This window comes from Capsicum annuum, chromosome 8, assembly GCF_002878395.1.
Source record: "Capsicum annuum cultivar UCD-10X-F1 chromosome 8, UCD10Xv1.1, whole genome shotgun sequence".
In the NCBI taxonomy this organism is placed as follows: Eukaryota; Viridiplantae; Streptophyta; class Magnoliopsida; order Solanales; family Solanaceae; genus Capsicum; species Capsicum annuum.
In genome coordinates, this window is record NC_061118.1 from 173121136 (window position 1) to 173191983 (window position 70848).

The following is a 70848-nucleotide window of genomic DNA, read 5'->3' on the forward strand; positions in this document are numbered from 1 at the left end:
TTCGCTTTTGTGTTGAATCCATTCGCTATTACGTGTCTCGCCATTACTGAAACAAGAGTTTTCTTATCCTTGTATATCTGACTCACTATTATTTCAGTGTTCTTGCAATCAGTAATGAAGTTTTTTACTTCCATTTCAGGCACATATAGAGCATACTGATTATCCGTTTCAACAACTGTTAACGCAATCGAGTCATATTCAATACCCTCGATACACATTACAACACCAGTTGCTTTATCATACTCTATTTCACTATTGGCTTTGTCGCAAGTTGAAATACAAAGAGGAAAATTAACCAAACCTGCAAGTTGTTTCTTTAACTCAACGTAAACCCTCATTCCATTGTCGTTTCTTATTATAATTGGAGAAGAGTTTCCTTCAACCACATATTTCACTTCAATTTTTTTACGCACTTCGTCTATATCCAACTCCATGGCGATCGTAGAAACCAATTTCAAGAAAGTAATACTTTCCGAAACAATTATTGCGTCACTTTTGTATGACTTAAAACTAGTTTCTGACTCCCAAATTTCAGAATGCCGCAGCAATATTGGGATATTCATGTTGCTTTTTGAATTATTTAACAACGTATGTAGAAGAATTTTGTTGCTTTTTCGAATTTTTTAGAAGAAATTTGTTGCAGTAATAGAGCTTTTTTTGCTTTCCAGATCTTGAATCAAATATTATAGAAAAAAAATTGACTTCGTAGATTTTTTTTTTTTGAAATTCAAATTTCAGTTACTAGTTTTATCCATAAATGAGTTAATGTTAGCTAATTATTGCCGTTAATTAAGGAACAGTAATGTAATTACTGATTTCAATTACCTTAAATTTAGGAATAACTGTTTCATTATACATTCGACCAATGTATAATATTTATCCGAATGTATGAATATATTTGCCAAAATTCGAGAGAGAAATTAAAAGGAAATTTTTTGTAATTACTTTCTTAAGCTAAGAAATAACAACACTTTTAAAATAGGCATGTGGTGTCTTTTCCCCTAATCTAAAATGTTTTCAAAGTCCAAGCCCCACGCAACTCGAGCCCATAAAAATTCAATTTCCATTTGAGTCCTAATTTTCAATTTTCACCTGCAAAATTGCTTACAGTTTCATTTGGAATTATAACTTTATGTTCAATTAACTCCAAGTTTTCCTTAATACTGTTTTAATTCTTATATATGGTAGAAAATTTTACATAGCTTAAGAAGTAACATACAAAGTTTTTATTTCTAACTTAACCCTAAGAATAAAGTGGCTATAATGTGTAAAGTTGATAAGGTAGCAGAACATTATGTTTAATTTTGATTATAAAATAAATTAGTAGAAAGTCGATTAATATAGTACTTCCTATACGCACTTATCACGTTTCATCACACGAGAGTTAATTTTATCAGATTCTTGAAGTTAAATTAATTTAATATTTAAAATTATTATATATATAAAGAAATTATAATTATAAACGTTCTCATATTAATATGAAAAAGAAAACCTATTTTAAAATATTAATTAAAATCCATATAATATGACTCTAGTATATAAGTGAAAAATTAACTGAAGCTAACAACATTTCAAAGAAGTGTTAATTGTTTAAAAAGCCCTCCGCCTGAACAAAGCCTAATTTGGATATTTTATGCCTAATCTATGAGTAAAGTAGAACATTGGGGAGCAATGCATGATATGATAGAGGAGAGAGAGTAGGAGGAAGACAGATGACACGTGGGGCAGTCATATAAGACTTTGGTTTGCGTGAGTCTTGAAGTGAGAAAAAGGAGCAAAGCTACTGTAATGTAATGAATGCTGTGTGTGTGTGTGTGTGTGTGTGTGTGTGTGAGTGAAATCCTCCGGGAGGAACATCAACCAACAAATAGAGTAGATGATGATGAGTAATCTAAAATCATCAAGTTCGGAATTGGACTTGGATCGACCCAATCTGGAAGACTATCTTCCTCCTGGATCCATCCAACAACCTCATGCCAAGCTCCGCCTGTAAGTCCGACCCGACCCGACCCCTGACCCCCCTCCCTCCTCCTCTTTTCTTCTTCCCATCTTCCAACTTTTTTTTTTTTTTTCCCTTAATTTCTATTTCAGGCGTGATTTACTTGATATTTCACCCACCCTAACTGAGGCTGCAGGCGCCATTATTGACGTCAGTTTCTCTCCCTTCGCTTCCCATTTTGATCTACCATCAATATTGGAGCTTGCCCTTTTCACTTTTAGCAACTTTACATGTTACATTCTCTTTTTCTCTTGCAGGATTCTTTCACCAGATGCTTCAAGTCAAATCCACCTGAACCTTGGAACTGGAACATTTATTTGTTTCCTTTATGGTGCTTGGGGGTTCTTGTTAGATATGGCATTCTTTTCCCTACAAGGTTTGCCCTCTTTCCTTTCTTCTCATTTTTTCTTATTTGAGTCCTAATCATGAACGAACTTTACTCACCTACCGTGCCCAATGATAATTGCACTTCCTCTATATGTAGATAGAAGATGGAAAGTTGGAACTCCTTAGTCCAAACACTTGTATTATGAAACTTAGCTGCATGAAAAGGCTTATCAGTTATGGTTCTATTGCACTAGTTGTTCACTGAAATCTCACTTTTGTCGTCCTTTGTTTCTAATGCAATTGCAGAGTTATTGTCTTGACAATAGGATGGATAATATTTCTCTCTTGCTATATCCCCGTCCATTTCCTACTTAAAGGGCATGATAAGTTCAGGAAAAAGCTGGAGGTATCTCTCTTGCTATCCAGTTTACTTGGATTTTCTCTTTTATTTGCTTAAGTTAAGGATTGGACTTTGGTTGCCGTTTGCTTGCAATATATATGACAATGTTTACCTTTATCCTTGGCCTTGATGTGGAGAAAATTATATTCATCTTATAAGGAACTCGTGACATGAGACAATCATCACTCGCTCAATGAAAGGAGCTCCCTAGATTAAGAAAGAATTTCCTTTGTAATTAGCCAATTAGTTTTATGCTGAACTGCATGCTCGAAGAAATATGATTATAGCTAACTTGAGAGTCAATCAGCTGCAATGTTGTTCAGCACCCTTATCTGGTGAAATGCTAACAATTGGGTTCAGACAAGAGTAGGCACACTACTTTGTGAGGACAATTTGTTGGGGATTTTGTAAGAGAACTTCACATTTATATTCTGGTGTGTACAATTTGTTAAAGCTGCTTTATTTACATTACACTTTTGGTCAAGAAAATGGAAAGAATAGTTCTCTTAACTTGGGATATGGATAGATATCAAATTAGTCCAACTTCGTACCTTTCCGGCATATTACTGAAACTTGTGCTATAAAATTTCCCAAGAAATAGGAATATGTTTGAAAACAAACAATTGAACAAGCATGGGATGTCAGTGTATGAACAGAAATTACTGCAGCTGCATACATTAAGAAATGCATTTAGCAATGGAACACTTCATTATGTTTATTAGCTTTGGGAGTTGCTCATTGTGTCTGGACCAGGTTTCTGAGACATTTTTGTATATGTTCAAGGTCATAGAAGATATTTAGATACACTATGCTCATGGGTTCTATTTTCTTCAGCTGAAGCTTCAGTCCGTCTTTCTTTGTTTCTTTCTTTCTTTGTTCAAATGACCTTATTTTCCTTTTCCTTAGAAGCCGGTTAACATTCACGCCAAGACCATCCAAAAGAATGCAACAGACAAATTATCCCTAATTTAAAAACTATTTCTTGGTATTTCATGGCACCGTATCTTATGGGATAATCCCTAAAATGTAACAATTATGATGGAATCAAACTGACCTACAAGTACTCAAATATACAATCAAGAAATGGCAGTATTATAAAGATACTTAAATCAAAACAAAATATTCAAATAAGCATTACAATAGTCAAATCAACATGAGCCAGCCACCGGCTCCCGATAGCGTCTTGACCCCCATCCATTTTTTGCGCCCCCCCGGGTAAGATAAATTGGCAATATGTTTGGAAATTCTCTTTTATGAATTAAGATGTCTAGACTTGCTTATGTTGCACTTTTGTTATTCTCTTGAGGAGTATCTATACACACTAAGGTTTCTGGCATCCTTGCCTTGGTTAATTTTCTTAGAGGTGTCTGGTGGAGCTGATATGCAGTTTCTTTGTCGCATCTTGGACTGGGGTTGTCAAATACCACGGCCCACGGCCTAGCATACGACCTAAGCAGGTACATCTGCTGCTATAATTGAATATCACATGTGAACCATCTGCCCTAAACATCTAAAGTAGCCTTATGCATTTTATTGACAGGTTTTTGTGGCAAATCACACTTCAATGATTGATTTTATTATCTTAGAGCAGATGACTGCATTTGCAGTGATCATGCAGAAGCATCCTGGATGGGTCGGTAAGAGGTCTCAAGCATTTGCATTGTTTGCTCGTTCATTTTGTCTCTGCCAAAATTTGCCGAGTTTTGATATGAAGAGATGAATGTTAACAACTCAGGAAAAGAGCCAAAATTTCACATCAACTATCAAAAATGGGCCGATTTTACCCTCCGTTTGCAAATGGTCCCAAATGTACGCAGAAATAAAATGGGCCATATATACCCTTAAAAACTAACAGACCTCCATGCCGTTCTTTGACACATTTAAACTTATTTAATTGATGTTATGGACTGTCACGTTGGAACAAAATCTACCTCACCAAATTCTTTTATCTTTGTGTCTTCTTCTCCATCTCAAAAGAGCACTCACTGATTTTGGTTGCAATTTTGGCCCTTTACCCTAACAACTAAACCTAAATATCCCATCACATGATGGAGCATTTCTGAAAGTTAAAGGCTTAATAACACCTCAACGGTTTAACTTCAAATTTTTGAATGATTAGAACCTATTATTCAGGTAATGATTTAGGAACAGGGATCTTGGATTGGAATTTCACAGATGTTGGCGTGCTAACTGCATAAGCTAATTTGCAAAATTTTGGTGCAGAGTGAGTGCATTGCTGAATTAGAGTAGAACTTGGTTTGCTAGTCAAATACCAAAGGAAAATATTGGTGTTTAGGGTAACTATAAGTTGACTGTTTAGACCCTCTAACTTGTCATGTTAGTTGGATCATTTTTTTAAAAAATGATTCTTCTTAGGTAGGAATTTTGTTTGTTGTTCTGCTAACTGCATTAGCTAAGTAGCAAAAGTTCAGTCGAAAGTGCAACCACAGTGCATTTGATCTGTAATTAGAGTTGAGTTGGTCTGCTTGTCAGAATTTATCAAAGGAAGATATTGACTGTCTATACCTTCTAATTGTTGTCGTGCTATTTGGCTTTCTATCAACAAAACCGGATGTTCTTTTTTGTAATGAAGTTGGAAATGTTGATAACTATAAGAGTTTTAGTTTGTCCCGACTCCAAGCTTTTGTATGGCTACTGATTCCCTATCTCTCTTTCACTGTAAAAACAAATCTTATTAGTATCTTGTACAGGCAGAAGTCAAAGCCCTGTTTGTATGAGTCTAGAAAAGGCACTTTGGCAGTTCATATTTTGATAAAGTGGTTATTTCTGTAAACTTAGAATCTTGTATGCATCTAGTCTTATCAAATTAAAATGCAAATTATAAAAACAATTTACCCAGATCTTCTTTGCTATCCTGCTGGTACAGTTTAGGACAATGCTTGTCTAACTTGCTAATCACTTTTATTTCTAGCATTCCATTTGCTTATGTTCCAACCATAAGGAGTATGTTCTGCTGAAGTGGGTCAACAGGGGTGACACAAGTATGAATTCTTGTACTGGCTTTTCATCTTGTCATTAATGGTGGGGTGTCATTCGATTGTTTCAAGTATATGAATTGTATGGCTCAACTTCACTTGCATTATTAGTTGCCACCTTGTATGTTGCTAAGTTACCTTTCTATAGGCACTTTAGAAGAGAAATAACACACATACTTAGGAACTTTGGGCTGCAAACTTGTCTTCGCTGAACTGCAAGGATAAATTCATGGAGTGATCATGTATGAATCCTCTTCCGCAATCAATTTCTCATGAAAAATAATATTTTTGCAGGACTACTGCAGAGCACCATTTTAGAAGGTGTTGGATGTATCTGGTTCAACCGTTCAGAAGCCAAGGATCGTGAAATTGTAGCACGGAAGTACGTGATGTTAGAAGAATCATTCTAGACATTCACTCTTCATTGTTTTTCTTACAGATTTTAATTTTCAGGTTGAGGCAACATGTTGAAGGGGCCGATAACAACCCTCTTCTTATATTCCCTGAGGGAACTTGTGTAAATAATCACTACACTGTCATGTTCAAAAAGGTAGGCCAAATGAATTCATTCATTTGTAATATTTTAAATGGTTGAGCTCTCCTTGACCCAAATTATAGGTCTTTTGAATATTCCCCTTTCAACTATGAGTTCTTTCTTGTGAGTAATTGGTTAAATAGTGAAACTGAAAAGTACATTTTAATATTTTATGGTGTTTCTGGTCTTCAGTATTACTGTAGTATCTTTTGTCTTTAAAGAGCACTACTACAATTTTTTATTTTTATGTGGGTTTCGAAGTGTTTAAGCTAATGGTTTTGATGCCTCTATCCTTTTCCATGCATGATGAATAGGGGGCATTTGAACTTGGCTGCACTGTTTGTCCTGTTGCAATCAAGTATAACAAAATTTTTGTTGACGCCTTTTGGAATAGTAGAAAGTAAGGCTTTCTTAATGTCAAATTGTTTATTTGGTTTATTTGTTGGTATTCATCTCGTTATTATCTTTCTTCTTTCCTGGTTTTGTTTGCTAGTTTGAAGTTTGTCTTTCTTCTATTAATTGCAGACAATCCTTCACAATGCACCTCTTGCAGCTCATGACATCTTGGGCTGTAGTCTGTGATGTTTGGTACCTGGAGCCTCAGAACATAAGACCTGGGGAGACTCCAATTGAGTTTGCAGAGAGGTAAAATTTCCATTGTAAAAAGCTGTAACTACTGATTCTAAGTTCTAACAGGGGTATTTATCTTATCAGATGTGACTTTAATTTTTGGTCACTACTCATATTGAAGGGGTAATCCTTGCTAATTTTCTCTTTTCAGGGTGAGGGACATCATTTCTGTTAGAGCAGGGCTTAAGAAGGTTCCTTGGGATGGATATTTGAAATACTCTCGTCCTAGCCCCAAGCATCGAGAAAGGAAGTAAGTTTCCAATATCCCCCTCCACCTCCACATACACACACACACACATAAAAAAATAGTTAATACTTTATACTTTGTGCTGTTTACGTTTACTTTGGTATTTTGTAGTAACAGCGCTGATCCTTTACCTGCTATATTTCCTGTTCTTTAAACTTGTTGCAAGTTTATTTTTTCCCTCGAAGCTAAATTTAATTTAATATCTCTCTCTCTCTCTCTCTCTCTCTCTCTCTCTCTCTGTCATATGATGTTCCCTGGACTTTTATTTCGATACCCTTTTTCTTATTCTTCTAGCTTGAAGTTATGTAGTTCTTCTGCCACTGTGATGTTGTTGTCTTTGTTTGAATTTCCGATAGGCATAGGCAAGCTCTGCTGATACTAAAATTGCATCTATGTTTGAAGTCACAGTTTGTTTTGTTTTGTATCTCCAGGCAACAGAGCTTTGCAGAATCAGTGTTGCGTCGACTGGAAGAGAAGTAGAGCATTGGATGTATGTTTTATCTCCATGTTCACTTTTGCTTTGATTTTGTTTACATTCTGAAGTTCATTTTTTCTGTGGCCTAGAGCCGTTCAATTTGGAATAGTTTTCATACTATTCTTCCTTGTCAACTTGACGTTTTGTCTTTCATCACTTTCTTTATCCATAGTTAAGAGAATATTAGTAAAGTTTGCAGCAGTTGTCTATGAAGCTCTTTTGCTTCGTCTTTATGGGCTTTGTATATCCACACGATCAGCATGTCTCTTGAGCCTGCCTGTTTAAAGAATTAAACTTTCAGTTTCTTTCCAATTCTTGTGCGTGGAGGAGTTTATTGGATGTAGGGACTGTTAATTTGTCGTTTCTCAAATTTGAGCTGTCAGCAGTTTTGAAGTTTTTGCTTGAATAGCAATTACTCGTCAATGAGTTTTCCATGACGACGAAGAATAATGATTTTTTTTAATCAGGTAATTTAGCAATGCCAAACAATCATGTTTGAATGAATATGCTCACATATTGCCTGCATCTTTTAAAATATACTCCCTACTCGTTTGGTCCCTCCATTGGTGCATTGATCTAAGGGTAGTACCTGGTGAATACATACATAATAATGGGTTGATGAGTCTTGTGCGCGTGGCTTTCCCAGTGTCAATTGTCGTTTGTGAAATTAATTTGTTGGCTGCTGCTGCACTGGTTTTAATGTCCTAACTGCTGGGGGTCTTACAAGACAAGGGAATCCGAGAAGCAATCAAGACGAGTTATCTGAATTAATGTGTTTGTTTGCTTTTGCAAAGTTTAATCATTCTTTTTTGTGGGACTCTCGTTAGTTAATTTGGCCAACTTTAAAACCCAAGACAGTCTCTGCCTCGTGTTTATGCCTGAACTTTACTTAAGCGGAATTTCTTACAAATTCCAAAGACCTAAAAAAAGATCATTTTAATCCCATGATGCGAGTTACCAACTACAAGACAATAACGACTTCCCGGACACAGAGGTTGTCTGCTGGTAAAATTTTCATACATGTTTGGCCTCTAATTATTATGGTATATTCCTTCACTTGTGATGATAGGTCCAACCCATTTTTCTCTGTGTACATTTTTTATGTTCATATTTTTTAAAGTGTTTATTTCCTTTTTCTCCCCCCAAAAGTTGTTGCATATAAACGTCAAAATTTTTCTATATCTGCCTCTGACGTTACATTAGTACTAGAAAAGTCGCGGGGTCTTTTTGTTAAGCATCTTGAACAAGTCTTAAGCGGTTATTTATTTGTACTTTTCATCATCATCAGCTATAGTAGTAAATCTTAGATACCATACATATATAGTACACCTTTTTAGGCTTACAGCCAGGGCCCAGGGGGGAAAGTTTAAAAAGTCGACACATACAACTTTGGGGGGCCCTTGTCTAAAGTAGGACTATTATCTTCTATAAAATTTCATTTTCACGTGAAGGAGGTGGGGGATTCGTTACATTTTCTTAATTCCAATTATTAGTTAGAACATAGAAATAGATAATGTTCCACAAGCTGTCCACTGTATGAAGAAGGATTAAAATTTAAAATGCATCATCATCATCATCATTATTCTTTTCAACGGGTTGATATTTTATCTGTGTCTCGCTTTTATTAATTATGTTCAACGATTTTGGGCGGTTTGATAATTATTAATTCGGTCTTTCATTTTAGTTGACTTAGTTACTCACTAGACTAATTTAGATGGAAATAATTTTGAATGATAGTCCGAATAATGGAGTATTGCAAGTTATGAAATGACGACTCATTAAGTTTGAATAGTTGCCATTTCAACGAATATGTATGCAAAGTAAAATGAAACGTACCAAGTCCTAATTATTATTGTGAATAAAACAGTAGAGGATTTAATGTTGTGAAACTATTCATCACTCGACATAATAATAATGATAATCTATATTATGGATGCAGCTCTTGGGAGAAATATAACTTCTAAATGATGTAAAGATTAAGATGGTGGAATGTTTTGAAGGTTTTATTTATTTAGTATAACAGTTAAGGTATTGAGTTTGAATTTTCCCCATTCGAAGGATTAAAGGAATATCAAAGAGGTTTTAAATTCAAATTTGTATCGAATATATCTGCAGCTGTCATGCTCTAAATTGATGTGTAACAAAGAACGCTAATTTATATTATATAAATATGTCAACATCCGTGTTGACCGAAAAATAAAAGAAAAACATGGTGGAAACATTCTGTTAAATTGAACTTCGGATTTTGAATTGACATTTTTTTAAAAAACTTTGCTAATAAATTTGGACATAGAACAGTTATTAAAATAAAGAAAAAACTGTTGTGGGTTCCTTTCCAATCAGTGCTTTCACTATCCACTTTCTACATTCATGCAGTAAACTGTTTTCCTTTTTCCATTTTCTCATATTCAGGCCCTCTTCTTCTTAGTATTTACACATTAAATTAATTAATTTCCACACCCCTCTCCCTCCCCACTATAATACCCACCCCTTTCTCCCCACTACTCCATTCTGTAACTCCCACAAATATCCATCCCTTCTTTGCTTTTTCCCTTTCGCCATTTCTTTTGAAGAGAATAATGGTTTCTTTTTCGAGGCTGACGACAAGTAGTGCTGCTTCCCTCTTATGCCTTGTTTGGCTGCTCACCATTTCATCTCCGGCATCAGCTTCCTTCACTTGCACCTCCGCAGCTACTTGCGACGCCATTATTGACTATACCTTACCCAACTCCACTACCTTTAACGCCCTCAAGAAGCTCTTCCAAGTCAAGAACCTTCGTTCCCTCCTCGGCGTCAACAACCTCCCCATGACTACCCCTGCTGATCAGAAACTCCCGGCCAATCAAACCATCAAAATCCCCTTTCCTTGCCTCTGTAGAAACGGTACCGGAATAGCCAACAAGCGACCCACTTACACCGTCATCCCCGACGACTTCCTCTCCCACATAGTCACCGACATCTTTGCTGGTTTATTCACTGTTCAGGAACTCCAGACGGTTAACAACATATCCAACCCGAATTTGATACAGCCCGGGGATAAACTGTGGATCCCATTGCCTTGCAGCTGCGACGACGTTGGCGGCGAAAAGGTTGTTCATTATGGTCGATTGGTGGCCACTGGAAACACCATAGAGGGCATTGCTCAGCGGTACAATGTCTCCCAGGACACCCTTTTGAGGCTGAATCGTTTGGCAAGTCCTAAAGAACTTTTAGCTGGCTCTGTTCTTGACATTCCGCTTAAAGGTACTCTTCTTTTTTAACTACTATTGTGCTTGCCTTTTTGATTTCCTGACGATTACCGAAATTAAGAATTTGCCAGCCTGACCCAATTGGGGGAAAAAGTTGAAGTTGTAGTTAACAGTGTTTATAAACACTGAGTTAAGGATGGTTAGATTCTCCAAAGGGCAGTATTTTGTTTTGGAGTATATTACTTCTACTACTATACTTTATACTTTTAGAATTTGCTTGCTAAATTTATTATTTTTGGCTCTATGGAATGAATGAATAGGCACAATTATAAGTAAAGTGCGCATCTTGGAGGTGAGATTTGTGGTTGTGATTGCATGTTTTTAAATTGCTCTTGGTTGATTTTGATTTCTGCCTTGACAATCCCCTAATGTACAATTAATTGGGTCTTGGCTAACTGCGAGGACTCAAAACTTTGAACAACTAGTTAGTGCTTTAGTTATTAGGAGTTGACTTTTCCCCAGAAGGGTTAGTAGTTGACTTTTACTTTACATCTCTTTCTTTTCATCCGTTTGACCCCTCGAGAACATAGAAATGGTGTCTTACCCCGTCGGACATCCAAGGGTGTGGCTTAATGGTTGATGAAGTGGGGACTAATCTTGGGATATCGGGGTTCAAATACTAGGAAAGATGAAAAAAATTTGGCGATTTTGTCCCATCTGCCTAAGCCTTAGCAAGATGGCGGATGCCACTATTGATAAAAGAAATGAGGTGTTGCCTTATTGGCTCGCTAATGGCCTATGTGCGTTAGAAATTTCTTTTACCACTTCTAGTAACTCTTTACTAGCTGAATTGATTCTTGTATCCATATGCATTCCTAAAACAGAAAAAACTTATGGTGGCAGAAGGTATTTTTAACATCTTTTCTCGTTTCAGCAAACTCTGGCTTGACAAGATCAAATTTACAAAAAAATATCTAGATTTTACCTTCTAATTGTGGTATTTGAGTAGCCGACTCCAATGGCCTTATATTGTGATGGCCATGAGGCATGCTAAACTTCGGTTTCCCAAGAAGTGATACATAATACGTAATGCATGGATCAGAACCCCTTGTAGTTTCTTCTCTTTCTGGATTAAGTGTCATCTGCTAAATTATAGACCTTTGGGTTTATGCCATGATTACCAAGATCGCGAAGTGTTTGTTTTGCAGCTTGCCAATCAACAGTGAGCAACACCTCACTGGACTATCCATTGCTAGTACCAAATGACACATACGTATTCACTGCTGCCAATTGTGTAACGTGCAAGTGTGATTCTGCAAACAACTGGACGTAAGTAGCTGAATCGGTGATGTTGATTTTTAACTTCCATTACAACTTGACTATCCCTATAACCTAACATTGTTGCATCACGCATGTTTTTTCCTACCTTGCTCGCTCAGCTTGCAATGCCAGCCATCCCAGATAAAGTCATCTCTTTGGAAGACATGCCCCTCTATGCAGTGCCAAGGTTTAGATAACTTCTACATTGGGAATGTCACATCTTCAGATTGTAATTCCACAGCTTGCACTTACGCTGGTTACAGCAACCAGACCATTTTTACCACAAGCACTCAGTTAACTTGCCCTGGTTAGTTTATTCTGTTTCTAATTTGTCCATGACACACTAAAAATGGGTTGATAACGCTTGCGCACTAAACTAAACTAAGACATGTTTTTTTGTTGGTACAGCCGCTGACAATAACTCTTCCGGAATGAGGCCAGGGACAGAGAGTTGGAATATCATCCTTGTTGCTATCCATCTGGTGTTTCTATCTGCATTGTATCTGAGATAACTCGTTAAGTCTGTAAAAGGGTGCAGTTTTTTAGCTTTATAGTAGCAGCCAGCATTTATTTATGGTGGTGGAGAAATCTTCAGTTCATCCACGAAATAACATGATTGAGACAACCTTTCTTCTTCTGTCATTTTGTCAGTCTACCAGATTCTAACTAGTATTAAGTTCGTCATTTCTTTTTGTTGAATGCCACGTCCTCTTAGTTTTAAATGATTTGGTTGGTAGGAAAATATTTTGATTGTCAAAATTAATGGCTGTAATCGTCTTTTATATATTCTTCAGTGAGGACGTGATAATAATTTTCACCAAAGAGGAAAAATCAACCGAACAAAGCTTAGTACATCTTGATTCAGTGAATGCTGCTGCATGTATAGTGAACTTTCACTTGGAAGACATGGTATTCAATTTTTCTATTTTATTGGAAAAACAATCGACTTAGTAAACAAAAATATCACTGTTTTTGTATTCTCTCTCACCAAAACATTTTCTCCTTATTTTATTCTTCCATCTTGTCCCATATACTCTACTACTGTTTCATTTAAGCATCCTGTACCTTCTATATCCAACCCAATTGAAGCTTACCAAGGTGCTTGTTTTAGAAAATTGACGTATTTCATTAAGCTTTTACATAGAAAATAAGTATTTTTGAGCCAAAATTATTTTTCAAAAGTTAAAATATATTGCTTTTCAATATTCGACGAACTCAAAATAATGTTCTAATATTAACCAAAATTAATGTCTAATGAATAGAGTATTGGAGTTATTAGTATTGGGCGTATGGGTAATAGATTAATGTCCAATAAATAAAATTACAATATACAAAAACTCAAAGTACCAAATGCAGTATCTACCTTCGAAATCCAAATTTAAAAAAAAATAAAAAAAATAGTGTGTATTTCGAATTTGCTCAAATTGTACTCAGACCTACAGGTTATTACCCTTCAAATTACATTTTCAAAAAAGACGTGCTAAAGATACTCCCTTCATCTCGTATTAATTGGCTAGATTTGACACACCCATTGATAAATCAATAAATAGAAATATATTTTATATATTTACCCTTGTGTATATATCTTTTAAAGTCCAATAATCGTTAAACATTAAATTTGATAAGTACATTTTTACTCTATCTCATGCATTATATCTAGGACATTGATATTTATAATCGAAACAACTAATAAGCATTTAATTTTAATTTTGTGAATTGAGATTATTTATGCACCGTTCAATATTTTTGAAAATTATGGATGCATTTAGTATTCCTATTAAGAATAAAATAGAAAATATATGTATAAAATACTTTTAATTTGAAAACTTGGATAATTAAATTAAAATCAGTATTTTTAAAATAACGATCAACTAAGGAGTAATATTCACTATTTTAAAATAAATAGATGGGAGTTGCCTTTGAACCCAAAAAAGGTTTTAAACGAAAATTAGAAGTAGTAATAGAATAGATTAAGGTTTGAGAAGGGAAAAGGAGGGAATATGATACTCTGTGTTTCTCCATTTTGATTCATAATATAATAAATAAATAAATAATAATTTTGCGGTATAGCCTCACCGTTCCGACGGCGACACACGACGGACTAGGTATGCTACTCAATTTCCCTTTCTTTTACACCTGCAATAACACCCTCACCGGCCACCCCCTTTACTTGTACACTCTTTCTGTGTATTCCCCCCGGAGTATCACCCTTGCTGCCACTACCAGTTTTTTGTTGTTTCTTTCATTATTACAGAATTTTACACTCACTTTCAATGGTTGTTACATATTGTTTCATAAAGTATCGTATTTTGTTTGTATCGTATTATATTATTTCAATGAATACAATGGTTTGATAGATTGTATTGTATTGTTTTTCGTTGTTATATAATCTCACATATCAATAATATGAAGGAAGGATAAACCTAAAAGTAGAAGAGGATTATTAAATGATAAAGTAAAGGCAAAATGAGAAAAAAATACTAAGGTTCCACCGTTGCTGCGACTGAGTGCTAGAAATACGAGTTTGTTGTTGCGCCTTCGGTTCGCCTTTTTCTGTTTTTTTTCTTGTACAATTCATCAAAGAGAAAGTAAAAGGTTGCCACCTTAAATTTGATCAAAAGATATGATCCTACTCTACAATTCATCCAAAGTAAGAAAAAAGTTACCATCTTGCCTAGAGTTTTACACTGTTTTCCCATGTTCTGCAAACTGACAACTAACTAGTCCTGTTATAGGAAATCAGTGTGATGCTTTTTTTTTTTTTCTTTTTTCATTCTGTTACAGTGTCAGTGTGTTTCTGTTGTTAGGTTGTATACTTTTTCATCATTTTTGACATCCACCCCTCCTTTCCCTCCAAACTGAACCAAAAAGCAGTGCCAATTTGGATTGTATAGCTGGGAGCGTTTCTTGTTATTCCCTCTCTTCAATTGCTGTATTCCAATTTATTTGTTATTAAGTTTTTGTATGACTATCAAGTCCTTGTACTTTCATTATGAAGTGAGGGCCACCAGGTTGTAAAAATGGCAGCTGCACAATTGACCAGTAAGGTGATGCATAATGGGTATACTGAATTGAAAGTGAAACAGGAGATTTCCAAAATCTGCTCTTTAAGATACTCGCGTCAGCTTTGTAATTCCTTTTCAAGAATCAGTCAGAATAGCTTGAAATATGTGTACAGCAGCAACAATTGTTCTTTATCGATTGGAGAAAGCGAAAGATTTTTATCTTCACCTGTCATTTTCCCAAGGAAGCGGAAATCTTTAAGGTTCCATAATAAGTTCAGTTCTGAGAGTGGTGTGGAGGCTTCTGATTTGCAGGATACTACTGCTGCACAGGAAATTGATGATCTCTCAAGCTCAAGTGGAAAAGTAGTGTAAGACCCCCAATCTCTCCTAAGTTTTCTGGATTGTAGCTTTTTCTGATGCTAGGAAAACATGATTAGGGTCCTACTAGCAGTCATTCCCTATCTGAAATAGTTAATGCTTTACAAGGCTTTTTGACATTGAAATTGGCTGATTGAAACAGAGAACTCGGTGCTACCCCTGATGACGGTCGCAACTAACAAGTGCACTTTGCCACACCTTATTAAGCTTTCTTGTTTCCAGTGTATCTAGTGTGAACTTTTACTTTTATCCAGCAACAAAATATTTACAGTGGGGTTATTAACTGTTCAAGATCATGGCACTTCTGTGAGGTTTGGTATCTCAAGTGAAGGCCCTCCTAGAATGGGCAAGGACAGTCAGTTGTTGGCTTAATTGCCTGGGTTTGGGAACTTTAGCTTCTATGATACACTGAAGTTATACAGCCTTCACAATTGTTGTCTCTGCCTTACACTTTTTAAAAGTAATTATTATAGAAGTTACGTTCTTTGATGGAACTTACTTAACTAACCCTAGTATGTATTCTGAACTTTTAATATGCCATAACGTGGATCACATCCATTTTTTCTTTAGTCTGTATCTGCCAAGGGGTGGGGTAAGAGGGGGAGGGAAGGGTCTCAGCATCTATTCTTTACACTGATGTTTACATGGTAATTCCTTTCATTGATTTTCCGGCTAGCTACAATATATATTTACTTTATATGGTTAAATCTTGACAAAGTGGCTGTATTACTGATTTGTCTTTTTGATAGTTTTCTAGTCAGTTTATGTTGTTGATCATCATCCTTTTGGTGACATCATCATCTTCATAGTTTTATTATTTACTTTTGGTTGTACGGGCAAATATTCCCACAAGTATGAAGACACTTTACCTTCGCATCCTTTGCTGATCTAGTTCTCCTTTTTCACATCCTTTTGTCAGTTTCAGTGAGTTGAATGAGCCTGTTCCCATTGTAAAAGATGTCGACAGTGAATCAATAGAAGAAACTCCTACAAGTTCACCTCAATCTGAGGATGTGAAGCGTGAACTTGTGATGCTGTCTTTGCCAGCAATTGCTGGACAGGCCATTGACCCTTTGGTACAATTAATGGAGACTGCTTATATTGGGCGCCTGGGTAAGGTGGAACTTTTGCACATTCAGCATTTTTATGCAACTCTTTAATTGAATTTTACAATCTTCTCAGATCACTGATGAACTAATATAATAAACCTTCTATTTGGGGTGTGAGGCGGGTGTGGGGCGAAAACTTATGCCAACGACGAGCCTTAATTCGTCGTTAAGGAAGAGAATTAAGGATCATATATTAACGATCACCCTTAATTTGTTTATGGTGGTAGTTCATTAAATGAGGACTAGTAGTTTGTGTAGCTAGTTCTCATGGTTTAGGCATAATGGTTATGCTTGGATCAATTTAACTTAAATAACTTAACAAATTTTGTTATGGCTACCAGATATCTTTAGTTTCTATACTACTTAAAATGTATGCCATCCTTCTGCTCGTGGGACTAGAAGAACATGAACTTAACTAATTTCGTTATGGCTACCAGATATACTTTAGTTTCTATACTACTTAAAATTTGTGCATCCTTCAGGTTGTGAGACTAGAAGAACATGATATTTCCTTTATGTGTTCTTTAAAAGAATTTGATTTTCTTCATTTCATCCAGTGAAGCTGGAACTGAGTTTTTTTTTTTTTTTGGGGGTGGGGGGTGGGGTGGGAGTGGGGGGTTTCTTCCCCTTTTCATTTTTGAGGAGTACCATGAGGGTGGAGGAAGTGTTGGATCTTGATGCTTTCTAGTTTGAAGCTTAGGAGCTATTGTTGTCTTACAGGTTCCGTGGAGTTAGCTTCAGCTGGTGTCTCCATATCAGTTTTTAACATTATATCAAAGCTTTTTAATATTCCTCTACTTAGTGTTGCTACATCTTTTGTGGCTGAAGACATTGCCAAGAATGGGACCAAAGTTTACATGTCAGGTAAATGATGTGTTAACTTTTTGTTATTCATTGTGTTATAATTGTTTGAGTATTCAACCTCCTGGAGTTGATCTCCTACTAAAAGCTTTAGAACTCATGCTCTGACTTTTATGATGCACATTTGTCTATATGTTGTGCAGAGGAGGTTGAAGGCTCTAATGGTACACTCCCCACTGGGGTAGCAGAGAGGCATCAGTTCTCTTCTGTGTCTACAGCATTACTTTTAGCAGTTGGCATCGGCATAATTGAAGCTTTGGCTTTGGCGTTGGGATCTGAACTACTTCTTGGTTTAATGGGCATATCATCCGTATGATGGCATATATTTTTTCTCACGTCCCAGTCTTTCATTGAGTTCCATCTTTTTGTGCTGGCTTTCATTTGTTTGAAGTATGTATTCAACACATGAGTTCACATAATATCCTGAAGAAGGAAAAGGTTTTAAATGAGGCTCACTGGAGACCATTTAATTTATAACTCAAACAACTTTTAGTTTTTCCTTGACAAATTTCTACTTTTTCCCTTTTCTTCTTTTTTTTTTTTTCGGGGTGTGTGTGTGTTGTTGGTGGTGGGGGAGCAGGAAACCTTTGTGAAATTGGTAGCATTCTGATGTACCTCAAGTTATAAAAACTTATTCTAGGAGGCCAAAATAAACAATTGGGAACATGTATTGGGTGTTTTTTTCTGTAGAAAAGGGACAGGACAGTAGGCACAGATATTCAGGAAAGAAAAGGGAATCTTCTGGGAGAGTTCTAGCCTCTCGAATGTCTAGGAATGCTGGAATTTGTGTAATCTTAGTAGTATGTAGTGTATTAGTGGATTTCATATGTGTTAGGTTGTCTCTAACAGCATTAGCAGTTTCCTAGTGACTGTTTTCATATTTATTGTTGTAATATCAGAATATCTAGCGTAAAACATCAATATTTGTTTTTGTATCCACTGTTTTTTTGCAGTAAGTCTATCAATTTGGTATCAGAGCAGTAACGTTCGGGTATGGTGAGTAAAATGGAGGGACGCGTTGAACAGGTAGAGACTAATTTGACAGGGGTAAGGGAAGATGTCAGAAAATTGGAAGGATGGTTCCAAGAAATGAGAGTCTCGTGCAAGAATTGAAGTCCAAGGACGAACTATGATGACAGAAGCATCTCCTTCTCAAACCAAATCCATCGGAAACCAAGAAGAAGGAAACAATGTCAACTTGGCTAGAGAAAAAGATGGGAAGAAGTTTCGGAAACTACAATTACCAGTTTTCGAAGGAGAGGATCCTTTAGGATAGATTTTCAGAGTGGAACGATATTTCGCCGTAAATGAAATTTCTGAAATGGAAAAATTACGGGCAACAGGTGTTTGTTTAGAAGGAAAAGCCTTAAATTGGTATTATTGGATGGAATCTCGGCAACAAATGTCAACCTGGGAAGACTTCAAAAGAGAGTTGTTGAATCGATTTCATGATACTCAAAAGATCAACCAATATGCTGTCGTAATGGGGCTGAGGCAGATTACCACAGTTGCTGCGTTTCGTGAAGAATTTGAAAAGGTGTCAGCATCTATGACTGAGGCATCTGATGAAATGTTATCAGGAGTTTTTCTGAATGGATTGAAATTGAAAGAGGAAATTCGAGCAGAAGTGATGCTGTTACGAGCTCAAACATTGAGGGAGATAATGGAGATGGCTCAAAAGGTGGAGGATCGCAATTCTTTTGTTGCAACAAGTTCATAGTTCTAAATTTGAACCAACCAGAGGAAGTTCAAACAATAAACCGGTTGGGTTTAGAACCAATTATCATCGAGTTGCAAACGTTTTTGAAACGGGGGACCCAAGAGTCGGAACAACAAGTCATAACACGGAACAATTGCATCCTGCCGCAAAGTCGACTAGCTTTAACTCTTCAGTAGCAAAATCCGAGGGACAATTTAGAAGGTTGACTGATTCAGAATTTGCTCGAAAAAGACAATTAGGGTTATGCTTCAGATGTGATGAAAAATTTGGCCCCAATCATCGTTGTAAAGACAGGCAGCTTAACCTATTGATTGTTTCAGAGACACCCAACATAAATGAGGATGATACAGAAGAATTCTTTGATCCTGCCGGAGAAGATTTAGTTGAAGAGGAAACAAAGGGTACTATGATGGTGTTGAATATGAATTCAGCCATGGGACTTACTGGATGTAGAACAATGAAATTCGTAGGGAAGATTCATGGGCACAACGTAATTGTTTTGGTCGATAGTGGGGCTACCCATAATTTTATATCTTCCACCCTTGCTCGCAACTCCAATTACATATTAAGAAGACCAAAAGATTTGAAGTAGTAATTGGTAATGGTAAACAGGCTAGCGGGAATGAAGTATGCAAGGAGGTAAGGATGGATGTACAAGGAATCCAAATCAACCAACAATATTTTCTATTTGATTTGAAGGGAACTGATTTGGTTCCAGGGATGGAATGGTTGGTCACATTAGGTGAAATGAGGGTAAATTATAAACTTCAAACCATGAAGTTCAATGATGCAGGAAGATCGTTGTTGCTTCGAGGGGATCTAGCTATGGTTCGAACAGTAGTATCACTCAAATCTATGACCAAATTACTAAAGAAAAGGAACCAAGGATTTTTGGTCAAGTTGAATCAGGTAACAAGAAGTGAAAATAAAGATGCTATAATAACAGAGGAGATTGAAAAGTTATTATCTGATTATCCAAAAGTAGGTGAGCAAACCTTGGGTCTGCCACCACATCATTCGAGGGATCATGCTATTACTCTTCAACCTGGGGCACAGCCACCGAACATTCATCCATATCGATATCCCCATTCTCAAGAAGCGGAGATCGAGCGTTTGGTCAAGGAGATGTTGGCTGCTGGAATCATTAAGGCTAGTTCTAGTCCAGTATTACTGGTTAAAAAAAAGGATGGAAGTTGGCGATTTTGCGTGGATTATCGGGCTCTTAATGATATCACTATCCCCGATAAATTTCCAATACCATGCATTGATGAGTTACTGGATGACCTAGGGGGAGCCACGATATTTACAAAGTTGGATCTTTAGTCGGGTTATCATCAAATTCGCATTCAAGCTGGAGATGAAGAAAAAACAGCCTTTCGCACACATGAGGGACATTATGAGTTTATGGTCATGCCATTTGGTTTGACCAATGCACCTTCGACTTTTCAATCACTGATGAATGATATTTTCAGGAATTATTTGCGGAAATTTGTTTTAGTATTCTTTGATGATATTTTGATTTACAGTAAGGACTATGCTTCACATCTTGGGCATCTCAAGATTGTTTTGGATATTCTCAAAGAGAATCAACTGGTGATCAACCAAAAAAAAGTGCATGTTTGGTCAGCTTAAACTTGAATATCTGGGCCATATCATTTCCTCGGAAGAAGTGCAAGCTGATCCCTCCAAGATTGAGAGTATGATATCTTGGCCAGTTCCTAAAGATATCAAGTCTTTGCGAGGATTTTTGGGACTCACTGAATATTACAGAAAATTCGTCAAAGACTATGGTAAGATCGCTGCCCCTTTGACTGATTTACTTAAAAATGATGCCTTTTCATGGGGAGAACGAGCCCAACAATCATTTGAAGTGTTGAAGTTGTCTATGACTCAAGTGCCCGTTTTAGCGATGCCGAATTTTTCTCAGCCTTTTGTAATTGAAACTGATGCTTCGGGATTTGGTGTCGGTGCAGTTTTAATGCAAAATGGTAAACCTGTCGCTTATTTCAGTCGAATGCTTTCTTCTAGAGCAAGGCAATGTTCGGTCTATGAACGGGAGCTAATGGCTATTGTGTTAGCTATCAAAAAATGAAATCACTACTTGATGGGCCATCATTTCATCATCAAAACAGATCAAAAAGCCCTTAAATTTTTTCTGGAACAAAGAGTCATGGATGAGAATCAACAGAAATGGGTCTCCAAACTCATGGGATATAAGTTTGAGATAAAGTACAAATCGGGTGCCAAAAATAGAGTGGCTGATACATTGTCAAGACGCGGGGAATCAGCAGAGTTATATGCATTTTCAATTTGGAAATATGAAGACAAGGAAGAATGGGACCAGGAAGTACAACGAGACACCAAAATGACTACTAATTTGCAGAAGATAATCTCAGGACCGCAAACAGATGACAAATACAGCTTGAAAAATGGATGTCTACTATTCAAAGGACGCTTGGTTTTGCCATAAGGATCATCTCGTATACCTAGTCTATTGAAAGAATTTCATTCTTCTCCTATAGGAGGCCATTCGGGGTATCTTCGCACATATAAAAGGTTGTCTGAGAATATTTATTGGGAAGGTATGAAGAGGGATGTGCAAGACTTCGTTTCTAGGTGTGAAATTTGTCAAAAGAACAAGTCTCAAACTTTGAGTCCTGCAGGGTTGCTTCAACCTTTGTCTATACCTCATCATGTCTGGGAGGATGTAACTATGGATTTCATTACTGGCCTTCCTAAATCTCATAGGTTTGATACTATATTGGTTATGGTGGATCGTCTTACTAAGTATGCACATTTTATTCCACTTTCACACCCTTTTAATGCTAAAGATGTGGCTGCCGTTTTCATTAAGGAAGTGGTTAAACTGCATGGATTTCCTGAATCTATTGTATCTGATCGTGACCGTGTGTTCATAAACCAATTTTGGAAAGAGCTAATCAAAATAGCAGGTACTACCTTATGCTATAGCTCTTCATATCATCCGGAAACCGATGGGCAAACGGAAGTCGTGAATAGAAGTTTGGAGACATATCTCCGTTGTATGGCAGGAGAAAATCCTAAACAATGGTCCCACTGGTTATCTTGGGCAGAGTATTGGTTTAATACATCCTTTAACAGATCTGCAGGTATGACACCCTTTAAGGCATTATACGGAAGGGATCCACCATCAATTTTTCACATGGATGCCATGGCTTCAGCGGTAGAAGAAGTAAATGAGCAGGTGCGCACTAGAAATACGATCTTGACGGAACTCAAAGAACATCTGCTGCAAGCACAACAAAGAATGAAGAATCAAGCTGATCGACATCGTTGAGAAGTGATTTTTGAGATTGGTGAAATGGTATATCTCAAACTTCGACCCTATAAACTACGTTCTTTGGCTAAGAAGATCAATGAAAAACTCGGTCTCCGTTTTTATGGCCCTTTCAAGATTCTAGAAAGGATTGGTCCCGTAGCTTATCGGTTGGAGTTACCGGTTGGAACTCGAGTTCATTGAGTGTTTCATGTTTCACTGTTGAGAAAATGCTTGCCTCCAACTACTCCTGTTCAAAACCTACCTCCATTTATTACCCAAGAATTGGAGCTTCAAGTTGAACCTGAAGCAGTGAGGCAGACCAAGAAGCTAATCAATGGTAAGTGGGAAGAGTTAATCAAGTGGAAGACCCTACCAGAATTTGAGAACACTTGGGAGGAATTTCCTGACTTTCACCTTGAGGACAAGGTGACTCTTATAGGGGCGGGTAATGATGTACCTCAAGTTTTCAGATTTATTGTTGTAATATCAGAATATCTAGCGTAAAACATCAATATTTGTTTCTCGATCTACTGTTTTTTCGCTGTAAGTCTATCACATTCACCACTTGGGTGCAAGAGTGAAGTTGCAATCATTAGGTTAGGCTACAACTTCAATATCAACCTGTGTAATTTGATGATGTCTACTAATAATCTTGATAGCGTGAAATAATGTAGTGAATTCCATCTCAAGGAGCATAAAACCTATTTAGGTATACTAAGTTGTGTAGACTCCCTTTAGTAATCTATGTTTGCAACCTGAGTGGATCGAGTTGTTTTTGTTATTTAGCTAATTTTATGTAGTATGCAACAATTGCACTTCTAGGTTAGGGAGACCAGGTTTATTCTTTAGAATAATTAGATTCTCATTTGGTTAATTGGGGGAGAAAAATTCCCGATGACTTCTAGACGAGATTTGGCTAGGAAAGTTATTTGTGATTTCCTAAAATATTTCGTCATCATTTCCTTCTCGTCAAGCATGCCCGTCAAACACACATTGTTGTGTACATGCATAAAGATTACGCATAAAGATTTTCCTGTGAGTTCTTACTAAGAAAATTGTTTTGTTTGTAGACTTCATCTATGAGAGTTCCAGCAAAACGATTTCTTGCGCTGCGTGCTCTTGGTGCTCCTGCATTTGTAGTTTCTTTGGCCCTTCAAGGCATATTCCGTGGATTTAAGGATACAAAGACTCCAGTCTTCTGTTTAGGCAAGTTTTTGATCCCTGTCCGCTTAGGTGATAATGGTGCTAGCTTAATATCCTTTCTCTGCTGGTTTCATTTATGCAGTTTTGACATATGAATTCCAACTTTTGGTTATCCTAAATTTGCGGCAGGCAATTTGGCATAACGTTCTGGTTAACCTGGAACACCTTTGCCATCAGTCATATATATCCTCTCCTCTAATCACTATATTCTTAACTTAAAATTGCTTATTTGCACTTGAGATTGTTCACCATGTGCAATAACCTATATGGATGGAAGTGGAAAATGGAAATATTTCCTTTCATAGCCCCCAGTTTTGGGGTATATCTTAAAGTCTTCCTCTTGAGATTTGTGTATTACAATTTACAAATAATGCTGTGGCTGCCCTGCAGTTTCAGGCTATTATGTTGTTATTATAGTTGTAATGTCTCACTTTTACTGTAAAGTAGCAAGATTAAGTTTGAAATGTTCTCTAATTTATTGGAGGCCAACCTTTTTAGATTTCAGTCTATAGAAGCTTCTTACTTAATTAGGGGTGGTTCATTGCAGAAAGTAAGGAAGCATTATGATTACCTGCATATCTTCAATTTGATGTGGATCAGTATAAGTTAGTTTGTATGGTTCTTTGTGAACACTTTAAGTTGGAGGTTATTCTCTCTCAGAAATCTGCCTGCTCCCAAGAGTTCCAGAGATTGTATTATTTTGTGAAGTGAGTCTTACATTGAGAGGATGAATAGACTAGCCCAATTCTCCTCCAAAAAATCTATATAAAAACAACAGAATATCCATCCTGGCTAAAGCTAATCTTTCTTGACTTTTGACAACAATTCCTCTCTATTAAATGATAAAAGTATCGTCTAGTTTGGCCGACACTCGGTCTAGATGGCCTTACTGTAGACTGAACGGAGTTGAATTTGCCAAGAAGACATTTCAAATTCTGAGACACCTAAAGCTTCATAGACTAAAGTTAATTTAAACCACATCTGCTATTACTTGTAGAGATTTTTGTTGCAAGTAATTTTTGCCCTTTATTATATAGTTTCTCTTTTTAGCCTTTAACCAAAGCTTAAATTTTCAGAAACTTCTAAAACCTATTATTGATTTCTGTAACCGAATAGATCAAGTTCATTTCTCATCTTTCTGGAAGTCTCCGGGCCAACTTAGATTAAAAGTTAGTTTCCTTGCCTTGTGCAAACTGTGATAGTTGACTCTCTATTAACAAGGACCCAAAAATATATTGCTTTTTTGATGGGTTTCATGTCATCAGAACTATTTCTGCACTCAGAAAATACAAACTCTGTCTTTTAGTGTACGAGTAAAGCTTTTTCATTGTCCTCAGCTTCAAGTTTAATCTTTTAATCTCGTATTACATGGTGAAGCTTTAATAATGCAGTGAACAAATTTCAGTTCAGTGGATAATGAAATATTCTCTAGTTGAGAGTTCAAATAGTAAAATGAATAATTTGACAATCAAAAGGTAAGCAACAATAAGTTTTAAAAGGGTCCGTCCAGTATTGTCTTGTTGATAATTAGATATTCCCTCTGTTTCAACAAGAATGAGGGGTTCAGAGTGCAAGGTCAAATGATCTAATTTGTGGTCTCAATCAAAACAATCGAACCCTTAATTCTTAGAAGCTAATATTTATATATTACATAAAAATAATTTTTTTTTATTCTTGAAGTACTCATAAACTTGGTAATCATGTAAACTTTGTTTGAGCTAAAAATGATAGTAGCGTGATAAAAAAGAAAACGGAAGGGGTAAAATCTGAAGTTTTTTTGATAATGAAATACTATAACTGGTAAAGTTGCTGCCACGTGACCAGAGGTCATGGGTTCAAGCCTTGGAAACAGCCTCGGGCTGAAAGCAAGGTAAGGCTGCGTTCAATGCACCCGTGTGGTGGGGTCCTTCCCCGCACCCTGCGTATAGCGGGAGCTTTAGTGCACCGGGCTGCCCTTTTTATTTTCTGTTAAATAAATTAAGATTCTCATGTAAGATTCTCTTGTAAGTGTTATATGGGACAAATGCTGGAAAGGTTAAGTTTTTCCTCACCTTCTCAAAGTTGTTTGTCAATGCAATTTGATGTAATTTTCAAATGCAATTCTTTGTCGCTCCTAGATTTGTTAATGGAGCTAAAGTCATACTTCTGTAATAATGTAGCATATTATTTGTGCAGGCATTGGAAACCTTGTTGCTGTAATTTTGTTTCCCTTACTTATGTACCATTTTGGCTTGGGTGTGTCTGGAGCTGCCATATCCACTGTCATTTCACAGTATGTACTTTTCTCTCGTCTTTCTAATCATGTTTGCTTTTCTTGTTGACTCTCTTATACTTCTGTTCTTTTTGTCAATTCTCTATCTTTTAATGAATGAATTACTTATATGCTTCAATTTTCTAGATACACAGTGGCCTTTTCTATGATCTGGTATTTAAACCAGAGAGTAATGATATTACCTCCACGATTTGAAGAGCTGCAATTTGGTGGCTATTTAAAATCTGGTGAGTGTTTTTCTTGAGATGCGTATTTCAATATTCCTCCTATTTGAAAAAACAAGCTAAGCGTTGTACTTGTACCACAACAATCTCTTCATGCTTGTTGTGTTTCATGTTTGTCCTGGCAGTTAAAGGATTCTTCTAATTTTGTATTTGTGCTGTCTTAGGTGGTTTTCTCATTGGAAGAACTCTTTCTGTCCTTTTCACAATGACGCTTGCTACATCAATGGCTGCCCGTCAAGGTGCTGTAGTGATGGCTGCTCACCAAATATGCCTACAAGTTTGGCTAGCTGTCTCCCTTCTCACAGATGCACTGGCTGCATCTGCACAGGTAAGTTGATATAAATGAAATCCTTTTTGTCCCTATGGGTCTATTTCTACTCGTAACCTCCTTTTTCTGATTTACCTCCTACATCAGAACCTGTCTTTTTGTGCATGTATATTTATCCCATGCTTTGTGTCAATTCTTTTTCTTGTTTATGGTGTGTGCATCATGTTCGAATGGGCAACTACTTCTGGTGCGTATCAAAGCTTTCAAATAACGTATGTCAGATGAGATATTATAGGATTTGACCACTAATAGTTGATCTCATGCATCTTATCACACTTTTTCAGTTTGAGTCAACTCCTCTTTACTTTGTTTCCAGGCGTTGATTGCTAGTTATTTATCTAAAGGCGATTACGTGGTAGCAACTGAAATTACACATTATGTGCTAAAGGTTTGTACTTCGCTTCTTTTTTGTGTAGTTGAGCTCATCAAGTTCTTAGACGCTCTACATTAGTTAATATGAGTTTGGACCTATAATTTGCAGATCGGGCTAGTTGCAGGTGTGTTTTTGGCGGCTGCATTAGGTGTTTCTTTTGGCTCCTTATCTACTTTATTTACCAAGGACGCAGAAGTGCTAGGTGTCGTTAGTACAGGTTTATTGGTATGTCTCTATACCTTTGGGGAGTAATTCATTAAATTTGTCAGTGATTTAAGTATTTAACAATGAGTAAGATGCTTTTATCTTTGAGTGGTTCTCTGAAGAGTGGTTACTGCTAAGAAACTAAAAAGTTCATAACTGTAAAATTGCTGCAGTTTGTCAGTGCCAGTCAGCCAATAAATGCTCTTGCATTTATCTTTGATGGCCTCCATTATGGTGTTTCAGACTTCGCTTATGCAGCTCGCTCCATGGTAAGCTTGTAGTGCATAATGATATCAATACTTACCAAGTATATATGTATAGTCACACAAGTAAACCCCCCTGTCTTTCTTCGGCATGCAGATGCTGGTGGGGGCTATATCATCTAGTTTTCTGCTTTGTGCTCCTAGACTTCTTGGTCTTCCTGGTGTTTGGTTGGGATTGACCCTTTTCATGGGATTACGCATGATGGCTGGGGTTATCAGGTAATGGAATTCCTCCATCTTCCTCCTTTTTGCATGCGAACTAAAACTATGCTTTTGCGGGTTTAAGTATGTGGTTCCATCTTTTACCTGGACAAGATTCTTCTGATGCTGTTTACTGTTCCTTGTCTGTGTTCTGAGAGTTATTTTCCATAGATTCAACAACAATTTCGGTTCCAATTGGAGGCTGGAGGTTTTTAATTAGTTAAATGTTAGATGTGCATAAGATTTCAGGAATTCTAGATGAGAAGTGCTTGTGTGAGTGTGTTAGTAGTTTGAATAACTGAAAGTTTCAAATTTCCAGTTATATTAGATGCTTTATCGCAGAGTATTTTTGCCTTCAGGTTATTGTCAAAGAAAAGTCCTTGGTGGTTTCTGCATTGCGACACAAATGAAGCTAAGGTTAGTACATTTCTCATTTTGAAGGTATATCAACAAAGTTTTTCTTGCAAGTTTTGATGAAACTTTTCTATTGCCTGCATAACGATTTCCTACATTGTCGTCTCTGGATGAAAGCACTGTATTATAATAGTTCATAACTAATTAGTTAGGACAACTGTGAAAAATATATGAGAACCGTGCTATTTGATGAATCAACCTTGAAGTCATCGGGATGTCAGCCAACTGACTTATCTGATGCAGTTTGGAAATGATGGATGGTCTGCTATTTTAGTACTAAAGCAATGAATATTCTGCTGGCTGTCATTCCTTGAAATGACGTTGTAAATGTTAAGGAAAATTTTATTATGGGCCTCACATGCCATGTAATAGTTGCGTGAGGCATCTATATTTTTGACAAATGGATATTTTGGATTCCACCTGCACAATTTTCTTTATCTTTCCCTCTTCTTCATATTCTTTTATCTTTTCAATGTGATTAATTTTTTATTTTATTTTTTGGTAATTTTTTTTAATTTATTTTGCACTTTTCGTTTGGGTTATTTATTGTTTTCTTTGTTTTTCTTTTTTTGCATTTTGTTTTTAATTCTTTTTGTGCTAAGTAGTTTGAAAATCTTTTTTCCTCCTAATTTTTATTTGCAGATCTTTGTAATCAAATCAAATTTAAAAGTATATTTTCTGTTTTAATTTATTTTTGTTACTATATTTTAAGTCTATTTTAAAAAAATGTCTCTTTCATTTTTCAAAAATATTTTAATTTCAACTTTTCACATGATATATTTTCACGAAAATTAAAGAATCTTTTTAAAATATTTCACATATTTCAATTTAAGATCAATTAAAAGATATTTTAATTTATTTTTTAGTGTCTATTAATGACGTGACAATTCGAAAGTTGTAAGAAAAAATATTTAAAAAATTAAAATTAATATTTCAGTTTATTTAGTATCCAACCTATCTAAATTCAATCTAATTCTTGGCCCTACCTGCTTTAAATGATTTTGCTATACAAGGGATTTCCTTAATGATAAAAACATATAGGATGATTTTTTATTTCTAAATATTAGAGACCCCTTTAATAATATTGAACCATAACAAATAATATCATATAAACTCACGAAGAATAGATTTATCACTTATGAAATTCAATTTTAAATTTGTACCATCCAAATTTTCCTGCAGCTACAGAAAAAAAGACATAATAAAAATTAGAAATTGCTATCATGGCGAGTGATCAAAGAACTTATTTCGCTTACAAGTATGTGGAAATAAAAAATAAGAGAAAATAAAAAAGAAGCAAAAAGAAAACTTCGGTTTATTTAATATCGTAACATGAGAAAAAAATAATTTTAAAAAATGGGCAAAAAAAGAAAATTAAAGAAAATAGTAAATACAAATTAAACGCAAAAAAAGGGAAAGAAAAAAATTATTTGCCCCCCCCCCCCCCAAAAAAAGTTATTTCACTTTATAAATTGAATTTATTTTCAATTTATGTGAGAGAATGAGATGAAAAAAAACTCGCTTTCACTTTTCAAATATACAACAACAACAAACCCAGTGTATTCCCACATAGTGAGGTTTGGAGAGGGTAAGATGTACGCAGTCCATACCTCTACTTCTAAAGAAGTAGAAAGGCTGTTTCCGATAAATCCCCTGCTCGAGACATGGAATACTACAAAAATACATAGTAAAGCATGGAACAAGCCATAAATACGACACCTACAAGTAATAGAAAATAGAGAAAAGTAAACAGATTCGTAATAAAGCATGAAACAAGGTATCATAACAAGAATAATACCCCCACTAAGTAATTCCCCATACTAGCGACCCAAACTGACCCTAGCCTTCTACCCTATTTCGCGTCCTCCAGGTCTTCCTATCTAGGGTCATGTCCTCAGTGAGCTGTAACTGCTCCATGTCCCACCTAATCACCTCTCCCCAGTACTTCTTCGGCCTACCCCTACCCCGCCTAAAACTACAAAGCTAGCCTCTCACACCTACGAATCGGGGCATCCATGCCCCTTCTCATCACGTGTCCGAACCATCTCAATTGGACTTCCCGCATCTTATTCTCCACTGGAGTCACACCAACCTTCTCCCTGATAGTCTTATTCCGAACTCTATCCCCCCTAGTCAGCCCACACATCCAACGCAACATCCGCATTTCCGCCACCTTTATTTTTTGAATGTGGAAGTTCTTAACTGGCCGACACTCCGCTCCATACAATATTGCCGGACGGACTGCCACCCTGTAGAATTTGCCTTTTAAGCTTGGGCGGCACCTTCTTATCACACAACACTCTCGAAGCGAGCTTCCATTTCATCAAATATAATTTTAAATATTAGTTGTAATTCTTATGGCAAAACACTATTATTTTTACCAAAGTGAAATAATTTTTTTAAAGAAAAAAATAAAAAAAATTCATAGTCAAACACCCTTAAAAGAATAAAATGAAGCCTAGAAAAGAGAAGAATTCGAGGAAATGAAAATGGAAAAGAGAGTGCTATACTGGGTCCCACAAAAACACTTGTCACACATATAAGGTGTCCTCACACAACTTGTGTTGGTTGGACCTCAACCATGATAAAATTTTCCGTAAATGTTACTTAAGTACTTGGTATATTCAAGTAAAAAGTAAGATGCATTTAATTTACTGGGACAAAGCTATTTGTCATTTTTGAACTACACAATGCACGTTTTAATCCATTGGCGTTTCTTTATTTATTTTAGGTTTACCTTGTATCTGATATTTTCATTCCGATTTTTTTTTTTTTTTAATGATAGTCTGGTGCTGCTATTCAGTTGACAAATGTTATTTTCTGGTTATTAATGATCTTATTCCACATTCTTTTTCAGGTTATTAGTTAAGTGGATTAGATTTCAGACCCCTCTGAAACTTATGAAACCTCCTTTCATATTCCTGATCAACTAGCAGTTTGGATGTTCACTTTTTATCTGAAAATAGAATTGTTGAGTCTCTTTCCTCCCGGAGTACTAGGTTTCTTATTAATTGTTTTTCCTTCTTTTCCTCCAGTCAAATTAATTTTTTGGGGTGGTGGATGTTTGAAGATCCAACTTTACTAAAATAACGCCTTGTGGCTTGCTCTGGCCTATGTACATATGTTGGAACAACTGTGTATATACTTATTGACATTCCTTATGTACATATGGACCCTGAACTTTTTTTGCTTTTAGAGGAATTTCCTGATGTTCGGCATCTTGGCTATGAAGTCAGCTTTGCTAGAACGAAAAGGAAATAAATAAAGTTAATTGGCACCTCTTGAATTTCTTGAGGTAAATCAATCCTGTCTGTCTTGCAAACCATTGCTGTACACAAATTACATGTTGAATCACCTTTCTATGACTGTCTATCAGCAAAAGAATTTGGATTTATGCGATGAGTTTCATAAGGTTTGGTTATCTGTGTTAGCCTAACTAAAGATTTTTATACCCAACTTATCATAGTGAAGCCTCAGCTGTGAGATCATCACTGGTGTATCGTCATTCTTAGTTTCTCAAAGTGTTGCCCAGATTAAAAAGAAAACAGGATGAATGAATGTCAAGCTGATGTATAAAGCTTTCCTGAGTGGAATCAATAAGCTTTTATGTTGAGTGAGAAAGTGACAGTTCATACTTATAAGATAGTACAACATGAAACTTGGGAAGAACTAAAAAACAAAGGGAAAGACTGGGATGAGAAACTTGGGTGCTGATCTTATATTGGGCCTGCGTAGTCCATTGGTCCGTAAGGTTCGAGCCACTCAGCCCAAAGACCCTTTTTCCTCTTAGGATTCCAGCCCATGTCCTTGCAGAGTTGGTCGTTGTGCCAAATATGCAATGCACCGATGCATGATCTCCTGTAGTACTTCTTTGAGTATCTCTTCTTGTATTTATCCCATTCTGCTATGTCTTTCTCCATCACCTTCATGCTAGGTAGCTTGAATTTTCCATCAAGAAGCTCTGCCAACCATCGGCACCTTATTTCTGAGGTGTATAGATTAGCTATGCTTTCTGAGAATCCAATTATTGCCAGTTGTGGAATTTGGGGATGGATGCATTCCCTGATAATAGCAATCCAGAATATCATCATTTTCACATTAAATACATAGTTTTGGTGCATCTCATTTATTTACTCACCTATAGAGAGGAACTGCAGCAGAATCATCTGAGCCTGCTATGAATTCCTGATATTTTGGTGATTCAAAAATGTGTTTGAGCTTGTCTATTCCGTTGAAGCCGGTAGCCAGTATGACCAAGTCCGATTTAATCGGTTCATCTTGACCTTCAAGTACGATACCTTCTTTTGAGAAACCAAATTTCTTAGCCTTCTTGAGCTTGAGACGTCCTTCCTCTGCTCTGTTGTAGAAGCCCTCAGGCACTGTAGAAACTAAACACGCACTCAATTCGTTTAAGAAACTATGATCTGGGACCATCCCGTGTTTTGAGAGCTTGAGCTTGTGTTTTATATGGCTTTCCACAAACTTTGAGAAGCCCCACCTCTGTAAAATAAAATGAGTTTCGACTTCGATTAATACCGCAGGGAGGTGGCTCAAGCGTCATTTTAGTGAGTTTAGTCAGTAATTACCAGAGGCGAGAGAATTGTAGCCATGAGATACAAAAGAAGGCCTTCACCAGGTTTATGCACCATAAGTTCTGAGAATCTATTTAAATAGAGTTTAGCCATAGGGAATCCCCACGGGAAATAATCAGGAAGGTTCCAATGTGGTGTCCTGATTACTACAGTGCATGGACGTTCAACCCCTGCAAAATTGATGAAGTAAAATTGATGGAACATCAAACGTAGATTAAGTTTGGGGTTCCAGTAGCAGCATACCATTTACCGTGGAGCACTCCATGGCAATGTCCAGTCCTGATTTTTGAAATCCAACAACGGCCACATTTTTTCCTTTGACAAAGTTGGTTGCAGTTGCGGAGTCCATCTTTGAATAATCCATTGAATGGATTACTTTTCCTTCAAAAACCTCAGGGCCTTTGTTTGGAGGAAATTCAGGGATGTTTGGGACTTGACTGAACCTTCCCACACATACTATCACAAAATCAACTTGGTATACCTACACGCAAAAGCTCATGCATCTTTTATACTACTAATAAGTTGTACATAAATTAAATTAGTGTTCAAACGTTGTCATATATCGGACAAAATGTACGAGCTATTACTTTTTAAGAATAAAAAAGTCGAAATTCAACATCAACTTTTTCTTTCCAAGTGTGATTTTTGTGAATTGATAACATAATGTATTTACTACATAATGAAAAGATAAATTATAAATTACAGTAAATTTTATAGTAATAAATTAATAATTAGCATTCAATGCTAATCTGTAATAGGTTATATTTCACTAGTGGTATATAATTTTTTAATATACATATCTTAAATCATTTCCTTTATATTATTGCTTGATACAAAATAGGACGGACGAGAAGTCCAACAAGGTATAGATATGTGAGATTTGAGTATAATTTAATGCTTGGTTATACGTAGTATTTTACTATATAGTAATACCTCGGTCCCATTTTATGTGTCGTCATTTAACCGGACACGGAATTTAAGAAATAAGTGATGACTTTATAAAGTTTATAAAATTGCTCCTTTTAAATTTATTTTTATGTTTTTTTTTTGTTGACTTTTCTCAACAAGTGGAACCCATTAAGCATAAAATGAGAATGATGTCATTAAATAGTTATCAAATAAGAAAATATGACATTCTTTTTGGGACGGATCAAAAAGGAAATGACGACACATAAAATGGGATGGAGGGAGTAATAAGTTTATGATGGATGGACTCAATAAAACGTCAAAAAAATCCATAAATTTTTAAAAGAATATGGATGCATAAGTCCGACGTCCCTGATAAATAAACAATTTCGTTGAGGTATTATTCTCCCTCCAATGTATGAAGTTCACTGATTAAGATGGAGTAAATCTCATCTTCTGCGTAAGCATTTCAATTTTAAATACTACACTAAGAAATATTCGTCTGGTATGCGGAGTTACGGACTAGACTAAATTATCCTGAAATTGTAGTTTTGAAATTATAGTTTTCGGACAAAAATCCTAGGCGGATAATATGTAAGGAGTAAATGATTTTGTTGGTTACGTACCTTTATGGAAAGGGTTGGAGTGTGTTGTACAGTGACGTTCCATTTCCCTTTAGACATCCATTCTCCGGTCCAACTAATTGCGTCCGTCTCAGAGTAGCTGAGGTTCAACACTTTGTTATTGAACTGAATGCGTGTGAGCAAATCAAAGCGACTTGCATACGATTCAATGTACTCCAGCACGGTGTGTTGGTCAGGGAACATTTCCGTGACGGAACCAGGCCATGGAAAATCAGAGAATTGGTAAAGGGGTTTTGGTGTCTGCAGCTTAGTGTTCTCGATGGTCTTAGTCCACACACCTCCAATGCTACTCTCCGACTCGAACACAATGGGATCGAATCCTTTAGAAACACAGTATTTGCAGGCTAAGAGGCCGCTGATTCCAGCTCCTATTATCCCAACCACCTCCTTCTTTCTGCCATCATTTGACATTCTCTTTTCTTCAACACACCCACTCCCTCTCCCTCTCACTGTAAATGTACATGTGGTTCGATGTCTAAACTGCACTACTTAAAAGGATGGCGGGATGATATATAATTAATCTAATTCTATTGAGTTTGAAAAAATAATCATCTGGTGGAGTGAAATGTGGAAATTATAAGTTAATCTAATAGCATACCAATGAATAAAATATGCACTAGAACTAGTACTTTGACAGGTCGATATGTACAAAACTTGATATGATTATATGTTTTTAGTAGGCCTTGATATCCTCATTGTTTTTTTTATATACTTGATCTGAATTAAAATAAAAAAATTAGTTAGAACATGATTCGGTGAATGATTTCCATATCTACATTATTGAACAATGGATTGCTGGTAATTGTAACATCATAGTGGTCCATTCCATTCCAGCTATCACCAGATCAGGACAGCAAGAAGAGATCGCACAAACAATTCTTTATTAGATTTGTCGACGCCAAATCAAGGAATATTTAAACATATCTTACTGCCTCGTAGTACTCTCTCTAACGGCTCTCTATCTTTCCCCCTACCCTCTTTCTCTCTCTCGCTCGCACCGGTCCCCGGCCCCCGTCGCCGTCGCCGACCGTCGGCGCCGACCCGACCCGACCTCCGGTTCCCGGCGCCGACCTCCGGTCCCCGGCACCGATCTCCGGCGCCGCTCTAACGGCTTTCTCTCTCTAACGGCTCTCTCTCTCTCCCTACCCTCTCTCCCTCCCTCTCGCCCCGGTCCCCGGCCCCCGTCGCCGTCGCTGACCTTCGGCGCCGACCTCCGTCGCCGCTCCCCGCCACCCTCCGTCGCCGACCGCCGGTTCCAAGCTGTTCCCCCCCTCCCCGCCCCCGCTGTTCATACCCCCCCACCCACCCTGTTCTGTCCATACCCCCCCTCCCCCCGGCGGGGTACACCAGCCCTCTCCCCCACCTCGACCTCCAGCCAGCCGCCGCCCGGTCTCCAGCCGCCAACTCGGTCTCCAACAGCCGAAACTCGGTCTTCAGCCGCCGCTCCGTCTCCAGCAACCGCAGCTCCATCTCAGCACCGGAATCCCCCGGAAGCCGGTCAATACTGGGATTGGTTTCCGGCTTGGTCTACAAGCGTAATCCGGTGACTTCTAACCTTTGTTATTTCGTTATTTCAATATTTCATTTTATTTCATTATTTCATATTTCATTCTTCGTATTATGCTAGTAGTAGCCCCTGTACCTTGACTTGCGTGGGATTTGTGGATATTGTCTGTTGTCTGTTGTTGCTGTTGCTGTGGTCGTTTCTTGCACTGCTTTGGATTGGGTTGTCGGCTGGGAATCTGTATTTGGGGTTGTGGGTGTTGAGTCTAGTGGGGTTTGCCCCCTAATTGAGTATAGTTTTGTTTCGGGAGTATTTCTTTGAATTTGTGTGAGCCTTGTATTTCCTTGCTGCTGCTTTGATACTACCACCGTGTATATCTTTATATTTTCTTATACTTTCGTGTAGTTGTGGCTGTGGGCGGTAATGGGTGGATAGGGTCATGTCCGAGGGGGTTGGGGCGTGGGGCCGTGGTGGGGGCGGGGGATGAGGAGAGGGCGGAAGTGGGAGGGAGGCCAAGGTTTGGGCGCGGGGGAGGTAGTAGAGGGCGTGTAGATAGTGACGGTAGGCTGAGGGTTGGGTCTTGGAATATAGGGACCCTTCAGGGTAAGTTCATAGAGCTTGTGAAGATTCTTAGGAAAAGGAGGATCAACATTGCGTGTGTCCAAGAGACCAAGTGGGTAGGGTCTAAGGCTAGAGATGTGGATGGTTACAAGCTGTGGTACTCTGGGAGCAAGAGGCGTAGGAATGGAGTTGACATCTTAGTAGATGAAGAGCTTAGAGGTCAGGTAGTGGAGGTGAAGAGGATCAACGATAGGTTGATGACTATTAAGTTGGTCATTCGGGGGTTTACCCTGAACATCTGTAGTGCTTATGCGCCGCAAGTGGGATCGGAGGGGGAGGAGAAGATGCTGTTTTGGGAGGCTTTTGAGGAGGTGGTGAGAGGCGTGCCTAGTTCGGAGAAGATTGTTGTAGCAGGGGATTTCAACGGGCACATCGGGGCGTTACCGGGAGGCTTTGGTGATGTGCATGGTGGTTTTGGTTTTGGGGAGAGAAATGAAGAGGGGGCGACCCTATTGGAGTTTGCGAGGGCCTTTGGGCTGGTGGTGGTGAACTCGGGCTTCCCGAAGAAGGACGAGCACCTGATCACCTTTCGAAGCGCGATAGCCAGGACCCAGATTGACTTTTTGTTGCTTAGGAAAGGGGATAGGGCGTTGTGTAAGGACTGTAAAGTCATACCGAGTGAGAATCTTTCGACCCAGCATAGGCCCTTGGTTTTGGATTTGGGTATAAAGAAGAACAGAAAGAGGAGTAAGGAGTGTAGACCTAGAATTAAGTGGGGCGGCCTGACGCCAGTGAATGCGTGGGAGATAGGAGAGAGGTTGGCGGGAATGGGGGTGTGGGAGTGTAGGGGGGACGTGGATAGTATGTGGGACAGGGCGGCAAGGTGCATCAGGGAGAATGCAAGTGAGGTGTTGGGTGTTTCTAGGGGCCGGGCCGGGCACCATCGGGGGGATTGGTGGTGGAATGAAGAGGTGGAGAAGAAAGTGGGGACCAAGAAAGGGGCGTATGCTAAGTTGGTGGAAAGTAAGGACGAAGAGGAGAAGCGGGTAAACAGGAAAGAGTACAAGCTAACGAGGAAGGAGGCTAAGTCAGCAGTCACGACAGCTAAGACGGCCGCTTTTGAGAGCTTGTATGCAGGGTTACAGGGGAAAGGAGGGGAGAAAAAGTTGTTTAGACTCGCTAAGGCTAGGAAGAGGAAGGGTCGTGACCTCGATCAGGTGAGGTGCATTAAGGGGGAGGACGGTAGAGTGTTGGTGGAGGATGGCCACATTAAGAAGAGATGACAGTCGTACTTTCATAGGCTCTTGAATGACGAAGGGGATAGAGCTATTGTGTTAGGAGAACTGGAGCACTCAGAGGAGTGTCGGGATTTTAGTTATTGTAGACATTTTAAGGTAGAAGAGGTTAGACAGGCTGTCCGCAGGATGCGAAGGGGTAGGGCGACGGGGCCGGATGAGATACCGGTGGAGTTTTGGAAGTTCGTTGGAGAGGCTGGTGTAAGGTGGTTGACTGGATTGTTTAATGAAATCTTCAGGACGGCAAATATGCCCGAGGCTTGGAGGTGGAGTACCATGATCCCTCCCTATAAGAATAAGGGGGACATTCAGAGTTACAATAACTATAGGGGGATTAAGTTATTGAGTCACTCTATGAAGGTCTGGGAGAGAGTGGTTGAGGTGAGGCTGAGACGGATAGTGTCTATTTCGGAAAACCAGTTCGGATTTATGCCCGGCCGCTCGACGACGGAGGCAATCCACCTGGTACGAAGGTTGGTGGAACAGTATAGGGAAAGGAAGAAGGATCTGCACATGGTGTTTATCGACCTGGAGAAGGCTTACGACAAAGTCCCCAGGGAGGTGCTTTGGAGATGCTTGGAGGTGAGTGGAGTACCGCTGGCATATATGAGAGCAATTAAGGATATGTATGATGGAGCAAAAACCTAGGTGAGGACGGCGGGAGGAGACTCAGAGCATTTCACTGTTCTGACAGGATTGCATCAGGGATCTACTCTTAGTCCCTTTTTGTTTGCGTTGGTGATGGATGTGTTAACGCGGCGTATTCAAGGGGAGGTGCCGTGGTGTATGCTTTTTGCAGACGATGTAGTTCTGATAGATGAGACTCGAGGGGGTGTGAATGACAAATTAGAGGTGTGGAGGCAAACTCTTGAGTCTAAAGGGTTCAGGGTGAGCAGAAGCAAGACAGAGTATGTGGAATGCAAGTTTAATGACGTGAGGCGGGAGAATGAGGTAGTAGTGAAGCTGGAAGCACAGGAGGTATGTAAGAGGAATAATTTCAAGTATCTTGGGTCCGTGATCCAGAGTAACGGTGAGATTGACGAGGATGTCTCGCACCGTATTGGGGCGGGATGGATGAAGTGGAAGCTCGCGTCGGGGGTGCTGTGTGATAAGAAGGTGCCGCCCAAGCTTAAAGGCAAATTCTACAGGGTGGTAGTCCGTCCGCCCTTGTTGTATGGAGCAGAGTGTTGGCCAGTTAAGAACTCCCACATCCAAAAAATAAAGGTGGCAGAAATGCGGATGTTGCGCTGGATGTGTGGGCTGACTAGAGGGGATAGAGTTCGGAATGAGACTATCCGGGAGAAGGTTGGTGTGACTTCAGTGGAGTGCAAGATGCGGGAAGCACGATTGAGATTGTTCAGACACGTGAAGAGGAGGGGCATGGATGCCTCGGTCCGTAGGTGTGAGAGGCTAGCATTGGATGGTTTTAGGCGGGGTAGGGGTAGGCCGAAGAAGTACTGGGGTGAGGTGATTAGGCGGGACATGGAACAGTTACAGCTCACCGAGGACATGACCCTACATAGGAAGGTCTGGAGGACGCGAATTACGGCAGAGGACTAGGGCTAGTTTGGGTCGCTAGAGTAGGGAATTACTTGGTGGGGGTTTTATTCTTGTTATGATTCCGTGTTCCGTGTTCCGTGTTCCATGTTGCATTACGAATCTGTGTGCTTTCCTCTGCTCTCCTCTGTTTTATATTACTTATGGGTGCCGTATTTATGTTATGTAATCTGCTTCTGTGCTTTACTATGTGTTTGTGTGGTATCTCGTGCCTTGAGCCGGGGGTCTATCGGAAACAGCCTTTCTACTTCTTCAGAGGTAGAGGTATGGACTGCGTACATCTTACCCCCTCAGACCCCACTAGGTGGGAATACACTGGGTTTGTTGTTGTTGTTACTGCCTCGTAGTGTTTGTTCCATGGGGGTTGCTGCCGTGGCAGGGTTAAGAGGAATTGAAGGGTCCTACCCTACACACTAATGATTTCTGAAACATTCAAATGCACGACCTATAAGTTGTGATTGTGTCATGCTTTAGAAATACTTTGAAAAATATAAAATCAATCACATCAATTTCAAATCACCTGTTGCAGATAGCAACCTGGCTAATTCATAACTAGCACCAGATAGGGGCCTGGCAATTGAATACACATTCGAGCACCATATGGCCGATTAATATAATTGATCCAAAGCATGCTAGTCTTAAGACCAATAATTGTTTATCAATTTGAGATTATGGTAGAAAACGACAAACTTCAAATCACGGGTTTATTTGTCTCTTAACGTTAAAAAATAAAAGTAAACATAACTCTTTTATATCAGCCGATGTAATCCATTGGTCCATAAGGTCCAAAACCCCTCAGCCCAAAAACCCTTTTTCCTCTTAGGGTTCCATCCCATGTCCTTACATAACTGGTCATTGTGCCAAACATGCAACGCAGCAATGCACGATCCTCTATAGTACTTGTTGTAAGAATATCTTTTCTTGTATTTATCCCATTCTGCTATGTCTTTCTCCATCATCTTTACGCTAGGTAGCTTGAATTTTCCATCAAGAAGCTCTGCCAGCCACCGGCACCTTATTTCCGATGTGTATAGATTGGTTGTACTTTCTGAGAATCCAATTATTGCCAGTTATGGAATTCCGGGATGGATAATCCAATTTCTGGTGTATGCTTGCAAAAGTATTCTTTTATTACTCACCTATAGAGGGGAACTGCAGCAGAATCATCTATGCCTGCAATGAATTCCTGATATTTTGGTGATTCAAAAATGTGTTTGAGCTTATCAATTCCCGTGAAGCCGGTAGCGAGTATGACTAAGTCGGATTTTATTGGTTCAGCTTGACCCTTGAGCAAGATACCTTCTTTACAGAATCCAACAATCTCTACTTTCTTGATGAGCTTGATACTTCTTTCCTCAACTCTATCGTAGAAGCCATCCGGCAGCACAGAAAGTGAACATGAACTCAAATCGTTTAAGAAGCTGTGCTCTGGCACCATTCCATGTTGTCCAAGCCTGTTTTTGCGTTTTATATAACTTTCTACAAATTTTGAGAAGGCCCATCTCTGTAAATTAATAATACAAATGAAATTATTAGTACTGCAAGTTAGTTTTGTGAGAGGAAGAGTAAAACTCCGATAAGGTAGCAATATGAACATTTATTGTTGCAAAACTAAACATATACGGCTTTGGGATGGATGGGAATACCTTGAGAAAAGACAGTAGTAGTTATTACTTTATTAGAACGTGTCGCTTTTTGTTATTTTAGCAGCAATATTTGTATTTATTTTTCTCACTTACCTCAGAAGAGAGATATCTTAATTTAGGATGAACGAGATCGAAGTAAGTCATACGTTGCTGGGTCTTAAAATAATTACTTAGTAAAGAAAAGCAATTACCAATGGTGAAAGAGTTGTGGCAAGGAGACTTAGAAGAAGGCCTTCACCAGGTTTATGCACCAAAAGTTCGGAGAATCGATTCGTGTAGAGATATCCCAAATGGAATCCCCATGGGGAAAAATCGGGAAGGTTCCAGTGTGGGGTCCTGACAACTACCGTGCATGGACGTTCAATCCCTGCGTAACTTTAATACATTAGTGCAAATTAACAACCCAAGAATATAATCAAACTGATGGTTTATAAACAAACAATGAAGAGGTAGAATTAATTAAGGAACTTGCCATATTTAACCGTAGAGCACTCCATGGCAATGTCCATTATTTCTGATTTTTGAAATCCAACTACAGCTACATGTTTTCCTTTGACAAAGTTGGTTGCAGTTTTGGGTTCCATTTTGGAATAATCCATTGAATGGATTACTTCACCCTCAAAAGCTTCAGGGCCTTTGTTCCCAGGAAATTCTGGTATGTTTGGAACTCGGCTGAACCTTCCCATGCAAACTATTACAAAATCAACTTGATATACCTGCAATTTCAATTTTCAACCAACCATGAGACATTCATTATATTGATTATTGATCGTTAAACTGACCGGTCAAACCCCATATAATTAACAGTACAACTTTCGCATGCAAACCAACAAAAATCATTGATTAACGTCGTAAAAATAATTAATTCGTACTAGATAGTCTTTCTCCTAGATCTTAGAAATCGCTTTATTTGTGTATTTCTCGTTTTCATAAGGTTTGTATTCTACTAATAATTGGGGAGGTTATATTATAACAATTTTAATTAACACCGATTGTCTCTCTTGCTCTTACAGTCAGTTTGGTCAAGCGCGCGGCTGGGCTGTTGCACTGCCCAGATCGAACCCAATAACCGTGGAACTTGAATTAGTTCACTCTTTTAACCTCCAACCTGTTGAACAGGTAAAAGGGCCTTGGTGTCCCAAAACCTCCAATGCTACTCTCTGACTCTCGAACGCGACTGGATCAAATCCTTTGGAAATTGCATATTTGCATTCCAAGATCGAGGCCGCTATATCTATCACCTCCTTCTTTTTGCTTTCTCTGCCATTGCTACTGCTATTTTTTTTCCTTTCTGAATATACTATAATAATATGCCCGGATGATGGGTTTCATTCATACATAGATATGTAGAGAGTTTGAATTGCCCTCTATATATCTAGTCTATATATATAATAAAACAAAAAAGTTAGCCTAAAATTAAGCCAAGTGGCATATTGAGAACTAGCCACTTGGTATTTTGACAACAAAAATCTATTTTGTTGGCAACAAAATTTATTTTGGTGAATAATCAATTAATTACTATGACCAAAAAGTCATTCCAAAATAAAAAATATTTCAATAGAGATGTCATTCCTTAAAATATATGAACAATTAATTTAAACAACATAAATAATAATATTATAAAAAGTAAATATTTATGATTTTACTACAATTGAGTAAATCAAGAAAATATTACAAAAAATTAATTAGTAAATAGTAATCATGTAACTTATATGAATAAGATTATAATAATCAAAAAGTCATTTCAAATTAAAAAAATATTATGAAAAAGATGTTATCCCTCAAAAAATATACACAATTAATTTAAATAATAATATTATTTAAAAAATATTTATGATTTTACTAAAATTTAGTAAATCAAGAAAGTATTACCAAAAAAATCAATTAGAGAATAACTAATTAATAATCAAGTAACTTATATGAAAAAGATTATTGTCACAAATGAGTCCTTTCAAAATTAAAAATATTATAAAAAATATGTCATCACTCAAAATGTGTATATAATTATTTTAAGTAACAATATTATATAAAAAGAACATTTATGATTTGATTACAATTGACTCAATCAAGAAAGTATCAAGAAATATCAATTAAGAGAATAACCAATTAGGAATCAAACAACTTATATGGAAAAAAAATATAATAATCAAAGAGTTATTCCAAACTTAAAAATATTATGAAAAAGATGTGATCACTCAAATGGTAACTTTGATCTACAAAATGGAAGAAATTTATTTCAATATATTTCAAGAAATTTTATTTAAAAAATATGCATTCATATTTATTGGGAGAATTTTTATTTGATATATTTTAAGTAATCTATATTTAAAATAATATGCATTCATATTTAATGAAATGATTTTCATATTTAAGAATAACTATCAATGAGTAATTACACTGTCATTCCATATTAGGAAATAAATAAATGATAGTCTTGGATTTAAAAGGAGGGTAAATTGAAAATAAATAAATATTGAATTTTTTCTAAAATGAATATTACTACACAGAAAAGATTGCATAATGTTTATCAAAAATAACTACTAAAATTACATAGTCCTAATTAATATTCGAAGTCAAATAAAATTTTGCTTTACCAAGTTATTCTTTAATTGGCCAATTAATGTCTGTAACAATAATTTCAGATTTTAAAATAATTAAATATTAAAAAAATACTTTGTTTTGATGAACAAAAATTAATTTAAAAAGATTAAATTATCTTATATAAAAATTTAAATATGCAGGTCAATAAAATGAATTAGGAATAAATATTTCTTAATAATAAAAATATCAATAAAAATTTATAATATTTTTATTTGATAAAATATAGGTGTGAGTTACTAATAAATTAGAATATATGCAATTGAAATATTAACATAAAATAAATATTTATATAACAAAAAGAATTTATGATTTCATTCAATGTAAGTCAATTAAGGAGGCATGACAAAATTGATTTTGAAATATAAATAGAAAATGAATAATCAATTAACAGTTATATACGTATATATGGAAAAGAATATTGTACCAACTGCAATTAATCTAGGAGTTCTAATGTCATAATAATTTACCACTGTATAAGAAGGCTACACTCAGTAAAAGCTAATTAATTTTTGCAATAACATGTTGGAGAAGATGAATTGTGCAAGTGATTTCTGCCACAACTTATCTTGTTGTGATAATCACTAGAATCTCAATTTACAGTGAGTATTATTTTAGAATAAATTTTTTTTGATTTATCAAGTCAACTAAATATAGAGGTTATGTCACATAATTTTTTTTTCTACATGTTTGGTGAAAATTTTATAAGCCAGTATTCATGTACTTTATGTTTTATAAAAAATATAATTTGTACTCTTTGAAAATTTAAGTTAGTGATCTTTTAATATGTCATACATTTTTAAAGACTTATAAAAATTTATCTTGGTCAAAATGTACAATGAGAATTTTAGCAATAACATAAAAAATTACAAGTTATACATTAAAGATGAAGAAACTAATATTGATATTAGATAGTTGATTTTCTTGCATTGCAAGTATTGTTGCTTTAGATTTTAGTGAGATAATAATATGATTTCAAAAATTAATAAACTATGATACTAAATTACTAATCCATTATATTTCTATTTATTAGTATTAACACTTGATTTGTCTATACTATATTTCTATATGTTATGATTAACAATTAATTTATAATTTAGATTGCGTGATTTTAATAGTATATTAAAAGTTTTGTGATATTGTATTAGGATTAGGAATGATAGTTAAGTGACCTTAGTAAGTAAATGATAGTTGTATAACTACGTATGAAATTTACCCGACAGTAAAATTACTATCTCAAAAGTTATATATCGAAGATCAAAATTTGGGTGAGTATCTCGTGGCCGATGCTCAATGGGCAATACTCAAATTCAATAAATCAAATACTTATGAATATTGCTTTTTTCAAATTCATTATATTTAAATTCTTACTGCAAATATTATTGTACTTTTACGTAGCATATTGTGCTAATGGGAAAGTAAAGGTCATTTATCATTTGTTATTTATAAACATTATGCTACAAATGTCTTATTTTTTTGTTTTAGTTGATATAAACAGACAATGAGTTTAATCATGTTTATATTTATATTTGTAACTCCAATTTTAAAATATTGTAGATATTTTGGTGTAATAATTATTTTGATCTACTTTGTACAATATAAAGGATAAAGATGAATAAGATTAATATCTTATTGTACTGATGAACACGGTAGTGATTTCAATAAGATATTAATAGAGTTGGTCCGAATTCAATTTCGGTAGTGATTAATATTTATAATTTTATTCAAATTGAGTAAATTGAGAAAGTATGATAGGCACTACCAAAAATTCGTCATTTAGCCACGGTTTATTAGCCACGATTATAAAAACCGTGGCTAAACTAAATAAAAAATGAAAGTTTTTTTACACTTTAAAAAGTGTGGCTAAATAACCGTAGCTAATAGAGGCGGGTAAATATATTTTTATTTTCCTCCCTATTTTTTTTATTTGTCCCAAAAATACTAAAGTCCCACCTCTACAGAATTTTCAACTAAAAGAAACATTTCCCCCCAATATATTGTACGCTTAGATTTCCCAAAATGCAAATCGCGTCTTTCTCTTGAGGTTTTTGGAAATTTATTTCTTCGTCAATATTTGTAGCTTCGATAGCAGCAGAAGTAGAAGTACTTCGATTGCAACAACAGAGGTAATAAATCTTTGCAATTTATTAGTTTTAAGGTTAAAATTGAAAATAAGGTTCAATATTTTTCTTGTTTACTGAAGTTTTGAGCTTATAAAAATTGTAATTTGATGTGTTTTGTGAATTTTCTAGTTGTTATGAATGAGAATTTTGATGATTTTGATGGGTTGAGTTTTCTAGTTCTCAAGAATGAAAATTAGATTTGAATTTTATGAAGTCTGTAATTTTGATGAGCTTTTGTTGGTGTCTCCGTCGTCATTCATGAACTACAATGGATTGTTGTTTGCCGCATATAATGTTACAAGTTGTTGCCCCATTTCTTGTTGTACATGATTACTGGTTTGAAATTATTTTAAAAGCTTCGACAACAAAAATTTGATGCAAATGGATCATTTATGCAAATGGTGACGAGGGACTTCTTCATTTATGCAAATGGGTCAAGTGAATATGATAAGGAAAGTAGATCAAGTAAATTGGTTCACCTAGAATGTTGAATAAACGATGTGTGCTCTTCATTTTCTGGGTGATTTTCCTTTCATATCTTTCTTATTTTATGGATATTTTCCAAATAGGTTCTCTTTAGTCTTTATTGCCATTGATCCTCGTTGATGATAGTATTTTTAATTTTTGTGATAGATTTGTAGTTTGCTGTAACTTTGTTGATTTTAATAATTCTGTCAACAATAGGGACTAGTTGCTAATATTGCTTCAATACAGTATGATTGACAAGAGTTGGATTCGGAAGCCAATTAAATCAAAAGAATTCTCAGATGGTGTAGTCCAATTTTTAAACTTTGTCTTTTCAAAAGTGTCTGTAGATGGAAAAATTTCATGCCCTTGTACTACATGTGGATTTTTTGTTATGCTTAATAGAACTGAAGTATTTAATCATCTTCTTCAAAAGGGATTTCCAAAAAAGTACACATGTTGATTGATGCATGACAAAAAGCGTGTAGTTTCTAATGTAGCATCAACATCCAGATTACAATTTGAGTCGGTTAGAAAATATCCGATGCAAGATATGTTGAATGATGCTTTTGATGTGTTTGATGATAATAATTTTTAAGATTCTGGTCCATCAAATTTATCAGATAATGACCATCATTGGGGTGCTAAAGATCAAAGTCAAGAAGAGAGATAAAATTAAGGAGGAGTTAGAGGATGGTAATTAACAACTTTATGATGGTTGTGAAAAATATAGTAAATTGTCATTCATTGTTCATCTTTATCATATTAAGGTCTTATGTAGTGCAATCGATAAAACATTCTCAATGATTCTTGACCTGTTAAAGGATGTTTTTCCCCATGCAAAACTACCATCATCATTTTATGAGTCAAAAAAATGATCAAAAGGTTGGGTGAGCTATGATAAGATTGATGTATGTCCGAATCATTGCATGTTATACTGGGGATCATTCGAGGATATGAATAGAGATAAGTGCAAAAAGTACAATACTTCTAGGTATATATCAGATGACAATAATGTTGGTACAAATGCTGAAATTGATGACCAACAGAAGAGGAAGCTAAAGCCATCAAAAGTGTTGTGGTACTTCCCACTTGTACCTAGATTGAGAAGGTTATACGTGTGCTCCAAAACTGCAGAACTATTGAAATGGCATGCTACAAAGGCTAATCCAGATGGTTTACTACGGCATCCCAGAGATGGCAAATCATGAAAATATTTTGATTCATTCTATCCCGATTTTTCTTTAGAAACTCGTAATATGCGATTTGCTTTAGCTACGGATGATTTCAATTCATTTGGGAATCTAAGCTCTACTGTTAGCATTTGGCCTGTGATGTTGTACATTTATAACTATCCTCCATAGTGTTTTATAAAGCAAACTTCTCTTATCATGTCGATGATAATTCCTGGTCCTAAAATGCCTGGTAACAACATTGATATTTACTTAAAACCTTTAGTTGCTGAGTTGAATCAGTTGTGGAAAGGTGTGAGTGCTTAAGATTCCTCAACTAAGAAAATGTTTTGATTGCGTGCTACGTTAATGTGGACCATGAGCGATTTTTCAGGTCTTGACAACTTGTCTGGATGAAATACACATACATTATTTGCTTGTCCATCATGTAACTTTAACACAGATTCTACGAGACTTAAGTTTGGTAGAAAAAATTATTTTATGGGACATCGTCGGTATTTGCCACAAGATCACAAATATAGGTACAACAAACAGTCCTTTAATGGTTTTGAGGAGCATATACCTGCGCCTATTCCACCATCAGGTTCAACCTTGCTAAGGAAAATTGAGGAGAGTCGAAAGAGGCCTTGAGATGATGGTACAAGTGAGATCGGTGCCGAACAATGAAAGAAAAAAAGTATCTTCTGGAATTTAGAATATTGGGAGAATCAACTTATTCATCATTGTTTTGATCCAATGCACATAGAGAAGAACGTTTGTGATAATGTATTGTTTACTATACTTGGTAACAAAAAAAATCAAAAGACAATTTGCAGGCCCATAAAGACTTGCAAGAAATGGGAATTAGAGAAAAGTTTCATCCATATCCTAATTCTTCTAAGTTTCCTTCATCGTGCTTTACCATGAAGAAAGAGAAGAAAGATATCTTCCTAAAAGTTTTAAAAAATGTTGTGTTTCCTGATAACTATGCATCAAATATTTCTAGATGTTTTGATATCAAAAAATGCAAAATCTCCAATTTAAAGAGTCATGATTCCCACATTTTGATGGAGCATCTTTTATCAATCGCTTTTAGAAGATCTCTTCCTAAAGAAGTTGCTTCATTGTTGATTGAGTTATGTAACTACTTTAGAGAAGTATCAAGCAAGGTTTTAGATGTTAAGTATATAGAGAAACTCCAACAACGAATTTGCTTGAATCATTGTAATATGGAAGTGATATTTCCTCCATTTTTTTCACTATTATGATTCATCTAGTTATTCATATTGGAGAGGAAGCAATTCTTGCTGGTCCTGTACAAGGTCATTGGATGTACCCAACTGAAAGGTATATTCTTTACTTATTAAGTTGATATATTTTTAATTTTTTTAATTCTTACAATTAGTTTTAATATATTATCAGGGTACTTGGTCATTTGAAATCGTATGTTCGAAACAATTCCGCAGCAGAAGGTTATATAGCTGAAGGGTCTGGAAGAGTGCCTCACTTTTTGTTCTAGATATTTGGAGGATTGTGAAATTAAAACAAGGTTTAATCGACCAAGACGTAATAATGATGACAGTGAGATTGCTGCTACAAGTGAATATGGTATCTTGTCAAAGTTGTTTCCTGCAATAGGCAAGTCTGTTGGGGCCATTAAGACTCTACCCATACCTTCAGTGAAAATCATACAAGCTCACCGATATGTGCTAATTAATTGTGAAATAGTTGATGCATTTTGAGAGTACGTTACTTGGTATTTTATATTTTTCTTTTCTTATTCTAACATATTTGCATACCTTAATGTATTAATTACAACTACTTTCAGGGAGTTTAGAATTGAGGTGACTAGAATGCATCGTGGTAAAAGAAATTCTTCAAAACTTGTGGAAGAATATGTGCACAAATACTTTCATGAGTAGTTTAAGGAATATGTAAGATTTCAGATATTTCATTCCATTTTGAACTCAAAATATCATAAAAGTATATGTAATTATCCTATTATTTTGAAATAATAGGTTGCACGTCAGGATGGTGCAAACATTATTTCAAAAATTCAATGGCTTGCACGTGGGCCAAATAATGTTGTAAGGAGATTCAAGGAGTATAATATTCATGGATTTAAGTTTCGTACTCTGAGGAAAGAGCATGGATTGAAAATACAAAATAGTGGTGTTGTTATGTCTGCTCTTACTAAGAGATTTTCAAATGGTAGAGAATCTGTTGAACAATCAAGTGATGATATGTACTATGGTAAATTGCTTGACATCATAGAGTTAAATAATTATGTCAAGTTAAAGGTTGTGTTATTCAAATGTATTTGGGTAGATACTACACTTAACAAAGGAATCAAGATAGATCAATTTGGGATAACAAGTGTAAAGTTTTTCCATTTGATACACACTGGTGCAAAAGAAATAGATGAACCATTTATACTTGCAACTGATGCTAGAATAGTGTACTATGTTGATGATCCAATTGATGAAGATTGGTGTGTTGTTTGTCATATGAAGTCGAGGGACATATATGATATGGGAGATGTGGATTTTATGGATTTAGAGGAGCCAGATTTAGAGGATCCATTAATGGAGGACACACCTTTTTGTGAGCAACTTTTGAAAAATATTGAAGACTTACCATTAGTGCGAGATGATCCCGATGGACAACATCAAGATGAACCTACTTATGATGATTATGAAAGTGATAGTAATGGAGATGATGATAATGACAGTGATGGGGATGATGAAGGAATTTTAGATTAGTTTAATTCCCCTATTATGAAATTGAAGACTTACAATTAAGATGCATGTTTTGTTAATTTTTTTTTCACCTTTTTATTGAATGTCTTATAGTTCTATTTTAATTAATTGTGGTTATTGATTTCTCCTTATTTCATCCTGCATTACCTCTTACCTCCTTTATTATTGCTCTCTCCTATGGTTCATATTGTATATATTTTTAAATAATGAGGTTATGCAGACTTTATTTATAGCTTTGGATGATTGCTCTAGAGATAACAGAAGTGATGTTGGTTCTTGGGTTCGTGAGGCTGTCATGGATGGCCTTGAGAGATGCACATATACTCTATGCAAAAGAGGACTCAAGTACTTCTCAAGCAAGTCAGAACAAATGGAACTTAGATCTGTTCCTCAGTCGGTATATCTGTAATGGTCATAGCTTGTGCATGTGCCCTTGGTCTTGCTACTCCAACTGCCGTCATGGTTGGCACAGGAGTTGGTGCTTCTCGAGGTATCTTGATTAAAGGTGGGTAGGATTTGGAAGGTGCACAAAAGGTATGCACGGATTTTTTTTAACTACGCATCCAGAAATGCCATATCATAAAAAATTAACTTTGATATTGATAACAAACCATCTGTTTTTGTAGGTGAATTGTATAGTGTTTGATAAGACAGGGACCTGATAATGGGCAAACCAGTTGTTGTAAACACAAAGCTTTTCAGATCTATGGTACTTTGAGAATTTTACGAATTGGTTGCGGCAGTTGAGGTATATCTAAGTCTGGTTTAGACTTCTTGAATGCATTATCACAATTACCATCCCCTGTTGTGTGGTGTATTTTTTTCCTAATGAATGCCCTACTAGTTCTTTCACTCTTATTAACTTAGTTATGTTTCCGTTGCCCCAACAGAGCAACTTAGTTGATAAAGTTTCGGACTTTGAGGAGATATATGTTTGGTATTACAATATAGAATGGGTTTTACTTCAAAGGCTTTGTCCATTGACTGTGTTCAGATGAAACTGCTTTCTTCTTCTGTTGGTTTCTTGCCTATTTAGTTATGAAAGTGAAGTGTTTTCAGTTTTGTTAGATCTATATAAACTTATCCATCCTTGAGCCGAGGGTCAACCTCTCTACCATTGAGGTAGAGATAAAGTTGGCGTACAATCGAACCTTCTTCCTTGAACACCCGTTTGCGGGATTATACTGGTATGTTGTTGTTGTTGTTGTATAATCTTACCCGAAAATGGAAGTGCGAAAGATATTACTAAGAAAATTGAAGCTTAGTTTAAAAAAAATTGGTTAAGTACTCAAATTCCAACTAACTTTCATCTTCTTGGAAATATTACTTTCTGTTTGTAGTTGGGCTAAATGGTCCTATTTTGCTCTTTTATCTTCTTGGAAACATTACTTTTCTTATACACGTTGTCCCAAAGATGTTAAAAACCCAATATTCATGATAATACAATATATTCTTGTAAAATTTTGATTAAAAAGGAAAAATGAAACTTGTACAAGTATAGTAATTAATATAACTTGATTTTTGGTTACCCCCAGTTCCTGCATATTAGACCATGTACTAGTACTTTTGTTATCTTAGTATTTTAGTCCAAGATAACTTATGTCATGACCCTAATGCATAAAGGTTTATTTAAGATTAGAAGCAATTGTGATCATTTACTCCTGGAGATGTAGATTCTAAGCACTTGTTCTCGGGAAACATTTTTATGATCAATCTGGAAAACTTTTGTCTCTTCTACATACATCATTGGCCTTTACTAGTTTGGTGTCTCTATTTTTCATTGCTCTTGGAGTGTTATTTTTTTTTTAAAAAATCCTCACCTATGTTGGCCACAATGAGTTTCTTATTGTACTGTTATTTTTAGCTTTATGTTTCCTACTTGCCCGAAAATACAGCCTGGTTCGTCCACCATAAAAATCTTGATAGCTCAAGCAGTATATCTCGTCAGCGTGTTGAAGACCTTGAGAAACAAGTAAAAACCTTGAAAGAAAAGCTAACCGGATATGAAGAGACCAAAGAAAAGCTTGTGCAAAATAAGAATCACTTGGCAACTCTTCATAGATTCTTACAATCTAAATTTGGTAGTGAATTGCCTACTTTGAACTAATCTTCTTAGCCTTTAGAATATTTTAGAACAAACGATAGATATGGTGTTTCTTTAACTTCTAACATTACTCATTATGATTATCTTTTATGAATATTTAAGGTTTGGACTTTAACTTTTGTGACAATATATTGAACAATAAAAAGATTTTGATAATTATGTTTCAATCTTGTGTATGATGGTCAATTTATAAGTGAACGTCTATCATTATTCAGGAATTAGTATCAGGCAATCCGCGTATTTAAAAAGAAAACAATTACAATATATATATATATATATTTTTTTGCATCGATTTTATAAGCAAAAAATATTTTTTTTTAAATCTGGACATTTTAGCCACGGTTTTTAATATGCAAAAAATAAATATTTACTTTTTGCCACGGTTAGAACTGTAGCTAATTTATATGCAAAATATTTAATTCTTAAAAAATGGATATTTTTCCACGGTGCAAACCGTGGCTAATTGATATGATAGCAAAATAATCAAAAAGTTTAACCATGGAAAGACCGTGGCTAAATGCATCAGGAAACCGTGGCTAATAAAATGTTACCACGGACAGTAAAAACGTGGCTAATTTACTCGCCACGCCCCTGTTGGACATACTTGTAACCGTGGCTAACAAACCGTGGCTAAACTATTTAGCCACGATATATGTACCATATAGCCACGATTTTGCACGTGGCTAAAATGCATTTTTTTTGTAGTGAGGGTTGATCGAAAATAGAGTTGAAGCGTGAATATTCAAACCTATGAAGGACTAAAACATTTTTTTGAAAAATAATATACAATAAGATTTATTAATATTTGTTGGTCCATTATCACAAGAGAATAAGTGAATATTTTGAAATCGTGCAAACAAGTTAGGACTTAAAATAATGTCATAAGTTATTTATTGAAAAAATGGTAATAATAAAATATGAGAGAGGAAAAATTGACTATTATTGAGACTTTGCTCAAAATATTTTCCTTGACGGAAAATATTTTAAATTTATAAAAAATATGCTATGACTAAGATCGTGCAAAGGAATACAAAATTTACTTCTAAAGAAAAATCTATTAAGACAAGAAAAGATATGGGGAAACTCCTTTCTTCCTTTTGATAAGAGGGCGTAAATTAAAATATATTTAATATAAAAAAATTTAAATTTCAAGTTAAAATTTTACAGAGAAGCCTCGTGTGCATAACTCTAAAACATGTCTTTCATTAGTTCTTTGTTTTTCTAACCAAATTTAGAAGTAAGTCACTTAACTAATAATAATTATGTTAAATATGCATTTTCTTTTGTAATTATATGATTTTTTTTACAAAATAAATCAATAGAGATCACAATATTATCTAATATTCTCAAATAATTATATTACGATATAATATTATTTGCACACTGATGATAACCTTCGAAAAGAAATGTTTAAATTTTATGAGATTAATAATATTAAGTTTAATATTTTAATAGTTATTTTTCGTATTGCATAAATTTATTAATTTCAAATATGCGAATGATATTGAATAAATTTTTTATTATATAAAATCAATAAGATAATAATTTCTATAATTAATTTTATTTAATATTGACCGCGCATCACGCGGGTACTAATACTAATACTAGTTACTATATAAATAGCCAATGACAGGGAGAGGAAGATGAGATATCTGATTGCTAGGATCTGCTTTCAAATCTTTACCATATCTGGGTTTTGCCTTTTCTGGATGAAAGTGACACGAGTTTAATAGTTTTCTTAATTTGTTGATAAGTACACTTTGTCCTTGTTGACCTGACCTAAACTAACCAATTATTCTGATGTTTTGGGAGTCCAAATTTGACTTATCATGGCTGAAACTTACGTATGACAATACTTAACAATTGAAAAAAGTTAATTTCAGGAATATGTGAACATGAACAGTGATAGAATATGAATGGTTGATCCATGCTACAGATCAAGTGGATTTTCTGTTAGTAAAGGACAAGGCTTTAAATCTGCATGCAGCGTCTCTGTACGTTGAGCTGCTACATATATAGCTAGCTAGATCATTTTTTCCTTGTATTTAATTTTATTGAATTATCTCTTTATAAGTCTCGTCGAGAAATGACAGAAAGAAAGAAATGACAACATGCACAGTGAATTTCTTTTGCGGACCAAATAGGCACCTAACAACATAATACAAAAATCCGTCAGTTCTATTAATTAAAACTACACAGCCAAAAGATTTGAGGGTCCTGGTGTACAAAGAAAAGACAACACTTCAATGATTTCTGAAGCACTCAAATGCACAATCTAGCTATAAGTTGTGATTGTGTCATGCTTTAGAAATACTTTCTTTCAAAAACACAATATCAATTACATCAATTTCAGATTACATGTTACTGATAGCGCCCTGGCTAATTCATAACAAGTAGAGGATATGGGTTGTGCGATTCCTTGCAATTGAATACAATTTCGAACACCATAGGACCGATTAATTGATACAGAGCCTGCTAGTCTTAAGACCAATACTGTTTATCAATTTGAGATTATGGTAGAAAACGACAAAATTCAAATAACGTTAAAAAATAAAAGTAAACATAAGAAACCGGATGAAGGATTTTGGAGCTCTTTTATATCAGCCAGTGTAATCCATTGGTCCATAAGGTTCAAACCACTCAGCCCAAAACCCCTTTTTCCTCTTAGGGTTCCATCCCATGTCCTTGCATAACTGGTCATTGTGCCAAACATGCAACGCAGCAATACACGATCCTCTATAGTACTTGTTGTAAGAATATCTTTTCTTGTATTTATCCCATTCTGCTATGTCTTTCTCCATCATCTTTACGCTAGGTAGCTTGAATTTTCCATCAAGAAGCTCTGCCAGCCACCGGCACCTTATTTCCGATGTGTATAGATTGGTTGTACTTTCTGAGAATCCAATTATTGCCAGTTGTGGAATTCCGGGATGGATACATTCCCTGATAAATTATGAGTTTTAATAATTTCACATGACAAGTACAGTTCTACAAAGGAAAAAAAAAAAGATGTACGGTTCTGGTGTATGCTTGCAAAAGTATTCTTTTATTACTCACCTATAGAGGGGAACTGCAGCAGAATCATCTAAGCCTGCAATGAATTCTTGATATTTTGGTGATTCAAAAATGTGTTTGAGCTTATCAATTCCCCTGAAGCCGGTAGCGAGTATGACTAAGTCGGATTTTATTGGTTCAGCTTGACCCTTGAGCAAGATACCTTCTTTACAGAATCCAACAATCTCTACTTTCTTGATGAGCTTGATACTTCTTTGCTCAACTCTATCGTAGAAGCCATCCGGCAGTACAGAAAGTGAACATGAACTCAAATCGTTTAAGAAGCTGTGCTCTGGCACCATTCCATGTTGTGCAAGCCTGTTTTTGCGTTTTATATAACTTTCTACAAATTTTGAGAAGGCCCATCTCTGTAAATTAATATGCATGTTAGTTTTGTGAGAGGAAGAGTAAAACTCCGACAAGGTAGCAATATGAACATTTATTACTGCTTTGGGATGGATGGGAATACCTTGAGAAAAGACAGTAGTAGTTATTACTTTATTAGAACGTGTCGCTTTTTGTTATTTTAGCAGTAATATTTGTATTTATTTTTCTCACTTATCTCAGAAGAGAGACATTTTAATTTAGGATGAACGAGATCGAAGTAAGTCATACGTTGCTGGGTCTTAAAATTATTACTTAGTAAAGAAAAGCAATTACCAATGGTGAAAGAGTTGTGGCAAGGAGACTTAGAAGAAGGCCTTCACCAGGTTTATGCACCATAAGTTCGGAGAATCGATTCGTGTAGAGATATCCCAAATGTAATCCCCATGGGGAAAAATCGGGAAGGTTCCAGTGCGGGGTCCTGACAACTACCGTGCATGGACGTTCAATCCCTGCGTAACTTTAATACATTAGTGCAAATTAACAGCAGCAACTATCAGCCCAAGAATCAAACTGATTGTTCATAAACAAACAATGAAGAGGTAGAATTAATTATAGAAACTTACCATTAACCGTAGAGCACTCCATGGCAATGTCAATTCCAGATTTCTGAAATCCAACTACAGCTACATGTTTTCCTTTGACAAAGTTGGCTGCAGTTTTTGGGTCCATTTTGGAATAATCCATTGAATGGATTACTTCACCCTCAAAAGCTTCAGGGCCTTTGTTCCCAAGAAATTGTGGTATGTTTGGAATTTGGCTGAACCTTCCCACACAGACTATTACGAAATCAACAACATATACCTGCTCACAATACCAATACCAATATCAATTTTCAACTAATCATATAGAAGACATTATATTTATCCTTAAATTGGCCGGTCGTACATGATACACCATGTTAATAGTGCAACTTTTGTATGCAGACCAACAATAATCATTGGTTGAAGTCATTAAAAATATTTGTACAAGATAGTCTTTCAAATGTTAGAGGGGAATCTTAGTTAATGCTCCTACATCTTAGAAATTGCCTAATTTAAGATTTAATAGGAAAAAATCATTTTACTTTATAAATTTTATAGACTTACATATAATTTGTGCCTCATACTTAGATCAATGCTCCAATGCTTTGGTGAACGCCCCAAAATTGAACGCCTTCAATTTCAAGGCATTTGCCTTTCAATACTTTTGTCTCCCCACAATGAATCAGGGCGTACGAAGATGAGCCCCGTGACTGTCTTTTAAAATACTGCTTTAGATATCTTTGTTATTGGTGTAAATTAACTATACTTTCAGAACTTTTTAAATGATCCAAAGGTCAAATGTCTTTCCAGGTCTATTTTTTAAGTAAATAGGCTATAAGTTTTTCTTTTTAAAAGGGAAATGATCCCCTTTTGAATATTGTGATTTAAAATTAAAGTACAAATTTTAAAAGTTATAAATTATTACAGAAATTATCAACTGTTAAGATTTTTTTAAGAAAAAACCCTCCCACCAAAATATTTTTAAGATTATACAAATTAGTTAAAACTTGATTCACATAAACAGATTGATTATCGATCCAATCAATATATGGATAGATTAATTATCGATCCGACTAATATATGAACAGATCGATTATTGATCCAACATATATAGACAGATCAGTTAATAACATCGGTCTTCTATGTTATTCAATAGTTGACCGATTATAGTAATTAGTCTGATAAATTAATCATCGGTCATTTTATAATTATTGATCTTTTTTTATTTGATCGATATATATATATAAATATGTATGTATGTATGTATGTATGCAAATCGATCGAATAAAAAAAGATCGATAATTTATCTATCAGATAAAAAATGACTGATGATTAATATGTTGGATAGAAAAAGATCGATGATTAATTTTATCAGACTAATTACTATAATATATATATATATATATATATATATATATATATAAATAAAACTTTTTTGTTTTGCAAAAAAGATTATTGGTACTAAAATAAAAGGAGAGTATAAAACTTACAATTTGGGAGGAGACAAAATATTTAGAAATGAAATACGAGCTTCAAAAAGAAATCAACAAACAATGACGTTTCTATTAAGAATAGAGCAGAAAAAAATTAGAAATAGGGAAGAAGTACTTTGAATTAAAAGAATGGATTAGAATTTTATGTTTCAATATATTTGTAAATAGTTTCATAATTTTTAATATGTTATTATAAAATTCAATTCTTCATTAAAGTTATTTTTATTTTGTTTTAAATGAGAAAATAAAAGTAAATCAATTTACTAATTAAAAACTTGAAAAGGCCATTAATCAAATTTTCTCATTATTATGAAGAGACTAGATATTGGAGTCCATGTCGGAACAGACCCAAGGTGCTACTTTTTGGATAATATATGTTATTTTTCTATCTTAATTTATATGACGCTGATGAAATATTTGAGAAAGTCAATCAGATTTGTTATATATAGTTTTAGATATTTTAAGTTGTTAATTATATTATGATTTATACTACTTTCAATGTAATTTTCAAGTAATATTTCTTTATCCTAATTAACATGACATCGATAAATATTATAATCTATAATACTTTTTTTACGTTATAATTTACTATTTTAAGCTGTTTAATATTGTAATTTATAATACTCTTCTTCTTCTTCAAACTTTATGGTATTGATAGTGAATCTAGACTTTACAAGTAATTTAAGTTTTTAATTGTTGTAATTTATAATATTTTTTTCTATTTCAATTTAAGCGACAATGATATAATTTCGAGAGTAAACCAAATATCACGATTGAAATAGAAAAACCGACACGTCTTGAATGACTCATAATAACTAATTATAAGTGATATAATAAAATTGCTATAAAAAATACTTGTGAAAATTTTTTAAGTGGGTCTCACATAAGATGTCAAATTAATTTTAAACGTCAAGAATTAATTTATCATTTTACGTTTATTTCATCTTTTTAAATAAATATTACTCCCCCCGTTTAAAAAAGAATGACCTACTTTCCTATTTAATCTATTTAAAAAAGAATAACCCCTTTCCCTTTTTAGCAACTTTTTAATTTTAACTTTTCACATGACATGTTTAAGACTACAAGATTGAAGGGCATTTGGTACATTTGACATATATTTAATTTAAACTCATAAGATTAAAATTTTTTCTTTATTTTCTTAAACTTCGTGTCAAGTTAAATTAGGTCATTCTTTTTGAAACGGAGGGAGTATCAATTTTTAAATACTTAGATGATTCATAATAGTGAATTGTAGGTGATATAATGAAATTATAGTTGAAGCAGCTAAAATAGTCATGTCATAAATGTTTACTTTACTTTATAAACAACCAACAACAACAACAACAACAAACCCAGTGTATTCCCACCTAGTGGGGTCTGGGGGGTAAGATGTACGCAGTCCATACCTCTACCTCTGATGAAGTAGAAAGGCTGTTTCCGATAGACCCCCGGCTCAAGACACGAGATACCACACAAACACATAGTAAAGCACAGAAGCAGATTACATAACATAAATACGACATCCATAAGTAATATAAAACAGAGGAAAGCAAAGGAAAGCACACAGATTCGTAATAAAACATGGAACACGGAAGACGGAGTCATAACAGTAATAAAACCCCCACCAAGTAATTCCCTACACTAGCGACCCAAACTGGCCCTAATCCTCTGCCGAAATTCGCGCCCTCCAGACCTTCCTATCTAGGGTCATGTCCTCGGTGAGCTGTAAACGTTTATAAACGTTTGTTTTATTTTTCATTAAATATTATTAACTTTTTAATACGTAAATATCATATAATAATTAATTAGAAATAATATAATAAAATCACAAAGTAAGCTGAAAACCGAGAGCAAGCATATCAACCGCCAACTGTTTGTTTTCGGCCCCTCAGTCGGGCTTATATATAGTAGTAATAGTAATTACATTCTTTAAATATAAATTTATTACTTTCGACGCCTTCGATATTCCCGTGGACATGATAACTTTGACTACTTATATCTTGGAAACGAATTGTAAGTACATGCAGCTTTTTCTTTGTTAATTTTTTTTCCGTTTGCTTGGACTTTCTTTTTATTTTGAAGCTTACTTTTTACTTTTATTATTTTGCTCTTTATTTTAAAATGTATATGACTTTTCTTTATGTTTTCATTTTATTTAAATAAATGATATTTTATGTAATTATAAAGAATTTAGCTCTCGAAATTTTATCAATATCATATAAATTAAGAAATGAGAACAATATATATTTTTTAAAAATTATGTAAAAAATAATATAAATTATAATAATTAATAATTTAATTATTTGAAAATTATATAAATATTTTGTTGAGTCAATAAAATACTATTTAGTTTGAGATGTAAGAGTATAGAAAGATAATCAATATATATATATATATATATATATATATATATAAAGGAGGATATAAAAGAGCTGATGTGGCATGTCTCTTAGGCTAGGAATTTTAATCATATTTTTTTTCATTTTTAATTTTTTTTCATAGGATTAAAAGTAAAAATGTCAAAATTAATATTGGTCAACAAATGACTTAAAAAGACCACACAAAATAAATATTCAGTTAAAACCCATACTGAAGTTTAAACCTTTGCATTAAATCCAGCGCAGCCCACATACACGATCTTAATGCTCCAAATTTCAGCGTTCAGAAAATAATTTTTTGTATTTATTTCACCTTTCACCATGATTAATCAATTCTTCATCTTCCTTAATTGTAACTACAATGTCTTTAATGTACAATATTGATCTCCGAATAATTGCACTGCTAGCTAATTTATTCTTGTGCCCTTTCATATCCTAATTCTACCACTATATATTGATTGGTAGTGAATCTTCTGCATATTGTAATTTGCTTTGTCTGTATTCCTTTTAATAATTGGGATTTTTATTATGACGAATAATTGATAAATGATCACGATAGAAGGGATTTGAAAATAATAATCTGAAAGTTAATGAAGTGAACGAAGATAATATGAATTGGTCACTGCTTCAGTCCGATTCACAGCAGCACTGTTGTTGTTCATTGTCCATATATAGGCCACCAAACTTCATATGTTATTACAACCAATTTCATTCTACCGGTTCTCTTCCACGCTTCTCATATTAATTTATTTGCATTTTCTAGTCTAGAAAAAGAGAGAGTAAAATGGAGCAGGGGTGGAATCATAATAAATATTACCTGTGTGGAGAGGGTTGGAGTACTGTGTTGTACATTGACGTTCCACTTGCCTTTATTACTACTGCTGCTAAATGGCTCCCCCCACAAGTCTCCTGATGAGTCGTCATTATCATCTTCATCATAGCTGAGGCTCAACACTTTGCTGTTGAACTGAATGTGTCTGGCCAAATCAAAGTGACATGCGTACGACTCAATGTACTCCAGCACCGTTTGCTGGTGAGGGAACAATTCGGTTACAGAATCGGGCCACGGATAATCGGAGAACTGGTAAAGGGGTTTTGGTGTCTGCAGCTTGGTGCTCCCGATGGTCTTACTCCACACGCCACCAACGCCACTCTCCGACTCGAACACTATGGGATCAAATCCTTTAGAAAGGCAGTATTTGCAGGCCAAGAGTCCGCTTATTCCAGCTCCAACTATGCCTATCACCTCCTTCTTTCTGTTTTCTCTGCTATCAAAATCAGCCATTATATTGCTACTGTAATAATGTGAGGATGAGGGTCGATTAATATATAAATGTATATATCTGGAGATCAGTTTGAATTGACCTCTATCTAGTTACTACTAATATATAAATAACTAACGACAGGGAGGTTGTGGTAGGGGAGCGCGAGTTTCTGGTTCGTTGTGTTGTGGCTATAGTTTTATCTTGGGGCTAGTGGTGTTGGTTTATTTTGCATCTCGTACTAGTTTATTATGCATGTATCTTTTGTGTTTATTATACTGTTAATTAGTTTGTTTTGCGTACCTTACTAGTTATATGTGCTTACTTTTTATGTTTGTTATATTGTTATTGGTCCTAAGCCGGGATCTATCGGAAGCAGTCTCTCTACTTTTCCTGAGGTAGTGGTATGGTCTGCGTCCACTCTATCCTCCCCCAGACCCCACTAGGTGGAGATACACTGGGTATATTGTTATTGTTGTAACGACAGGGAGGGGAGACGAGATATGTGATTGGCTACTATTTGCTTTCATTATTTTACCATTTTATCTTTTTGGAAGAAAAAGAAACGAGTTTAATAGTTTTCTTCGTTGTTTGATTATCATCTCAACATTTTGCAATTATTAGTAGCTCATAACTACATAATCCCTCAGTTTCGTATTACTTGTACTTATTGACTTGACGCAATTTTTTTTAAAAATTAGTATTTAAATATGTATTTTGCTAAATAGATCTTATTAATGATGTTTTGAAATTCTAAATTTGTTTACTACTAAATCATATAGTTATTTAATAAAAACAGTAAAAAAAGTATAATAACTTGTTTATTTTAAATAAATAAATTAAAATAATTATTTTTAATATGGAGCGAAGAAATATAAAACGGAGGGAGTATCTTGCATGGACTAACTACTCGTAGCCATTGCTTATTATTGTCAGTAATAAATTAGTCTATCAAATTGACGTTTGTAAGAAGCAAACATTTGGAGATAAAGTAGACTAGAAATTAGATCAATTTACTCAATATTTTTGTTCGTCTATTAAATAGTTAACTTAATCATATAAATATGTATTATGCATTTCCGTATTCTTACTAACAATCGAGTTTATTTAGACGTTTTAAAGGTTTTAAAATATGATAATAAAAAATACTTAACAGAAAAAGAACCAAACTAATAGGATCGAAGAAAATATAGATGGTTTTCCTGTGTCAATATTGAGCTCCCCTTTGAAAAATACTAAATGAATAATTCAAGACTTGGTGGTTAATGTCAAAATTCCATGATCAATAAACATGGTTAGTCTTCAATATAATATATAATTTGAAAAAATTACATGAGTCAACACCTTAATTTTTCTATATTACTTTAAATACCACCCTACTAAATATATTACAAAAATTCCTTCTAAGATACAACACACGCGCTTTTACTGATACATTCCAACCTACAACTCAATATAATACCCAAATACTGTTTTTTAGCCTAAAATCACGAAATTGCTGGCGAAGATATTCATCTTTCTGTAATACATATCTCAACTTCCCATTCGATCATCACAATCCTATATTTAACCTTTTGTTTTTCTTCAAGAAAATTAATAAGAAACTCTCAAATGGCAAATTTGATATCAAGATCAAGAAAATTTAACCATTTTTTCTAAGTAAAAAAGTTTGTTTCTTAACACATCTAAATCAAAGAAATTTAAAAACTTCATCACATACAAGTACTGCCGCCGGTGGTATTGTTAAGTCGGCAAAAACTGAGTTGATTTTAGTGAAAATAGATCTAAGTATCGGAACGATCCTATAATCATGAAGAAGTTACGGGATGTTGCTAGCGCTAAAGGGAAGAAGCTTGTTGTTGCTATTTCAAAGGAAAAAAAAAAGAAAGTTGTGAAAATAGATTCATCACCAAAGGTATGTTATTTATGTATTTGATCGATGAATTTCTCTAAAACAAGTTATTGTTATTTTAGCGACGCGATTTTTTGTGATTTTAAGCGATGCGTTATGAATTTTTGTTATTTTAGTGACGCGTTCTGATACATCTTAAGATTTACATGTGATTTTTATTCTTTACACACCTGATACATTCAATATACTATGTTTGATACATAGATCTAAGGTCAATTAGCCTTTACATGATTTCTGATACATAAGATAACAGATGTGTGATATTGGTTAATATTTATACCTAATACATTTAAAATATAGATTATGATATATAAATATAAGCTCAATTAGTCTTTTCATGCTTTTTGAGATATAAGATATCTTATTTGTGATTTTGACTATCATTTAATTCTGATACATTTAATATATTGATTATGATACATAAATCTAAGGTCAATTAGTCATTGAATGCTTTCTGTTATACCGTGATACTTTCCCTTTGGCAAAAGAGTATTTTCTTGTATTAAAGAGAGATGACATAAAAAATTTTGATGAACCATTGTATGCAAATTTTCTCCGAGTCACTGGAGTAGATAGACCTTACAATGAAAAAACTTTGATTCGAAATGGTATGAAAGATGAGTACCGGTATTATTCAGTGTTGAGTTGTATTTTTGATACCTAGTATAGCAACCTTGATACTTTTCAATATGGTTACATAATGTATGGAAATGTAGTCTTTGTATGTTGGCCTTGAGTAACTTTTATATGAAATAAGCAAGAGATTGATGGAAATAAGGTGGTGAAGTAGGTCATCTTTGGTGCAGGTGTAAAGAAGTACCGCTTCTATAAGGTAATCAAGCAGCATTATTGCTGTAGTTAAGAGTAAAGTTATTGATCGTGCTAGAAGTTATGATTTGTTCTTTACCTCTCGTTGGATTTTATCTTTTTTACTCTTCTGAGAGAGATTCATTCATATTCAAAGTCCATAGTAGTCATTGAGCTAGAAAGGGAAAGAATACTAATTTATGCATCTATACCGTAAAAGAAGACACAAGATAACTTTTAGTTATTTTCAATCGCTTTCTGATTTTTATGTTGCATACATGAAATTTTTTTCTATGTTTCCATTATATTTTTTCTTGTAAATATATGTTGAAGCATGTAACTCATTCATATTGTAATATATTTGTAGAATAGACATCTTCCATATTAATTCCTGCATCAATATAATTTTTTTCACAGTTACATGATATATTACAGTACTCGTATGATACATTCTGATACATAACTGTACAGGAATTGGTACATCACTAGATGTTATGTAGAATATTGACATATTATTTCTCTTATATTCATTTAACTTAAGTTATTTTGTTTTTCAATCTTAATTATAGTATGTGTATACCAATATAAGTCCTACGGTTGATGAGCTGAAATGTCTTCAATTGCCAAATCATGCTGGAATGGATTTGAAAGATGCTGTTAATTCAACTTTACCGTTCACATCTCGTGGACAGCAGAAAAAAGTTGATCATTCTGCAATATTGATAGCTTATTTTGATAATTTAAGCTGACACATTAATATATAGTTATTGTCCATGTGCATGTGTTCTGATACAACATAAATACCCATGTGATTTAGCTTCTAACTAAATGATTACTCATGTTTAGGGATTGTGATATTTTCGTGGCAGCTTATGTTGAATATCTTAGTGATCGAATGCTGAACTCCTCATCAAATGTTGATGCAGAATATCATCGGAAGAGATATGCAACACTCTTATGGAACTATAGAGTTAAAAATGCTACAAAAATTTATTCTAGTCACCATGACGATCCACCAAGACCACGTCTATTTTATGTTCCTTCGGCTGATGATTCTACTATTGTTTCCATAGAGTAGATACTAGGTTGTTCCATATCTATGTTCTGAACAGTTTTTTTTCTATATCTATGTTCTGAATAGTTTTTTTTTCTATCTTATTGGCCTCTATTATTGTAATTTCAGACATTAAGTTTAATAGTGATGTTTTTGTTTCAGAAAACTATCATCAATTTTTTGGATCAATTAAAAATTATGTTATGCTATTATCAATATTTATTTTCATTTTGTTTGACACATGCAAATAGATGATTTTTATATATGAAATTGTTGACGAGTACTGCAATAAGTCAGTTACTGTAAAGTTATGTGTCATAAATATTTTTTACAAGTACTGAATGCAATGTATCATATGTACTTCACATTCATTTTATATAACATATTCATGTATCATATATTCTGATGTTATAATACAAATCTCAATAAGTCAGTTACTGTAAAGTTATGTATCAGAAGCGAAATTTACAATTACTGATTGCAATGTATCATATTACAGGATATGTTGAATCATGATTCTGAAAATTACATCAATTATCAGTGTTAAAATTTTATAACAGTTTACATATTAATTTTCAATTTTTAACACAGTTACATACAAGTCTTGTTTCATAAAACTAATTCTAATGGAAAAAATCACAATAAATTGAAAATCCATTCATGATATAGTAGCTTTCTAATTTGAACAACAATCTAAAAAGTTATTGTAATGTGACAGACTATTTAAGAAACAACATTAAATAGTAAATAAAATTAAAATGATTAGAAAAAAATAAGTCAGTAAAAAATAAATTATAATTCAACTTAAACATTGTTCCAACATTATTCAATAATAGTCAAATCGAAATCAAACTAACAGTGAATAACTTAAGATAGTCCTTCAAATCATTCAATGTATCATGAAACTTAAACATCAATTCTCCTTCGGAAAGAAGTTGTACGTACGCCTATTGTGACCTTCACAATTGCATTTTTCACAACAGTTTGTACTGGAGGATAGTGTTTTACTTGCTTTCTTACACCTACCCTTCTTCGGCCTCCTAGGTGGTCTTTTGTATTTTGGTGGTATGACTTCTTTGACCCATTGAGGCGCATGTCAATCCTTCTTATCGAGCATAGGTATCACTGGAACTTCATATGTCTTGACTAATGTTGCAGGCTTATAGTAATCAGAGCACCACGGATGAAACTTCGTAATATGTTTACTTTTCAACACTGAAATCGATTGCGAACATGAAATTTCGGCAATCTGAACATGTATGTTCATCATTGAATCTTCAAATTTGAAAAAGATCAGAATCCATCAAGCAAGATGCCTTCATGTACCAACCGTAATTTTCATTACAACATTCCAACCAATATCTGCATATATTAATATATCATCATAAATTTTTAATTAAAAAATTAATTTTTTGAAAAAACAATTATTTATAGGGTAGATGACAAATAAGACTATTTTAACATATATGTATCATAATAAAATTGCACTGCTATAAATAATTCTTAACATAATATTTTGACACATCTATGACAACACCCACTACACATTCATGTATGATATTGTTTAAGAAGAATACGATCGATACATATTTCATAATGTATCATACGAAGAATATAAACACCAAATACACACACGAAAAAAAATAACATAAATTAACATACCCCTTTTTATCAGATCTTATAGCTTTGAAATTAAAACTGTGATCTAACGCATACTTTTTTATTACGATTTTAAGAGTTTTCTTATCATTGTACAACTTCAGTGTTTTGACAATCGGTGATGAATTTTCTACTTTCAATTTATGGTACATACAAAGAGTACTGCTTATTCGACTCAACAACAAGAAGTGCAGCTGCATCTGATTCTATTCCTTCGACGCACATCATTGCACCAGTTTCAACATCAAATTCTCTATCTTCTATTGATTTATCCGTTGTTATGTGTAACTGAAACATTACAAAAGCTTGAAATAATTTTTTTAACTTTATGTACACCTTAACATCATTGTCATTTCTAATAACCATAGGCACCGTATTTCCATCAACAATATAACGAACATCAATATTTTTCTTCGCTTGATCAATATCAAGTTTCGAGGCAATAGCAGAAATCAACCTAAAATACGAAACACTTTCGCTAACTACAATTCCATCACTTTTGTAATTTTCATAAATAATTTCGCTTTGACAAATTCCAGAATCTCTCAACAAAATCGAAATATTCATGACGAAAAATAGTATGAAAGATTGGACAACTAGTTATTTTTTAATGCAAAGTGATGAAAGGAATATGAATTATACATTCAAATTTCAAAAAAAAAAATGTTGTTGTTGGGTTAATTATGTATTAAAAACGGCAATTTCTATATTTATGGGATTTCATTTAACAGCATAATGCTTAATTACCGCTTATTGCATATTTAACTGCATTAATTAGGGTAATTATGTATCATATCGCAATGTATCATATAATCGAGTAATGTATCATATATGGGATTTAAAGTAATTTTTATAAAAGTTGGGAGAGATGGTAATTATGTAGGAAACATTTGGGGTTTACGTTATTTACACATATAATTTTTCCGAAAAAAGTTCAATATTATAATGAATTAAATAAAGTTTAATAAAATCAATATATAATAATTTCCCCGCAAAAGGAATTCGATTGCATCCGTAAATTACATATATACGCATTGTGAATTTGTATCTAGCGGTTAAAAGGCAAAAAGTTGTACATATCAAAAAATTCATTCTAATTGAGCAACTTATCTAAATACTTTTACGATCATTTTACATATAAAATTAAATAAACAGAATCAATAAGTAGAAAAATGCAAAAGAAAAGATTGAATTTTGCTGAAAGGGTAGAAGAATCATTGACCAAAGAACACAACAAAATATGCCATAACACCTTACTTACTGTTAGGAAAGACGGACACACAATCAAAGAGCACGACAGGGTAGCAGCGAAAAATACTCAAGACTAAACTTTTCCTTTCAACTTGAACCAAGAGGAGACAAATAAATCCAAGCAAAATAGATTAATATACAACAAACAACTCAACCAAATGAAACAAGACAAGAATAAAGGCAATCACACGAGACACAAGATTTACGTGGAAAATCCTTCAGTGTGAAGAGTAAAAAAAACTACGGGATCAAAACCTCCACTATAATCACCAAAGAGTTACAATATTGTCTTCCAAAATGGACACAAAACAAGTGCCAAACAACAAGAAACAATACATAAACCACAGCACCAAACACTAGAGAATAAAAGAGTGAAAGCACAAAAATGTAGCTACTGTTCAAAAATGAAGAACAGAAGATACAGGCCACCAAATCAAGCTCCATAGTTTCTAATCAAATATTGAGATGAGGGAAATAAGCAGTCCAAAATTCAGCTCAATCGGACAAGAAACGAAGCGGAAATCGCAATTTGAAGTTGACAGTTGAGGCTGAAATTTAGGTGCGAAAATCAGCTTTATTTTTCTCTCTTTAGTTGCTGAAAACTATCTTTCTGTGATGGTGAATAAGACCTAAGAAGATCAATATATATGTCCCATAGTAATGGGCCTATGGGCAAAAGTGGGCTGGTCCAAATTGGGCTTCATTTATCCACATAGGAAGGGAAAAAGACCCAATAACCCAACAATTCTCTCCCTCCCAGCTATGTAGAGGAGATCGCCATCCCGGAGATCATGCAAAAATCTTCAAACTTTTCTCTTGGCAAAGTTTTAGTCATCATGTCGGAACCATTATCATCCGTATGAATCTTCTCAAGTTTAAGCAACTTAGAATCCAACACATCCCGAATCCAATGGTATCTCACATCAATATGTTTAGACCGACCATGAAATGTAGAATTCTTGCCAAGATGTATGGCACTTTGACTGTCGCAATGAAGCACATACCTCTCTTGAGCAAAACCAAGTTCCCTCAAGAATCTCTTCATCCAAAGCAATTCTTTACAAGCTTCAACAGTAGCAATAAACTCAGCTTCTGTAGTAGATAGAGCAACACATTTTTGCAACCTAAATTGTCAAGACACAGCCCACCTGCAAAAGTAACCAAATACCTTGAAGTAGACTTGCGGGTATCAATATCACCGGCCATATCTGAATCAGTATAACCACAAAGACTAGGCTTCCCTGTACCAAAACATAAACTCAGACTAGAAGTGCCACAAAGATATCTCATAATCCACTTCACAACATTCCAATGTTCTCTTCCCGGATTTGAAAGAAAACGAATAACAACACCAACAGCATGAGCAATATCCGTTCTTGTGCAAACCATTGCATACATTAAACTACCAACAGCTGAAGCATAAGGAACTTTCTTCATATTTGGTTTTCAAAGAACACAACATCTCGGCTTCTAACAAGTTTCTTCTCAACTGGATCATAGAAATGATAGCCAAATTTATCTTGACCATAACCAATGAAGATACACTGTCTAGTTTTAACATCCAACTTTGACCTTTCATCCTTAGGAACATGAACAAAAGATTTACACCCAAAGACTCTAAGATGATCATAAGAAATATTCTTACCAGACCAAACTCTGTCAGGGACATCACCATTCAAAGCAACAGTAGATAAATTGATAACATAAACAATCGTATTAAGTGCTTCTGCCCAAAAGGAATCTGGCAGCTTAGCATCTGAAAGCATACATCTAACCCTCTCAACTAGTGTTCTGTTCATCCTCTCTGCTAAGTCATTCAACTAAGGAGTCTTTGAAAGAGTTTTCTGATGTCGAATACCCTTCTCTCTGCAATATCTATCAAAAGGACCAATATACTCACCACCATTATCTGAACGAATGCATTTTAATTTCTTCCCTATTTGTCTTTCAACCAAGGCCTGAAAATTCTTGAACACATCAAGTACTTGATCCTTGGACTTCAAAGGAAATACCCAGAGTTAGCGAAAATGATCATCAATAAAAGTCAGAAAGTAAAGTGCACCACCATGAGACCTTACTTTAAAAGGACCGTACAAATCAGAATGCACCCACTCCAGCAAATTGAGCTTTCTTGAAGGCGGATGACTCTGAAAAGAAACTCTTTTCTGTTTACCATCTAAGCAATGAACACACTTCTTCAACTTTGCTTGTTTTACTCCAGAAAGCAAATTTTTCTTAGCCAAACTATCAATCCCCTTCTCACTCATATGACTCAACCTTCTATGCCATAATTCTGATAAAGTATCATTCTCCACCAAGTTTATCAAGCCTCTAGAAGTAGAGCCCTGAAATACGTACAAGTTAGACAACTTGTCACCTCTAGCCACAATCATCGAACCTCTAGTAAGCTTCCACTGGCCAGCACCAAGGGTATTAACATAACCCTCATTATCAAGACTTTCTACAGAAATCAAATTCAGGCGAACATCTGGAGCGTGCTTGACATTATTGAGAACTAGTTTGGAACCATTTTTACTTTCCAAACAAATCGTGTCAATGCTAAGTACTTTAACTTCATCATTATTACCCATTTTCAACATCCCAAAATTACCTGGAGTATAAGAAGAAAATAATTTCTTCTTTGGCGTAACATGAGAAGTAACACCAGAATCCATAAACTAGCTAGACTCATTGCGAACAAGATTAATGACATTCTCACCACAAGCAACAAGAAGATCATCATTAACAACAAAAGCAACACGATTTTTATTATCGCCTTCTTTCTTTTGTCGTCTTATATCTCTCTTATGCTTGTAACAATATTTCATGATATGCCCCTTTTTGTTGCAATAGTCACATGTAACATTCTTGAATTTGGACCTTGACTTGCTTCTATTTTTATCTCTATCATTTGAATCTCTGGACTTGTTTCATCCCCTCTCTTCAGTAACCAAAACATCAGAGTGTGAAGATGAAGAAGATAAGGCCTGAGATCTTCTTCTCATATCTTCATTCAAGACACCACTCTTAACATATTCCATAGTTACAATATCACTGGGAGCAGAATTAGTCAAAAAAACTCGAAGAGTTTCCCAAAAGTCAGGCAGAGTTTTAAGAAGCCAAAGTCCATGAATTTCTTCATCGAACTTTACACCCATTCCGGACAGCTGGTCA

At 35.1% G+C, this 70848-nt stretch overlaps 7 protein-coding genes across 10 annotated transcripts; 4 read left to right on the forward strand and 3 right to left on the reverse strand.

The window, feature by feature from the left end:
- The first annotated feature begins 1562 nt into the window (after positions 1-1562).
- Positions 1563-7921, forward strand: LOC107840627 (glycerol-3-phosphate acyltransferase 9). The gene is made up of 12 exons (XM_016684545.2): positions 1563-1989; positions 2092-2149; positions 2257-2375; positions 2633-2732; positions 4088-4183; positions 4267-4363; positions 6017-6104; positions 6176-6272; positions 6572-6657; positions 6783-6902; positions 7039-7137; positions 7566-7921. Exons 1-12 carry the CDS (start codon positions 1877-1879, stop codon positions 7612-7614), a joined length of 1122 nt encoding a protein of 373 aa, XP_016540031.2. The 5' UTR covers positions 1563-1876; the 3' UTR covers positions 7615-7921.
- Positions 7922-9905: 1984 nt separating this feature from the next.
- On the forward strand, positions 9906-12816 carry LOC107840628 (lysM domain-containing GPI-anchored protein 2). Its single transcript, XM_016684546.2, has 4 exons — positions 9906-10852; positions 12006-12126; positions 12237-12424; positions 12526-12816. Exons 1-4 carry the CDS (start codon positions 10189-10191, stop codon positions 12627-12629), a joined length of 1077 nt encoding a protein of 358 aa, XP_016540032.1. The 5' UTR covers positions 9906-10188; the 3' UTR covers positions 12630-12816.
- A 1215-nt stretch (positions 12817-14031) lies between these two features.
- Positions 14032-31274, forward strand: LOC107840629 (protein DETOXIFICATION 45, chloroplastic). 4 transcript variants are annotated; one of them, XM_047395262.1, is made up of 15 exons: positions 14034-14222; positions 15094-15490; positions 16420-16613; positions 17330-17473; positions 17614-17780; positions 23559-23694; positions 25867-25963; positions 26090-26190; positions 26352-26515; positions 26832-26903; positions 26997-27113; positions 27266-27361; positions 27453-27574; positions 27916-27973; positions 30828-31274. In XM_047395262.1, exons 2-15 carry the CDS (start codon positions 15138-15140, stop codon positions 30837-30839), a joined length of 1833 nt encoding a protein of 610 aa, XP_047251218.1. In that variant the 5' UTR covers positions 14034-14222; positions 15094-15137; the 3' UTR covers positions 30840-31274. The 4 variants fall into 4 exon arrangements, with proteins under 4 accessions (XP_047251219.1, XP_047251218.1, XP_016540033.2 ...); XM_016684547.2 differs by having other exon boundaries at positions 15116-15490; XM_047395264.1 differs by lacking the exon at positions 15094-15490.
- Positions 31275-31520: 246 nt separating this feature from the next.
- Positions 31521-34822, reverse strand: LOC107840631 (probable flavin-containing monooxygenase 1). The gene is made up of 5 exons (XM_016684548.2): positions 34095-34822; positions 32806-33043; positions 32557-32732; positions 32109-32470; positions 31521-32032 (listed from the first exon to the last, which is right to left on the reverse strand). Exons 1-5 carry the CDS (start codon positions 34521-34523, stop codon positions 31687-31689), a joined length of 1551 nt encoding a protein of 516 aa, XP_016540034.1. The 5' UTR covers positions 34524-34822; the 3' UTR covers positions 31521-31686.
- A 4599-nt stretch (positions 34823-39421) lies between these two features.
- LOC107879573 (probable flavin-containing monooxygenase 1) lies at positions 39422-41986 on the reverse strand. Its single transcript, XM_047395265.1, has 3 exons — positions 41144-41986; positions 40867-41050; positions 39422-40533 (listed from the first exon to the last, which is right to left on the reverse strand). Exons 1-3 carry the CDS (start codon positions 41359-41361, stop codon positions 40165-40167), a joined length of 771 nt encoding a protein of 256 aa, XP_047251221.1. The 5' UTR covers positions 41362-41986; the 3' UTR covers positions 39422-40164.
- Positions 41987-48297: 6311 nt separating this feature from the next.
- Positions 48298-50772, forward strand: LOC124886723. The gene is made up of 6 exons (XM_047395662.1): positions 48298-48380; positions 48456-48521; positions 48583-48675; positions 48862-48931; positions 49052-50326; positions 50419-50772. Exons 1-5 carry the CDS (start codon positions 48298-48300, stop codon positions 49793-49795), a joined length of 1056 nt encoding a protein of 351 aa, XP_047251618.1. The 3' UTR covers positions 49796-50326; positions 50419-50772.
- Positions 50773-54138: 3366 nt separating this feature from the next.
- Positions 54139-61150, reverse strand: LOC107840632 (probable flavin-containing monooxygenase 1). Its single transcript, XM_016684549.2, has 5 exons — positions 60547-61150; positions 55901-56138; positions 55611-55786; positions 54954-55318; positions 54139-54839 (listed from the first exon to the last, which is right to left on the reverse strand). Exons 1-5 carry the CDS (start codon positions 61012-61014, stop codon positions 54497-54499), a joined length of 1590 nt encoding a protein of 529 aa, XP_016540035.1. The 5' UTR covers positions 61015-61150; the 3' UTR covers positions 54139-54496.
- Positions 61151-70848: the final 9698 nt, after the last annotated feature.

Coding starts and splice junctions, on each gene's coding strand:
- LOC107840629 (XM_047395262.1), top strand. CDS start 15,138: ATGGCAGCTGCACAATTGACCAGTAAGGTGATGCATAATGGGTATACT. Junction 27,362..27,452: donor CTTATGCAGCTCGCTCCATG/GTAAGCTTGTAG, acceptor TTCGGCATGCAG/ATGCTGGTGGGGGCTATATC. Junction 27,575..27,915: donor ATGATGGCTGGGGTTATCAG/GTAATGGAATTC, acceptor TTTTGCCTTCAG/GTTATTGTCAAAGAAAAGTC.
- LOC124886723 (XM_047395662.1), top strand. CDS start 48,298: ATGATTCATCTAGTTATTCATATTGGAGAGGAAGCAATTCTTGCTGGT. Junction 48,522..48,582: donor GAAGGTTATATAGCTGAAGG/GTCTGGAAGAGT, acceptor AATTAAAACAAG/GTTTAATCGACCAAGACGTA. Junction 48,676..48,861: donor TTGTTTCCTGCAATAGGCAA/GTCTGTTGGGGC, acceptor AACTACTTTCAG/GGAGTTTAGAATTGAGGTGA.
- LOC107840627 (XM_016684545.2), top strand. CDS start 1,877: ATGATGATGAGTAATCTAAAATCATCAAGTTCGGAATTGGACTTGGAT. Junction 1,990..2,091: donor CCTCATGCCAAGCTCCGCCT/GTAAGTCCGACC, acceptor TTTCTATTTCAG/GCGTGATTTACTTGATATTT. Junction 7,138..7,565: donor CCCAAGCATCGAGAAAGGAA/GTAAGTTTCCAA, acceptor TTGTATCTCCAG/GCAACAGAGCTTTGCAGAAT.
- LOC107879573 (XM_047395265.1), bottom strand. CDS start 41,361: ATGGGAAGGTTCAGCCGAGTTCCAAACATACCAGAATTTCCTGGGAAC. Junction 41,051..41,143: donor TCTACGGTTAAATATGGCAA/GTTCCTTAATTA, acceptor AATGTATTAAAG/TTACGCAGGGATTGAACGTC. Junction 40,534..40,866: donor CCACAACTCTTTCACCATTG/GTAATTGCTTTT, acceptor ATTAATTTACAG/AGATGGGCCTTCTCAAAATT.
- LOC107840631 (XM_016684548.2), bottom strand. CDS start 34,523: ATGTCAAATGATGGCAGAAAGAAGGAGGTGGTTGGGATAATAGGAGCT. Junction 33,044..34,094: donor CTCCAACCCTTTCCATAAAG/GTACGTAACCAA, acceptor TTTTGCGTGTAG/GTATACCAAGTTGATTTTGT. Junction 32,733..32,805: donor GGAGTGCTCCACGGTAAATG/GTATGCTGCTAC, acceptor TCAATTTTGCAG/GGGTTGAACGTCCATGCACT.
- LOC107840632 (XM_016684549.2), bottom strand. CDS start 61,014: ATGGCTGATTTTGATAGCAGAGAAAACAGAAAGAAGGAGGTGATAGGC. Junction 55,319..55,610: donor CCACAACTCTTTCACCATTG/GTAATTGCTTTT, acceptor ATTAATTTACAG/AGATGGGCCTTCTCAAAATT. Junction 54,840..54,953: donor GCTGCAGTTCCCCTCTATAG/GTGAGTAATAAA, acceptor ATAATTTATCAG/GGAATGTATCCATCCCGGAA.
- LOC107840628 (XM_016684546.2), top strand. CDS start 10,189: ATGGTTTCTTTTTCGAGGCTGACGACAAGTAGTGCTGCTTCCCTCTTA. Junction 12,127..12,236: donor GATTCTGCAAACAACTGGAC/GTAAGTAGCTGA, acceptor TTGCTCGCTCAG/CTTGCAATGCCAGCCATCCC. Junction 12,425..12,525: donor CACTCAGTTAACTTGCCCTG/GTTAGTTTATTC, acceptor TTGTTGGTACAG/CCGCTGACAATAACTCTTCC.